The sequence below is a fragment of the Prionailurus viverrinus genome, chromosome B1 (assembly GCF_022837055.1).
Source record: "Prionailurus viverrinus isolate Anna chromosome B1, UM_Priviv_1.0, whole genome shotgun sequence".
Classification (NCBI taxonomy): domain Eukaryota; kingdom Metazoa; phylum Chordata; class Mammalia; order Carnivora; family Felidae; genus Prionailurus; species Prionailurus viverrinus.
This window is the reverse complement of record NC_062564.1, coordinates 138,009,433-138,060,558: the sequence shown is the minus strand read 5'-3', so window position 1 is coordinate 138,060,558 and position 51,126 is coordinate 138,009,433. Positions and strand designations below refer to the sequence as shown.

The following is a 51,126-nucleotide window of genomic DNA, read 5'->3' as shown; positions in this document are numbered from 1 at the left end:
AAGAAAAAGGCTGAACGGGCTGAAAATCAATGGCTTCTCTTATTTCCACCAGAGAATTGAGGTCACGGGACAGACGACCACAAAATGGAAAGACAGGCAGGTAGAATCGCAGTTGAGAGAACTTATTGGGAGCAGAAGCTTCTGGAGCAGTAACTGATATGAACCGTGAAACGGTAACTGACAAGTTACTGGAGGCTGAGTGTAAACTAGCTGGAAGGTTAAAGCCCCCTGAGGGCCCACTCTTAGGAGAACCCCTACACTTTCTAGGATTCATCCCCAGGAACCCCATCAGAGTCTCAGGAGTATGATTGGGATCCCCTTGTTTTTCAGGCAGGGCAGGGGAGGGGAGGGGAAAGTAACTATTTTGAAATACACCTGGATGGTTTTCCATGACAAAGACCTGCCCTCTAAGGAAAAATACCATTACCAGAGCCTTGTCTGACATGGGGCAAGTGCAGTTATACAGTTCTAGCCCTCTTGAGTCTTCTTGTGTCATGTAAGAGAAGGTGGCGGGAGGTTTCTGAAGGTCACAGCCCAGGGACTCAGTTAGTAAAAAACAGAGCTAGAATCAAAGATTATAGATTGCTTCCGAAATCTGTTCCATCAAACGGGGCTCCAGTGTAATAATAGTGGAATTCATGAGCTGCAGGACACTCTTTAAGAAAGAAGTCTTAGGTAAACAATACAACAGGGAAGAATACAAACGAAAATAGAGGAAACAGAAGTCTCTGACACAGGTATAGCAAACATTAAATGCAACCCAGCTCCTACTCAGATTAATATAAAACCTTATACTAAAAGGCTAATTGCCTCAGTTCCTATTACCTGATACATTATGTCTGCCTTTCAACCAAAAAACTGCAAGGAGCATAATGAAAAAGCAAACAAACAAAAACAAAACACAATTTGAAGACACAAGTCCAGCATCAGAATCAGACAGGTGTGGCAGGGATGTTTGAATTAATTAGACCAAGAATTTAAAATAGCTATGATTAATTTGCTAAGGGTTTTTAATGGGAAAAGTAGGCAACGGGCAATGTAAGTAGAGAGATGGGTGATGTAAGTAGAGGGGTGAAAACTGTAAGAATTAAAAGGAAATGTTAGAAATAAAAAACAGAAATGGAGATGCCTTTGATGGACTAATCATCAGACTGAACACACCCTGAAGAAAGACCAGTGAGCTTAAAGATATGTAGGTAAAAACTTGCCAAACTGAAATGCAAATAGGAAAAAAAGAAAAAGAAAAACAATATCCAACAACTATGGGACAATTATATAAATGGTAACATAGTTATAATGGGGATACCAGGGAGAAAGGAACAGAAGAAATATTTGAAACAATACTGGCTAACAATTTTCCAAAATTAATGATGGGGACACCAAACCACGGACCCAGGAAGCTTAGAGAACAGCAAGCATGATAAATACCAAAAAAATCTACACCTAAGCATATCATATTTAAACTGCAAAAAAACAAAGACAAGAAAATCTTGAAAGATGCTGGGGGGGAAAAACCTTTTTTGTAAAGGAACATGAATAAGAATTATACTGGATTTCTTGTCAGAAACCATGCAAGCAAGAAACTAGGTATTTAAGATGGTGAAAGAAAAAACTTACCAATGTAGGATATTAATCCAGCATAATTATCCTTTAAAAGTGAAAGAAAAATAAAGACTCTCTGAGGAAAAACTAAAGAAATTTGTTGCCAGGACACCTGCCTTACAAGAAACGCTAAAAGTTCTTCAGAGCAAAGGAAATGATACTTGGATAAAGGAAGAGCATCAGGGGACAAATAGATGAAGGTAAAATAAAATCTTTAAAAAAATTTTTTTACTTGGTCTAATAGATAACTTTGTTCAAACTAACAATGGTAACCATTTTTGGATGTTTATACTATATGGTAAGTAAAATAATTGACAACAATGATGGGAGGCAGGAATTGGGAATATCCTAAGATTCCTGCACTACCCATGAAACAGTACAGCGTTATTTAAACATGAACTTAGATTACTTGAAATGTATATTGCAAGCTGGAAGGCAACTACTGTCAAATTTTTAAATATATATATATGTATATATATATATATATTTGATATTCTAAAAGAATCTACAAGCTAAAGAAAAATCATATGATTGTATCAACAGGCACAGAAAAAAAACAAGCATCTGACAAAATCCAACACCTATTCATGATAAAAACTCTCAGGCAACTAGGGATAGAGAGCTTCCTCAACTTGATAACATTTACAGAAAAACCTATTACTGACATCATATTAATGATGAGAAACTGTGGGCACCTGGGTGGCTCAGTAGGTTAAGCATCTGACTCTCAGTTTTGGCTCAGGTGCTCAGGTCATGATCTCACAGTTTGAGCCCCAGGTCGGACTCTGAGCTGACAGCTCAGATCCTAGAGCCTGCTTCGAATTCTGTATCTCCCTCTCTCTGCCCCTCTCCCACTCATGCTCTGTGTCTCTCTGTCTCTCTGTCTCTCAAAAATAAACATTTTTTAGTATATGTGCTGCCGAAGCGAGCACAAATAAGCATTTTTTAAAATGGTGAGAAAATAGATTGCTAGATTATTTATTCCTAAGATTGAGAATCTACAAAAAAATCCTGTGGCTAACATCATATTTAATAGAAAATAGATTACCAGTATCTTTCCCCCTAAGATCAGGAATAAGGCAAGGATGTCTACTCTCATCATTCCTACTCAACATCATACTGAAAGTCCTAAGAATGCAATAAGACCAAAAAAAGAAATTAAACTTACACAGATTGGGAAGGAGGAAAAAACCGTCTTTGTTCACAGTTGACATGATTGTTTACACAGAAAATCCCAAGGAATCAGAAAAAAAAAAATTCCTGGAACTAAAAAACAATTATAGTAAAGTTGTAGAATACAAAGTTAATATACAAAAGTCCATGGCTTTCCTATATATGTCAATGAACAGTGGAATTTGAAATTTGGAAATGTATGTGTGTTGAACGTAGCGAAAATAGGGAATTATATGAGTGAAGAAGTGGCAGGAGGATAGGCTAAAGAGGTAAACTGAGGCTATATTATGAAGGACCAGGGAAAATCTGGGGTCTTTTTTCAGAATGTTCATAGTTTAACTTGTGGCAGGCAGTTTATATGATGGAGTGGAAAGATGGTAATGGGAGCGGCAGTTACTAGAGGCAGGTAGACTAGTTCAGGAGCTATGTGCCTGATTTTCCAAAGAGATAATTAGGGTTTGAACTACATTCATGGCAGTGAAGATAAAGAGAAGAGGTCAGATTGATTCATTCAATAAATGATTTGAGTGGGTATCTAGCAGGTGTCAGGCATTGTTCTAGGCACTAGGGATATAGCAACAAACAAAATAGGTCATCCATTGGGGGTGTCAAGTGGAATTTAAGGGACAGAAGCCAGTGTCTGATTAGATGTGAGGATAAGGGAGAAGGGTGTGATCAGACAACTCAGGAATCATCGATGTTTGGATCTTGAACATTTGAGTAAGTGGTGGTATCGTTTGACATGCTGGGTAGAGAGAAGGCCTAGGGGACATCCAGATGGACTTGGTTAGTAGGCAGCTGAAGAGTCATTCAGAACACCAATAGTAAGGTGGGGAGATTGGACATACAGTCCTCCTTGACTTATAGGAGGCAGTTGAAGCCTTCGGAGTAGATGACACTAGGAAGAACGTGAGCTATAAAAGGAGTGGATCCCTGATACAACCTTGCAAAGTGCCACAATCTATGAGGTGAATAAAAGAAGGGGCAGAGCACTCCAGTTTGCTGAGCTTAAGGTCCAGGTGCCTTTACATTTTTTTAATTTTTAAAAAATATTTATTTATTTTTGAGAGAGAGAGAGAGAGAGAGCATGAGCAGGGCTGGGGCAGAAAGAGAGAAGGGGGCAGAGGATCTGAAGCAGGCTCTGTGCTGACAGCCCAATGCAGGGCTCGAACTCACAAACCATGAGATCATGACCTGAGCCAAAGTTGGACGCTTAACCGACTGAGCCACACAGGTGCCCTGTAGGTGCCTTTACATTTTATCTCTCTGAAATTTCACAATAAACCTGTACGGTAGTTTTGCCTCCCCTTCCCCTACCCCAACAAATGAAATGGATTCAAGGGTAGGAGGAAAACAGGGAAAGTGAGATTTTCATCAGGGCAAAATGTTGCATGTGGAACATAGAGAGTAATAAATGTGAAAAAAATTCTTGCTTCACACATTTATCATCAATATTTAATCAAAATAGTCATAATTTGGTCACTGAATTTTTGTTACTTGTCCTGATACTTCATTTTCAAAAGAGAAAGAAAATCAACACAACGAACCCATCAGGTGTATGCAGCTGGGAAGCAGGACATAGAGTGTTGTTACTTTGTCAGCATTAATAATACTTATTGGGTAACATGATAAGGAGAAAAAGTATTAGTTAAATGTATTGTAAGTGTCTTATAATAGCTACCCATGGTCTTTCATTCTATCTCAAAGTTCTTAGATGAAAGAGAACCGAGTTACTGTGGACCAAACTCTCCTGTGAAGACACCAAACTACCAGAACAAAAGATGATATGGACCCTTAAAATGAACTAATGACCTAAAGACATTGACAGCAAGGAAGCATATAGTATCTTGTTAGTAAAATCTTTTATTTTGTTTATATATGAAATGTAACACAAAATTCATAAGCCAGAAAATTTAATAATATGAAAGCAAGGAGAAGCTAAGCTGAACCATTTAGCAAAACTAAGCAAAAACACTCATTTAAAATAAATCAAAATTCCATTCTTTTATCCCATTGATTGTGATTAAGCATATCTGTCATATTTCATTTGCAAAAGGCAGAGAAGGGTTCAAACTGAAGAGGTGTATGCCTGCTGGTTTTAGTTGCTTCAGTGAGAGCTTTTCACCTATAAGGGATACACAAAGAATAGGTTTGAGCTTCCTCAATCTACTTTTTAATTTTCAATAAACTTTAAATTTTAGAATTAATTTTTTTTAACGTTTATTTACTTGAGAGACAGAGCATGAACGGGGGAGGGTCAGAGAGAGAGGGAGACACAGAATCGGAAGCAGGCTCCAGGCTCTGAGCCATCAGCCCAGAGCCGGACACGGGACTTGAACTCACGGACCGCGAGATCGTGACCCGAGCTGAAGTCGGATGCCCAACCAACTGAGCCACCCAGGCGCCCTAGAATTATTTTAGATTTACAGAAAAGTTGCAAAGATAGTACAGGGGGCTCTTACATCCCCTGCCCCTGTTTCCCTACCAGTTAACATCTTACTATGGTAGATTTGTTACAACTAATGAACCAATGTTGATACATAATATTATTAATAAAAGTATATACCTTAGCTAGATTTCTCAATTTCTACCTAATGTCTTTTTTCTGTTCCAGGATCCCATCTAGGACAGCACGTTACATTCAGTTGTCATGTTTCCACAGGCTTCTCTAAACTGTGATTGTTTCTCGACTTTCTTTGTTTGCGATGGCCTTGACAGTTTAGACGAGATCTGGTCAGGTATTTTGCAGAATACCTATGCATCAGTTTGGATTTGGCCCATGTGTTTCTCCTGGTTAGACTGGAGTTACGGGGTTTTGAGAGAAGACCTCGAAGGTAGAGTGCCATTCTCATCACATCATTTCAAGGGGACATGCTATCAACATGACTTATCACTGATGAGGTTCACTTTGGTCACTTGGCTGAAGTAGTTCTGTCAGGTTTCTCCACTATAAGGCTCCTCTTTTTTCATCCTTTTCATATATACTCTTTGAAAGGAAGTTACTGTGCAAACCCATTTTTACGAGGTAGGAGTTACACTCCATTGCCTTGAGGGAGGAACACATACATACATTGTTTGGAATTCTTCCGTACTTCTGGAAAATTCGTCTGCTCCCCCCCATTTATTTGTTTGTGTAATCATGTATTTATAGAAGTATGACTCATAGATATTTTATTTTGGCTATAATCTTTCCATTTATAATCTAATGCTACTTTACTTTGTTGCCTCAGTTGTTCCAGTGTTCACAATTGGGAGCTTTTTCAGTTGTTTTTATGTCCCCTTGGTTTACCTACTTTTTTAAGTGTTTCTTTATTTATTTTGAGGGTGGGAGGGGCAGAGAGAGAATCCCAAGCAGGCTCCGCGTTGTCAGTGCAGAGCCCCACCTGGGGCTCGATCTCATGAATCGTGAGATCATGACCTGAGCCAAAATCAAGAGTCAGCAGGACGCTTAATCAACTGAGCCACCCATGTACCCTTTTTCAACCTATTCTTAACATAAATCATGTTCTTCTTTGATCTTTGTCTCTTGATTCTCCCATTTCAGGTGTTTGTATATCTAAAGTTTCACTGTTGATGAATAATGTAGGGTCAAAGGTGATGCACCAGAGTCAAAACCACCAAGGTATTTTACCTCAAACCCACTGATTCAGTAAGATAATTTCTCTGGGGTTAAAAGAAATAGGTCAGATGTTAGGATTCATTATGTATGTGTGGGTATATATTTCATCCAACCTGTCTCATGTGTTTATTTAAATAAACAGTGTTAAACTGGTCTAATTCCACATGTTTGCTTCTGACCTCATCCTGTCCAGTTTGTGCTATATACCATTATCAGATTAATTCTTCTAAAGTATAGCTCTATTGATGTTACCCCCTTACATAAAGCCTACAGTAACTCCCCACTGCTTACCAAATCAAAGGCCAAATCATCAGCCCAGTTTTCAGTACATTAAATGCCATGGCCCAACTCACTTATAAGTCTTTCATTTCTCATTATTTTCCTACTTATATGTTCCTACCAAGTTGAGTGGACCTACACTCACAAAGATGTTTTCCCTTTTTTGCTTCCACAGTTTCCTGAATGCTGCTACTGATTCGAAGCAACATCCAGGGGTACCTGGGTGACTCAGTGGGTTAAGCATCTGACTCTTGATTTCAGCTCAGGTCATGATCTCACAGTTCATGAGTTTGAGCCCCATGTGGGGCTCTGTGCTGTCAGCTTGGAGCCTGCTTGGGATTCTCTCTCTCTGACCCCCCCCCCCTTCTCAAAATAAATAAATTAAAAAAAAATGCAACTGAGTGAAAATGCTGAAGAAAAAACAGAAAGAAGCCACATCCATTTTTATTAATTAAAGCCACATCTTGTGTCAGAAATTTTAATGTTTGTCCCATCTGATCCATTTTCATCCTTGTCTTCCCTGCTCTATGTTCTGGGAGGCTGACCTGTATATTGCAGCACCACTTTCCTGCCCTCTGCCTTCCTGTGGGTTCAGCCAGTGGGAAGCCTAGAAGGGACATCAGAAAGTGAGATCAGGGTATTTTTTCTCTTGACTACTTCCTTCCTATGAGGTTGCCCCAGGCTACTCCTGTCTTTCTAGTGAGAGGTTACTGTTCCTCTCAGGGCTGCCTTCTCCTTCTCACAGCTCACTCCTTTGGGTTTCAAGTAACTTCTCCTTCCTTGCCTCTCTGAGGCCTAGGGGTGATATAGTTTAAAATTCTTTAATGTTTTTATTTATTTTTGAGAGAGAGACAGAGCACAAGCTGGGGAAGGGCAGAGAGAGAAGACATAGAATCCAAAGCAGGCTCTGAGCTGTCAGCAAAGAGCCTGAGGCGGGCCTCAAACCGGGGAACCACATGACCTGAGCTGAAGTTGGATGCTTAACCAACTGAGCCATCCAGGTGCCCCTAAGGGGTGATATAGTTTAACTGTTTCTAGCCTAGGTTCCAACACCATCCCTGGTCATTTCCCTCTACCTCCCACCCACACCTTTATTGTAAGTAGTTTTCATTAAATCCTTGTACTATTACAATTTCAGTGCCATCTCTTTCCTATTGTGACCTTGATATTCACTTTCACTTTAGAATAAAAAACCACTTCTTTCAAGAAACTTGCTCGCTCTTTCTTTTCTTTCTTTCTTTCTTTCTTTCTTTCTTTCTCTTGCTTTCTTTCTTTCGAGAGAGAGGAAGAGAGAATCCCAAACAGGCCCCGTTCTGTCAGCATGGAGCCCAACGCAGGGGCTCGAACTGATGAACATAACATCATCACCTGAGCTGAAACCAAGAGTCAGCTGCTCAACTGAGACATCCAGATACCCCCAAGAAACTTTCATTTACACATGTCAGTAGAATATGATCTTTCCCTCCTCTGAACTTAAAATAGCACTTGGTCTAAAGTCATTAGTCAAACCTGTCATTTTATTTAAAGGCTATCTAATCCTTTCTTTTAGAGTATAAAGTCTTTAAAGACAAGGAGACCAGCTTATTTATTTTTGTTCCCCATAGGACCTAACAGTGTCCTGCATCGTACTAGGTACTTGATACATTATCTGCTAAATAAATGATATTTTAAAATATATTCTCCATGAGTTATATTTGTTAACCTATACAGAGTTCGCATTCCCTTGAAAAAGAAAGTGACGTATTACTAAGAGTGGGAAAATTAACGTTTTTTTCCCCATACTCAAAATACATTCTGTAGAGGACTGACAAAATCATGTTTATTTCTACTTTACTACATCTTCAATAGCTAATTCTGAGCATCCTGGAAAAATTAGTTGGAAATGAGTTGATTGATTGTCAGAAGTTCAGATTCTATATAGCATTTTCAAATATTCTATATTCTATAACCACCACTTTCAGGGTTCACTTTTCCCAATAGGATTTTCCAGCTTAAACTCACCTCATTATTGATAGATGCTTTATGCTGCAATCAATTCAAATATTACAAAGCATGTAATTTTCATTTGTTCTACTACTTTGTAGTTATTTACCAAGTTCTTTTGTCAATTTGTCTAAGTAGGGGGCTTATTTTCTACTTTTTTTGTATCTCACCACACTCTGTTATTTTACAAGTGGTAAGTTCTTCATTAATGGATCAAGAGAATTCTGAGAAGTCTAGAAAAGTCACCATCCCTTTATTTACTAAAATATGATTTCAAAACATAAAGCTATTGCTATAGACTGAATGTTTGTGCCCCCAGCAAAACTCATTTGTTGAAACCCTAACCCCCAGTGTGATGGTATTAGGAGGCAGACCCTCTGGGAGATAATTAGATTTAAAGAAGGTCATGAAGGTGAAGCCCCCACAATGGGATTACTGTCTTCATAAGAAAAGAGACCAGAGCTTGATCTCTTTCCACCATTTGAAGATACAGTGAGAATGTGGCCACCTGTAAGCTAGGAAGAGAGCCCCCACAGGAACTGAATTGGCCCACACCTTGATCTTGGACTTCCCAGCCTTCAGGACTGTGAGAAATAAATTCTTGTGTGAACCACCCACCCTATGCTATATTGTTATGGTGGCCCAAGTAACCTAATACAGCTATTTTCTTCATAAGAGGAAACCAAGATCAATCTTTATGTGAAGATAACATTTGAAAGATGTAAAGAATTGTTATTATTGAATCATTACTCAAAATAATGCTAATTTACAAAGCCCTTCAGTATATATATTTTTTAAAAACACAGTTTCTGGAACCTACCATTAGGTTTTTTTTTTAGAAAGTATGCATGGCTCTCCTTCTATTGATGTCTCTCTTGATTTGGCAAAGAGAACACTGAGGACAGCAATGGGTCACCAGATAGTCATCACAAATGGATCCCTGGTTGAAAAGATAAAAGAAATAGAAATTAAAATCCACCTATTAGGAAGTTAGAACTTGTGGATTTTCAAGACACTTTGAAGAGAAGCAGAAGGAACCGATCCTTGGAATTCAGAGTTTGGATGGATACGTTTAGGAAAATGTTAATTGATTTTTCCGTATAACTCCTCTTTTTATGACATCGAATGTTTCCTATACTTTGTAATATTGAAAATAGAAGATATCAATCAACCAAACTGTAAGAGGAAAAAACAAAGAGTTTCAGAAAGTAAAATCTCAAAATTCTTGCTTCCCACACCCCATCCCTGTCTCAGGAAGCTATGTGAGGATACCTCCATCACAATGAGGGAGGAGACCTAGAAAGAGGAACACGTGGGATATATGAAACAGGAGCCTAACCCAAGAAAGAAGCTAATGAAATCTCCAGGCTCATGGTGAAGGAGAACCCAGGGTGAGATCTAAGCATCAGAAATGAAGGGCAACTAGTTCAAAGGGTAATTTAAGTCAGGGAGTGATTTCATCAAGAAGATAAAAATGATAGAATGTCCAATGTGTTGAATGTGTTGAAAAGAAATTTAGAAAACTGGGAAAGAGTAGTTTTGGAGGTAAAGTCAGTGGAAAACTACTCGTGGCTAAGTGGAGAATTACTAATGAAAATGCCAAGAATTATTAAGACCAGGAAAACAAAGTTTAATAGGAAAGGCAATCTTGTTCACTACATGACGCAACTCTGAAGAGCTAACAGAAGTCTCATAATGTAAGTACCAAATATGGATTTAGCCCAAACTACATATAACAATATTGGAAGGACTGGGGTAGGGAGAGGGTGGAGAAGGAGAAGAAAGGGAAATAAATTCTCATCTTTCAGAGTGGGAGGTCTATAGACAATGCCCCAAACTTAAAACTCAAAAAGTAGCAATACAGTCTATGATTTGGAGATACGGAGGGAAACACTCACAGAGTTCTGGGACTGAGGCAGTAGGGGAGAGAAGTTTGTGGACTACTGTTTTTCTTAACAAAAAGTAGATAATCTGGGGCAGCTGCTTGGCTCCATCGTTAAACGTCCGATCTTGATTTCAGCTCACGTCATGATCCTGTTCGTGAAATTGAGCCCTGAGTTGGGCTCTGCACTGATGGCATGGAGCCTGTTTGGGATTCTCTCTCCCTCTCTCTCTACCCCTCCCCCTCAAAATAAATAAATAAACTTAAAACAAAATTAGATAATCTAAAAAAACTATGTGCTTGCAGAGCTTTGGTAAGTAAATTAAAGCCAAACTAGAAAACAGGAGTGGGGTTATTTAGTGGGCCAGAAATTTTGAGTACTTTTTTGGAAATAGGAAGCAGATAGGATTACACTGATGGAGAAAGTAAAACAGAGGTAGGGAACCTGAAACCTAACAGGGTCACAGGCAGGGAATTTGCTAAATAGTGAACTCAAAAACCTGGAAACTCAGGAGGAAGAACAGGGAGCAGAAGACGTGAAGTTAACTGAAGCCTGCCTGCGCACTGGGGCCAGTCCAGAGCCACCTGTTGTGGCTTTGCCCCAGGAGACAGCATGCAGATAACCTTAACAGAGGACTCTGATGTGGGCTTTGGGCCCTAGGAGAGGAGAGGGGGAATCACTTATCTTCCAAGAGATCAGATTCCCTAAGACACACTTAAACAAAGGGTAAACAAAAGGTAAAGATATGTTAGCACAGCAGAAAAATCTAAATTTCTCTCACTCATGGGATAGCCAATTGTTTTATGTTTGGTATTCACTGAATGTCTTTTTTCTTTTTTTTAGTTCTTTTCTTCCTTTTGCTGCAGAGGTCTTTCCTGATTCCTTTCGTTCCCTTTAGACGTCCCACTAATTTTTATCTGATTAGTGATTTCCTTTCATTTTTTACCTCCAACTTAAAATTATATTTATCTTGAGATTCATCCAGGTTTTTGTGTGTATCAACAATTCCTTTTTATTGCTGAGTAGTATTCCATTATATGGATATATCACACTTTGTTTATCCATTCACCTGCAGGGGGATATTTGGATTGTTTTTAGTTTGGGGCTGTTACAAGCAAAACTGCTCTGAACATTTGATAGAAGTCTTGGTATGGATATAAATTTCCTTGGGTAAATATCCAGGAGTAAAATGGCTGGCTCAAATGGTAGGTGTGTTTAACTTTTTAAGAAAATGCCTTTGCATTCCTACCAGCAGTGCATGTGAGTTTCAGTTCCTCCATATTTGGCAATGCTGTGGTTTGGTCTGATTAATTTTAGTCATTCCCTTAGTTGTGTAGTGGTATCTCATTGTGGTTTTCATTTATGTTTCTCTAATGACTAATGATATTGAGCATCTTTTTATGTGCTTATTTCCCATCCAAATATTTTCTTTTTCCACTAATTTTATTTTCATTGTGTTAAGAACACTTACCATGAGATCTATCCTCTTAACAAATTTTAAGAGTACATAACACAACTTGGATGGATCTCAAATAATCATACTGAGTAAAAGAAGCTAGATGAAAGAGTATAGACTGTATAGTTCTATTATATAAAGCTGCAGAAAGCAAACTATAGTGACAGAAAACATTGGCAGTTAGTTGGGGAAGAGAAGAGGGGAAAGAGGAAAGAATTACAAATGTGTATGAGTAAACTTTCGGAGGTGATGAATATGTTCACTGCCTTGATTGTGAGGATGGTTTCATGGGCCTGTATCGTGGGTATATAAACGTATCAAATCACACACTTTACATATATGCAGCTTATTATAAGTCAATTATACATCAATAAAGTTGCTTTTTTAAAAATGGAAAATAAGGGGCGCCTGGGTGGCGCAGTCGGTTAAGCGTCCGACTTCAGCCAGGTCACGATCTCGCGGTCCGGGAGTTCGAGCCCCGCGTCAGGCTCTGGGTTGACGGCTCAGAGCCTGGAGCCTGTTTCCGATTCTGTGTCTCCCTCTCTCTCTGCCCCTCCCCCGTTCATGCTCTGTCTCTCTCTGTCCCAAAAATAAATAAACGTTGAAAAAAAAATTTAAAAAAAATAAAAAATAAAAAAAAAGGAAAATAATTATGCATAGCTATCAATGTCATACAAAATAAAGTCTTTAGAATGCCTTATTCTTCCTCTTTCTTCCAATCTTCCAAATTTTTGTTAAAACCAAATAACTTTTACTTTCAGACTGTTATTTTTTTTAATGTTTATTTGTTTTTGAGAGAGAGAGAGAGACAAACAGAGTGTGAGCAGGCAAGGGGTAGAGAGAGGGAGACACAGCATCTGAAGCAGGCTCCAAGCTCTGAGCTGTCAGCACAGAGCCTGACATGGGGGTCAAATTCACGAATCGTGAGATCATGACCTGAGCTCAAGTTGGACGCTTAACTGACTGAGCCACCCAGGCACCTCACTTTCAGACTGTTATTAATTTTTCAGACTCCTAAAGAGCATTAAGAAAATTTGATTATGCAAATTTAATACCCAAAAAACAAATAAATTAATGAAGAAATGGGCAAAACACATGGATAGACGTTTTTCCAAAGAAGACATCCAGATGGCTAACAGACACATGAAAAAATGGTCAACATCACTCATCATCAAATCAAATATTTATCTAGTTTATCTAGAGAAATACAAATCAAAACCACAATGAGATACCACCTCACACCAGTCAGAATGACTAAAATTAACAACTCAGGCAATGACAGATGTTGGAGAGGATGTGGAAAAAGAGGAACCCTTTTGCACTGAGGGTGGGAATGCAAACTGGTGCAGCCACTCTGGAAAACAGTATGGAGCTTTCTCAAAAAATTAAAAATAGAACTACCCTATGACCCAGCAATTGCACTACTAGGTATTTATCCAAGGGATACAGGTGTGCTGTTTCAAAGGGGCACATGCACCCCAATGTTTATAGCAGAACTATCAACAATAGTCGAAGTATAGAAAGAGCTCAAATGTCCATCGACAGATGAATGGATAAAGAAGATGTGGTATATATATACAATGGAGTATCACTCAGCAATCAAAAAGCGTGAACTCCCGCCATTTACAACAATGTGGATAGAGTTAGAGTGTATTATGCTAAGCGAGATTAGTCAAAGAAAGACAAATATCACATGACTTCACTCATATGTGGAATTTAAGATATAAAACAGATGAACATAGGGGAAGGGAAGCAAAAATAATATTAAAAAAAGGAGGGGGAGGGGTGCCTGGGTGGCTCTGTCGGTTGAACGTCCGACTTCGGCTCAGGTCATGTTCTTGCGGTTTGTGAGTTCAAGCCCCGCGTCGGGCTCTGTGCTGACAGCTCAGAGCCTGGAGCCTGCTTCGGACCTTGTGTCTCCTTCTCTCTCTACCCCTCCCCTGCTCTCACTCTATCTCTCTGTCTCTCTCTCTCTCTCTCTCTCTCTCTCTCAAAAATAAATAAACATTAAAAAATTAAAAACAAAAAGGAGGGGGACAAAACATAAGAGACTCTTGAATATGGAGAACAAACGGAGGGTTGGTGAAAGGGGTGTGGGTGGGGGGATGGCTAAAAGGGCAAGGGGCATTGACGAAGACACTTGTTGGAATGAGCACTGGGTGTTATATGTAGGGGATGAATCATTAGAGTCTACTCCTGAAATCATTCTTGCACTATATGCTAACTAACTTGGATGCAAACTAAAAAAAAAGAGAAAAAAAGAAAGTTTGATTATGGACTAAACCTTTAAATTTTTTAAATGTTTGTTTATTTTTGATAGAGACAGAGTGAGAGCAGGAGAGGGGCAGAGAGAGAGAGGGAGATGCAGAATCCGAAGCAAGCTCCAGGCTTTGAGCTGTCAGCACAGAGCCGGACGTGGGGCTCGAACTCACGGAACACGAGATCATGACCTGAGTCAAGTCAGACACTGAGCCATCCAGGAACTGCTGATTATGGACTAAGCCTTTAAAAAACTAGATAAACTTCATGTTAAACAATATAGCATAATTAAATAAAGCAATGCACAAAGGATATGTACACATAATTTATAGAAGAAATGCAAAAAGACGAAGAAGTTTAAAAAATTTGCTTGATCTTAACTAATAAAACTTAAACAACAATGAAATATCATTTTGCCTCTCTGATGGGAAAAAGGAAAAAAAATCCAATATTGGGCACACATATAATGTTAATGGATTATAAACTGATATAATATTTTTGGAGGGGTATTTGACAGTTTCACATTTTGAATGTACAGATACTGAGGTCTATGAATCTAATCTCAGACACTATTCCACAAAAATACCAGTGCCTATACAGAAGCATATGTATTAACAACTATTTAATCTGTAATATTACTTAACTCTTCATCAGTAGGGAAGTGATTAAATAAATTATCTATATGGTGGAATACTATTAACACATTAAAAAGGCTCTGTATTACAGACATAAAGGGGGTCTACCAAATATTAAGTGGGAAAAAAAACAAGCTACAGTATGATATGACACCATTTTAAAAGATAAAAACAAATTAGAATAAAAGAGTCCCTCACCCCCCAAACTCCATATGTCCACATCCATAGCTAGAGCTACATCTAATCTATATTTGTATGCCTTACAGGCATAGCAAAAAAAACCTAAAAGAGAGTGCACACCAAATTATTAATAGGGTTTATCACTGAGTGGTGGAATTGTGTGTAAAGGGGTTAGATTTTCACGTTTTACTTCACACAGTTCAGTGTTTGAATTTGTCATAAAATTATGTATATAGCATATATTATTTTTGTGATAAAAAACTAACAAATATTTTTAAATGAACAAATAAAATAATTTCAATGGAATAAAATAAGTTACTAAGGTATTCTATTCATTTGTTCTTTGTGATGTTAATTTAATGTAGCAACTTGGCTAGGTCATGGTGCCCATATATTCTAGATGTTTCTGTGAAGATTTTTTAGACAAGAGTCACATTTAAATCAGTAGATTTTGTGTAAAGCACATTATCCTCTGTAATGTGGATAGGCATTATCCAATCAGTTGAAGGCCTTAATAGAAAAAGATTGACCGCCCCAGAGCAAGAAGAAATTCTGCCAGCAAGTTGCCTTCAGACTTGAACTGCAACTCTTCCCAGCCCGCCAGCTTCCTCTGCTTTTTGGACTTGCCAACGCTCAAAATTCTATGAATCAATTCCTTAAAATCTCTCTCTTTATTTTCATCTAGATTTCTCTACGTCTATATCATCTATATCTCCTTTTGGTTGTGCTTCTCTGGAAAGCCCTGACCAACACATTCTCCTATTACATAAAGTATAGCTTGTGGTAGAGTGGAATGTGTATGCGTGGCAAGTTACAGTTGAATATTGACAACTTCTGCTGCTGGTGCGTATCTTTGGGCAAGTTACTCCACCTCTTAAAACTTGAAAGCCCTCATCTATAAAATGTGGACCTACTCACTTTACAGGGGTGGTGTAAGCATTCAGTGAGGTAACTATATGTAACGTGCCTGGGGCTTGGTAAGCTCTGAATAATCCCCTTCCATTGTATGATATCCATACAAATGAGAGCTGCCTATGTTCTAGGGTCTTTAACAGAAACCTAGAAGGAGGTCACATACCCAAAGGATCTGTTGCCACAGCAACTGAATACGAGGTTGCACATGATGGGAAACACCTACCAATCAAATTCAGGTGATGGACACCATCAAATGGCTTCCAGGTTTAGAGCGATTATTTTGAGGGTGGGAGCATATGTGAATGACACGGTGTTGTAAGAGACTCACAGAGATGCCATATCGGGTCCGGTAGAGAGTCCTCATTGCGACACTTGTTCCACACAGACAGCATTCATTCATGTCAGCTGCAACTTGACAAGCAAGGCACATGAAACAAAATGTGCCACAGAGACCTGGACACATGGAACCAGAGGCACAAGTTACTCCACTCTGTTCCCACCGCGTTTGAAATTAGTTTGCTTTGACGAATGGCAGCCCCAATCGTGGCTGGTGTTCATTCAGTATGGCTGGATGGGATGGGGATAAAGCTGGAGGACGAGGCAGGTTGGGGACTGGATGATGAAACGAGAGTGCTCGGAGTTGGTTATGAAAGTCATGAGGGACCACTGAAATATTTTAAGAAGGAAGAATGATGTGGTCAGGGTTGTAATTAAGAAATCCTGCCATGAAGCAATTAAGCTTATATTTAGAACTTGTAATTCATTTATTTGAGTCACAATACTAGGGGCTGGAAGATTTAAATATTCATCTCTAGAGTGTTTTAGGAATGTAGTCTTACTATTACTATGATTTGCAGATGTTGAACTAAAGTCTCAAGATGTGTAAGTCATCACCCCAGGTCATTCAGTAAGACAATGAGAGACAATGAGCAAGACCACTGTTCCATTTTCTAGGTAAGTTTTTCTGTCTGTGCTTTTTTTTTTTTTTAAGGTTTATTCATTTTTCAGAGACAGAGCATGAGTGGGGGAGGGGCAGAGAGAGAGGGAGACATAGAATCTGAAACAGGCTCCAGGCTCTGAGCTGTCAGCACAGAGCCCAACGTGGGTCCCAAACTCACAGAGGGCGAGATCATGACCTGAGCTGAAGTTGGATGCCTAACCAACTGAGCCACCCAGGTGCCCCTCTCTCTGTGCTTTTTAATGTACAGTCGACCCTTGGACAATGAAGGGGTTTGGGGCCCCAACCCCCTGCACAATCAAAAATCTGCATGTAACTTAAAAACATTTTTTTAACGTTTATTTATTTTTGAGAGGGAGAGAGAGACAGACAGAGCATGAGAACAGGAGGGAGGGGCAGAGAAGGAGGGAGACACAGAATCCAAAACAGGCTGCAGGCTCTGAGCTGTCAGCCCAGAGCCTGACGTGGGGCTTGAACTCAGGAACGGTGAGATCAGGACCTGAGCCAAAGTCAGACACTTAACCAACTGAGCCACCCAAGCACCCCTGTGTGTAGCTTTTGAATTCCCCCAAACTTAATTACTAATAGCCTACTATTGCCTTACTTATAACAAACAGTTGATTAATACATAATTTATATGTTATATGTATTATATACTATATTCTTACAATAAAGTAAGCTAGAGAAAAGAAAATGTTAAGAAAAGCATAGGAAGAGAAAACACTGTTATAGTACTATCCGGTAAAAAAAACCTGCATATACGTGAACCACACAGTTCAAACCTAGGTTGTTCAGGAGTCAACTTGATTCCAAATTTCAATTTCACTGGTAAGTTAAAGGTTAATGTATTTTCTTTCCTTGTCTCAGAACACTATGTAGACTTGAGGCAGGCAAATAAACCCCAGAGAAAATTTTTTTTTGTAGGCAGGTTTGTTTGTTTCTTTGTTGGTGTTGAGAACTAAGGTCTTTGACATCTAACATCCCCCACCCCCGCCAAACCTACTTTCCCCCAACTTTACTTAGAGAGATCTCACAAAAAGAAAACAAAGCAGAGTCAGAGATTCTTTCTAAAGGCAGAAGCTGGCTGCCTTTAGAATGCTCTATTCTCAGGTATATAAAAAACCTAAATATAGAAATTAAAATAATTCTTTTCTGAGCTCATGTTGAAATCATGGATGAGTAATACCCCTTGTGTACTGGGCACAATGTAGCTATAAAGTAATGAGTTTATATATAACAAAAACAGTCCTTTTTCTTTTCTTTTCTTTTTTAAATCAAGTTAAACTGGAAGTGTGTCTTTTAAATTAATGTCTGGTCCATTTATAATCATTTGACCATATCCACTCATTGTGAGAATCATCAGCTTTGTTACTGTTATCTTAACCCCAGAACTTATTTTGGAAGTAAGACTGGGGCGCCTGGGTGGCTCAGTAGTTTGGGCGTCTGACTTCGGCTCAGGTCGTGATCTCACGGTTTGTGAGTTCGAGCCCTGAGTCAGGCTCTGTGCTGACAGCTCAGAGCCTGGAGCCTGCTTCGGATTCTGTGTCTCCCTCTCGCTCTGCCTCTCCCCACTTGTGCTCTGTCTCTCTTTCTCTCAAAAATAAATAAAATGTAAAAAACAAATAAGAAGTAAGACTATTGTTTCATGTGCTGGAGAAAAATTAACTTATAATCAGCACAAGCCTTTTTTCTTAACTTACCATTCATTGCCTGACATGCCAGGTGCTCTGTAATAAGCCAAGAACCTTTACTATACAGTAAGGGAGGGATGAGGGAAGTCTTTGGCCTTTGATCATTCACCCCCATGGCGATTACAGGGGTAATTTCTTAGCACTTACAGACTCCACAGTCGCTGAAGCAATCACACAGGCCTGTCTGCCAGTTGGAGTTCTGGAGTACAGGACCATATCCAGGCTGAGTCACAATGACCATTGGTGACTGAGCTTGCATTTTCGATGCAGGGTCTGAAATAGCAGTGGTCTGAAAAGGAAAAAGTTGGTGTAAGTAGTCAAGTTCGCTCATGGAAACCTGTTTTGGTGCATTCTACTTCAAAGGCAGGCGTGACAATTTAGATTAAGTTGCTTGCTGACATTTTTGATTGATTGAGAGGTTTTTTTTTTAATGTTTTATTTTTACTTGAGAGAAAGAGAGAGAGAGAGAGAGAGAGAGAGGGAGACAGGATCTGAAGGTGGCTCTGTGCTGACAGCAGAGAGCCTGATGTGAGGCTTGAACTCATAAACTGTGAGACCATGCCCTGAGCTGAAGTCGGACGCTTAACCAACTCAGCCACCCAGGCACATAATAAAGTTTTTATTTAAATTCTCTTTAGTGAACATACATGGTAATACTGGTTTCAGGTATAGAATTTAATGATTTATTGCTTACATATAACACCCAGTGCTCATCACAACAAACCCATCACCCATCACCCACTTAATGCATCCCCTGCCCACCTCCCTCCATCCTGGCTGATCTTTGAAGAAGATAATTTCTATCTCTGACCCCCAGAGGATGGAGGCCCCTGGGGGAAGGAATTGCCTGAACTGGACAAATGAACAATTGCTTCTCTTGGAGTAAGGGAGCAAAACAGGGTTATTGGTACTGTTTTTAGATAGGTACCTTGTATCTACCCAAGACGGGAACAAATGACCAACTTATAATCATTGTCAGAAGTAGTGAATTGCAGAACACAGTAGGCTTCTCTAAAATTGCACCACCAGCCTAAGCTTTTGTGTGCACACACATCCTTCCCCTCTTGTTTCTTTTATATGTTCCCTTTTGTTTTGAATTTATTTCTGATTAGCAGCTGTAAAGGAAAACCTCCCCTGTTTTCTGTCTACCCACAGAATAGTCCACTTCTACTCACCAAACGTGTGGTATTTTTTCCCCACACCAAGCAATTCTGCAATACCAGCTCAAATGTCCTACAGTTCAACTCAATTCTGACATCGTTTACAGGAGATAGCCTCAGATCCCACAGGGTAAGGGCTCATTTAACAAGTCACTTACTAAAAAAAAAAAAAAAAAAAAAGAATGAAGATAATCTCTATAAATTCATAGAGAATGATTTCCGGCATATACTGTTAAATGAAAAAAGCAATGTACAAAAGAGTATCTGTCGTTTGACATCCTTTATGTAAGAAATAAAGGAATATATTGGGGCGCCTGGGTGGCTCAGTCAGTTAAGCATCCGACTTCGGCTCAGGTCATGATCTTGCAGTTTGTGGGTTCGAGCCCCGTGTCAGGCTCTGTGCTGACAGCTGGGAGCCTGGAGCCTGCTTCAGATTCTGTGTCTCCCTCTCTCTTTGCCCCTCCCATGCTCATGCTCTCTCTCTCTCTGTTTTTCAATAATAAATAAACATTAAAATTAAAAAAATTGAAATAAAGGAATATATAGAAAACATACATATACAATAAGAATTACAGAAGGAATAAACCAGAAATGAATAGATGCGTTATGCTCAGAGTAAACGGGGTGAAAAGAATGGGAGAATGGAAATGGAATGGTACGGATGGGGTGACATCAATCATCATGAGGAAGTCACCAGCTAACTAAGTTGAGCCTACTGGAAGACAAAGGGGAGTCAAAACAGGAGAGGTAGGGGGCGCTTGGGTGGCTCAGTTGGTTGAGCGTCGGACTTCGGCTCCGGTCATGATCTCACAGTCTGTGAGTTCGAGCCTGATATCGAGCTCTGTGGTGATGGCTCAGAGCCTGGAGCCCGCTTCCGATTCTGTGTCTCCCTCTGTCTCTGCCCCTTCCCTGCTCATGCTCTGTCTCTCTCTGTCTCAAAAATAAATAAAAACATTAAGAAAAAAATATTAAAAAAAAAAAAACAGGAGAGGTAGGGCTAGAGTCCACCACCATGGGAAGAGTCCATTCTGTTTTTTTTTTTAATGTTTATTTATTTATTTTTGAGATATATATATATATATAGAGAGAGAGAGAGAGAGAGAGAGGAAGACAGAGAATGCCAAGCAAGCCTCTGTGCTGTCAGCACAGAGCTTGACATGGAGCTTGAACTCAAGAATCATGAGACTGTGACCTGAGCCCAAGCCAGATGCTTAATTGACTGAGCCACCCAGATGCCCCTGTATTATAATTAATGTTAGAACCACATTGAAAGGAGTGGGGAAGAAAAAGGTAACCATAACATCTTCAGAAATCAGCGTTTTGACTATGTAATGTAAGACTAAAGGTAAAAAGAACAAATATTTATACCCTAGTTAGTAAAGTTGTTTTCATAAGAGTATGGCTTAGCAATTCTGAAATTTCTTTATATATATATATCCATGATGGGCTTGAATAAATAAATATATTTGTGGATAATGAGGTTGAGGTTTTTTACTATCAGAGAAAGAAATTATAAATAAGGAAAGGAGGAGGGCTATTATGAATCCTGTGTGGTTGGATAGGAACCATGGGTACAAACTCATGATTATTTACACACACACACACACACAGAGACACAGATATAGATACCTAATATCACTTATTATATCTCTCACGCCCAAATCTTCGTTTCAAAATGCCATTTTCCAACAAAAACGAGCCAGAGTTCATTGGAGAAATGGCTGATTCCAGGGCTAGGGCAGGGAAAGTACAACAGAAAACTGGAACATCTTGTTGCAGGACCAAAAGGCAAAAAAGGGTTCAAGAATGGATTAGAGACAGGACCTCAGAGCCCATCTGATGGCTCTTGCAGTGGCCAAATCTGGGACAATTTCAGCAATGTTAATAAACCAAAATAACTATCCCATAATTCCACTTTGATATAAATAAAAGGATACATTTTAAAATGAGGGGGAAGGTATAGTGCTTTTTTATGGTAGAATTCCCATTAATGAATGTAGAAGGAATAATGGAGATACAAGATCACCATCTGGCAAACACCACAGTGATAATTGTTGAAGGCAAGACTCATAGGTGGATGCTAACACTAGTACGCATTGAAAGTATGATGAGAAATAAGATATTTACATGGTCTCAAAGTATATCCCCCAAAGCTACTTACTAATTATAAAGAAGAAAATAGCATCTTTATAGTGGAGAAATTTGGCAGACACACTACCTTAGCCAAGTAATCAAAATTAATATTATCAGTAATGGGACATAGTGACATCATGTATTTGTTTATTATCATGTACTGAAGGACACAGCATCATTTCTGTGTTATTTTACCAAAAATACATACTCAGAATCCACTCATGATGAAGTATCAAGACAAACACAGAGGGAGGGATATTCTACCATATATCTGGCCAGTCCTCTTTAAAAGTGTCAAGATCATGAAAAACAGGTGGAAGGGGACTAAGGAGACATGGGGACCAGATGCATTTTGGGACCCCGAAATGAATCCTGGAACAGAAAAGGACCGTCAATGCTCTCCAACCGGAGATCATGAAGAACACAACTCTAGTTGGACAAGTTGAGTTTATTCCTTATAGCAGGGGAGAAGGCACCCCACGGGGACTGTAGGGTGTCTGAGTAACAGGGCATTAGAAGACACTTCAGTTGGGTAGTTTTGGAAAAGGATCAAGGAAATGGAGGTGATCCAGAAAGTGTAATACAATTCTATGAGTGGGCATATTAATAAATCTTATCTACAGGGAGCATTGACTAGTGCAAGGCTACCCCCTGCAATTGGTAAAGCAGCAGCAATCATTCTTATTAGCCAGGAAAGGAAAACATTTGGTATGTTGAGGCTTGGATAATGTTTAAAGTTCAAATATGTGTTCAAATATGATTATGGAATGCTAGTGTTTTTATCTTGATCCATCACGATTACAGACTAGCCTCACCTGACATGAATACTCTGTGAAATTGTTGACGTGTGAGAGAAAAACATGAAGACCTAGTGTGAGTGACAGCAGGGATGGACCTTGAGGGTATTATGCTAAGTGAGATAAGTCAGACAGAGAAACACAAATATTGTATGATCTCCCTTATACGTGGAATCTAAAAATCAACCAACCAGGCGCACCTGGGTGGCTCACCATGGAGCCTGCTTGTGATTCTCTCTTTCTGCCCCTCCCACCATCTCTCTGTCTATTTCTCTTTCTCTCTCCCTCTCTCTCAAAAATAAATAAACATTTAACACCAACCAACCAAACCAACTTCACAGATGCACAGAACAGATTGGTGGTTGCAGAGGGGAGGAATGGGGAGTGGAAGAAATGGAAGAAGGTGGTAAAAATGTACACACTTCAGTTGTAAAGTAAGTCCTGGGGATGCATTGTATAGCATGGTGATTACAGTTAATAATACCACATTGTATATTTGGAAGTTGTTAAGAGAATAAATCTTTAAAGTTATCATTAAAAAAGGGGGCACCTGGATGGCTCAGTTGGTTAAGTGTCCGATTTTGGCTCAGGTCATGATCTCATGGCTCATGAGTTTGAGCCCTGCGTGGGGCTCTGTGCTGACAGCTTGGAGCCTGGAGCCTGCTTCAGATTCTGTGTGTCCCTTTCTCTCTGCCCCTCCCCCATTCACGCTCTCTCTCTCTCTCTCTCTCTCTCTCTCTCTTTCTCTCTCTCTCAAAAACAAACATGAAAACAAATTTTTAAAGTTCTAATTAAAAAAGATTTGTATCCATTTTGAGTTTATTTTTGTGAATGGTGTGAGAAAGTGGTCTAGTTTCAACCTTCTGCATGTTGCTGTCCAGTTCTCCCAGCACCATTTGTTAAAGAGGCTGTCTTTTTTCCATTGGATGTTCTTTCCTGCTTTGTCAAAGATGAGTTGGCCATACATTTGTGGGTCTAGTTCTGGGGTTTCTATTCTATTCCATTGGTCTATGTGTCTGTTTTGGTGCCAATACCATGCTGTCTTGATGATGACAGCTTTGTAGTAGAGGCTAAAGTCTGGGATTGTGATGCCTCCTGCTTTGGTCTTCTTCTTCAAAATTCCTTTGGCTATTCGGGGCCTTTTGTGGTTCCATATGAATTTTAGGATTGCTTGTTCTAGTTTCGAGAAGGACCTAAATGTGAGACAGGAAACCATCAAAACCTTAGAGGAGAAAGCAGGAAAAGACCTCTCTGACCTCAGCCGTAGCAGTCTCTTACTCGACACATCCCCAAAGGCAAGGGAATTAAAAGCAAAAGTGAATTACTGGGACCTTATGAAGATAAAAAGCTTCTGCACAGCAAAGGAAACAACCAACAAAACTAAAAGGCAACCAACGGAATGGGAAAAGATATTCGCAAATGACATATCGGACAAAGGGCTAATATCCAAAATCTATAAAGAGCTCACCAAACTCCACACCCGAAAAACAAATAACCCAGTGAAGAAATGGGCAGAAAACATGAATAGACACTTCTCTAAAGAAGACATCCGGATGGCCAACAGGCACATGAAAAGATGTTCAGCGTCGCTCCTTATCAGGGAAATACAAATCAAAACCACACTCAGGTATCACCTCACGCCAGTCAGAGTGGCCAAAATGAACAAATCAGGAGACTATAGATGCTGGAGAGGATGTGGAGAAACGGGAACCCTCTTGCACTGTTGGTGGGAATGCAAATTGGTGCAGCCGCTCTGGAAAGCAGTGTGGAGTTTCCTCAGAAAATTAAAAATAGACCTACCCTATGACCCAGCAATAGCACTGCTAGGAATTTATCCAAGGGATACAGGAGCACTGATGCATAGGGCCACTTGTACCCCAATGTTCATAGCAGCACTCTCAACAATAGCCAAATTATGGAAAGAGCCTAAATGTCCACCAACTGATGAATGGATAAAGAAATTGTGGTTTATATACACAATGGAATATTACGTGGCAATGAGAAAAAATGAAATATGGCCTTTTGTAGCAACGTGGATGGAACTGGAGAGTGTGATGCTAAGTGAAATAAGCCATACAGAGAAAGACAGATACCATATGGTTTCACTCTTATGTGGATCCTGAGAAACTTCACAGGAACCCATGGGGGAGGGGAAGGAAAAAAAAAAAAGAGGTTAGAATGGGAGAGAGCCAAAGCATAAGACACTTAAAAACTGAGAACAAACTGAGGGTTGATGGGGGGTGGGAGGGAGGAGAGGGTGGGTGATGGGTATTGAGGAGGGCACCTTTTGGGATGAGCACTGGGTGTTGTATGGAACCAATTTGTCAATAAATTTCATAAAAATAAATAAATAAATAAATAAATAAATAAATAAATAAATAAATAAATAAAAAGATTTGTAACTACGTGTGGTCATATGTTAACTAGACCTATTGTGGTGAACATTTCACAATATATACAAATATTGAATCATCATGTTGTAGACCGGAAACTAATATAGTGTGAAGGCCAGGCCAGCTTGCAGCAATAGCAAACCCTGGCTGGCAGCACCAGGCACCTGGGGCCACCTGGGTGACAAGGACTGCTTTTCTCTCCTCTGGGACATTAGTAGGAGGACTAGTAAAATCAGGATAAGATCTGTAGATGAATTAGTTAATAGCAGTTTATCAATATCAATTTTCTAGTTTCAATATTTATGCTAGGCTATGAAGAACCAGGAAAACTGGGTAAAGGGTATATAGGGGTTCAATATGCGTTTTACAAAAAAAAAGCTTCATTGAGATATATTTTATGTACCATAAAATTCACTCATTTAAAATGTATAGTTCAGCAATTTTGGTATATCCATAGTTGCACAGCCATTACTATAATCTAATTTTAGAATATTTTTATCACACACCTCTTAAAATCTGCCCATATCCATTAGCAGTTACCCCCCACTTCCCTTCACTTCACTCAGCTCCAAACAGTCTCTAACCTGTCTCTATTGGTTTGCTTATTCTAGACGTTTCATGTAAATGGAACCATAGACTATAGTAGTCCTCCTTATCTGTGATTTTAGGTACCCATGGTCAACCAAAGTCTGGCAGCAGAGCATCCTCCTTCTGAACTATGGTCAAGTCAATGATAGTCAAATGCCTAAGTCATTCACCTCACTTTATCTCATCACATAAGTTTTTTTTTATCATCTGAAGAAGAGTGAGTACAGTATAAGAACACTTTGAGAGACGATGTTCACATAACTTTTATTATAGTATATTGTCATAATTATTCGATTTCCTTATTATTGTTTTTAATGTGTTACTGTCCCTAATTTATAAGTTAAACTTTATCATAGGTATGTATGCATAAGAAAAAAACATAGCATATATAAGGTTTGGTACTATCTGCAATTTCAGGCATCCACTGGGGGTCTTAAAACATATCCCTGGGGATATAGAAGACTGTGTATGTCTTTTGTGACCAACTTCCTTTGATTAGCATAATGTTTTCAAGGTTCGTCTCGGTTCTAGTATGTATCAGTACTTCTTTATTGCTTAATAATATTCTATTATGTAGATATACCATTTTGTGTTTATCCATTCATTAGTTGATGGGCATTTAGATGTTTCTACTCTTTGATTATCAATGAATAATGCTGTTAGATTACTATTCGTGTATGGGTTTTTGTGTGGACATTTGTTTTGCATTTCTATTGGGTATATACTTAGAATTCGAACTTCTGGATCAAAATGGTAACTCCATATTTAGCATTTTGGAAGGCAGCTATGTTCACCACTGTGCTGCTGACCTAGGTATAGCATTTTGAAGACTTGCTTCAAACTGTTTTCCCAAATGGCTGTATTTTGTGCGAGGGTTACAATTATTGCACATCCTGGTCAAAGTTTGTTATTGTCTGTCTTTCTGTGGGCTATTTTTGCAACATTTCTCACAAATCTAAAATTATCAAAATATAGCAAAACAAAACATAAAAAAGAATACGGGAAGAAGGGAGCCCCATAGGATTTACAGTGAAAATATAAAAACAATCTGTTACAAATGCTGTAAAAATATATTCCTAAATTCAAGTAATGCATAAAGTAAATACAGCCATTATAAAATTGTTGAATTTCCCTCCCTTATTCTTAGGAACTATTCTAAAGAATTTCCCTTTTTTGTATAAAATACCGTAAACTGCATCCAGAATAGTTGAAACTTGTTTTAAATTTCCCTTAATAAAGATACATTAAAGATACATTCAAGTGGTTTTTGGTTTTGATTTTTGCTTTATTAAAAAAAAAATACCATAATGGCCTTTTACTGCTGTTTGGCAATAAAGGAGAGGCTAACGATTGTGGATGTCAAAGAAAACAACGTGAAGGAATGTTGTAGTAAGTAAACACAAACCCCTGGGGGCTGATCATGGGGGGGGGTTTGTTATTTGCGGGTGTCCACCTGGGGAGGAGTCGTCTATCTTGAAGTGATGGAATTTAGTGAACCATCTGGCTGTGCTCGCCTCCCTTCAAGGGAGGAGGTCAAGGAGGCGGAGAGCAGGTCGGTGTCAGGCTGAACCAAGCTGTCAAACCCTCCCTGCCCGTCAGCAGCACCTGTTTTTTCTTTAGAGCAAACAGCCCACCTGGCCCCAGTTGCGATCCACTGGCGAGGTGGCCTCCCCGGATGCGGGGGCAGGCTGGCTTCAGCTCTGCCGTGCGGAGTGTGGGGTGGGCTTCTCATCTGGTCTGCCCCCCCGCCCCAACCCCGCCACCAAGGATGGTGAGTGCTAGCTGCAGTGTTCCTGCCAGAGAGGAAGGTGTTTTCCAACCCACATTCAGCCTTCTGCTATCTTTGGTTAGGTACCGGGCTGTCTCCCCTGCCTGTGCCTCCAAATTCTCCAGGGCAACCCGCCACCGTCCCACGGGCAGGGTTGGCCGCCGTGAGGGGCCGACCGCTCCAGGCATCTGCCCCTCGGGGCCGTGGGGAGGGTCCGCGAAGCTGGGACCCGCTGGTTTCTCCAAAGGGAGAGCGGCGGTCAGGAAGCGCCTGGAGGAGACAGCGGCTGGACATTCGCGGAGCCGCAGAACCAGCGGTCCAGCACAAGGGGGGAGGGGGGGACTGGAACAGGTGCTCCAGCGGCCCCCTCCACCGGCAGCCAGCCGGCCGCCCCGCGTGCCCCAATCACCCAGTCTCACTAGGCATTTACATACATTTAGAAACGTTTTCATCAGCTGGTGTGGGTTGATCAGCTTCCTTCTGATCAGGAAGGAAGACAGAAAGAAAGTAACACGCCTCGCTGATTTTAACGCCTATTAGGTGGGCCCCAGATTCTACTACCGGTGCACTTGCCCAGTTTTTATCTTAATGGGCAGCAACCGCAGCTCTCTGAACAATTGCCTTCTGGCAATCTCATGAAAAAGCAAGTAATTTCAATTCTTTCCTTTCAGGTGCTCACCCTTTCACAATAATTAGCTTGACTTTGGGAAAGGTAAGCCTCCAGTGTGGAATGGAAGCTCTACAAGGGCAGGGAATTCTGTGGTCTGTTTTCGCTGATGTACTTCAAAAATTTAGTATGGGGCCTGGCACACAGTAGGTGCCCTCTAACATTCCCACTACCACGTTCTCTTAATCCCCATCTTGCTGAGGCAATGCGTGATGCCAGTTGGAGATGGTGGGCGTCAGACACTGGCTAATGCCCGCTGAAGCAATGGACCTTCTTCGCAGGACCCTTTAGACTGCCAGAGTATGAGGACTCAGTTTTTATCTATATCCCAAACTCCAGTACTAAAATGATAGAAGCCAAATTTGGGCATGATAGCTTCCTACATTTGGGGAAGAAGAGGCATTGTGGGGAATATTTTTAAAAATGCATATGTGTATACAGATGATATAGATACAGATATAGATATAGCTATAGATATATGGTATTTCAGTAATCAAATATCAGAAAAATATAAGAGGCTATACCACGAAGTGTGTCTGGTTATCTCTGGGTACTTGACTGATAGATTTTTTTTTTTACTTTTATCTTTATAAATTCGTGTATTGCCTACATAATTACAATGAACACTTATTTCTATTTATTTCTATTCATTCATTCATTCATTCATTCAAAGAGAAGTCCTGGGGAACTTTTTAAAGAAATGTTTATTTATTTAGAGAGAGATTGAGGTAGAGCGTGAGCAGGTGGCAGGGGACAGAGAGAAAGAAGGAGACAAGAGAATCCCAAGCAGGCTGCAGAGCCTGATGTGGGGCTCAAACCCACAAACCATGAAATCATGACCGAGTTGAAATCAAGAGTTGGAAGCTTAACTGACCGAGCCACCCAGGTGCCCCCATTTACTTCTTTTATAACTAACACAGGAAATAACCAGTTTGGAAACAAAAAACAAACACTGTGATTTAAAAAAATTGTAAAGGGGTCATGCCGATTATCCTAGAGCCGTTTGTATGTTTTTTTTCCTTAGCCCCCAGCCAATGCCTGGCACACAACTGGCATTCAAAAAATACCAGGTGAGTGAGTGAATGTTTCCACAATCTCTCTCAAAGGAAAAACATGTTCATGTTCAGACATCTTTTAAGAAGTCTGCATTGTGATTTTAACATAGTAACAGTAATCTGAAAGTTGCAGAGTAAAAATTTGTCTGCAATTATAGAATTGTCCTTCCCTTCACCTGTCTTCACTCAGTGTATACTATACGTGTTTATGAATTCCAATTGGCTGCTATTAGCCCTTTTAGCAGCATAAGATCTGAACATTCTCGGAGTACCTTTGAAGTCCAACCAGTGTATTCATTATGTAGCAAACAGCTTCATCCAAAATATCCCTATGCTGACTGCCTCTTAATTTGTGCCAAAATTTACTTTCTCAGTTTAGTGGCGGAAACAGTCTTCAGCACACCCAAGTTTTAGGTTTGTTTCTTTCACTACTTTTGACTTCCTCTTTTAAATATGGGAAATTGTGGGGAGCCAGGTGCTTCCGTGGACTTTAGCGCTGATAACTGAGCCTCAAGAGATTTCTCCTGTTATTCAAAGAAGTTCGTTTCTGCTGAAGGTTACCTACAGGAGTGAGGAAGGCTGCTCTATCCAGCCCAGCCCAGAAGAATAGTGCTAGAAGGAACCAGTGTCCCAGACATTCATCTGATCTATTTAGCTAACTTTCAAAAGGGTTTTGTAAACTCTCAGGTGAGATTTCTTACTCAAGGAAATACCCTCCTTGAAAGTTATAAAACTGAGAGGAGAAAGCAAACACACTCTTACACAGCTCTGTGGTTCAAAGATCATTTCAAAAGTCTAGAGAACTTTAAGTTGCAATAAAATGTAAAACGGTAACAAATGCAAAGCCTCCCCAGGGGCTACAAATCTCTTTGCTTCAGCCTTAAGTATCTAATAGTTTTTAACCCTAGCCATTCAAGATCAGAAATCAACAGTATTTGGGGTGGGGGAGGTGGTGGTGGTAACAAAAGACAACTTTCTTGAAATCTCTCTAGTGCCAGTAACCTTGCTAAGAATTTCTGGGACCTTATCTACAACAAGCCTATCTCCCCAGTTCAGTGGTCCTCAATGCTTACTGGGCGTAAAAACCACTTGGAGAGCTTGATTACCAGGTAGAATGCTGGGCATTAGCCTCAAAAAATTGTTATTCGGGTAGGATGGGCTTGGATGGAGGAATCGTACTGAGCACCCTCAGGGCTGCTACCCCTGTGCCAAAAGGTGGCCCTTTTGGGTAGACACAGCTAGGTGAGAATTAGGAAAATAGTACCCATTTCTCCAGGCAGATACAGCCTATGCCAGGGCCTCCAGCTTGCCCGAGGCTCCCTCCTAGCCCCACTCCCTCCTCTGCTGTCTGCCTGTGCAGAACCCTGGCATCGTGGGAGATTACAGTGCTAGTGGCTTTGCAGAGCACACTTTGCAACCCGTGGCCCCGGGCTTTTTCATTTCTCTTCTGTTACACATCCAGTCTAATTCGGCAAGCATTTATTGGGCACCCAATGTATGTAAAGCGTTGTGTTAGATTTGGTGGGGACCGAGGAGATGTCTGTAGTTCTTCTCCACGGCCAGCGGCTCTGCCCGTCACTGAGTAACCACATAGCTGTTTTGTTTTGTGCCTTCTTTGATCCCACAGGATCAGAGAGGGAAGGAAAATGCCACTCAGGAAAAAGAAAAAATGGGGGCAGGAGGAATTGAAAAGGGAATCTTGGTGCACAAGTTTTGAAGAGACTACAAGTCCTTTCTTTCTTTTTTTAATTTTTTTTTTTTTAACGTTTATTTATTTTTGAGACAGAGAGAGACAGAGCACGAACGGGGGAGGGGCAGAGACAGGGAGACACAGAATCGGAAGCAGGCTCCAGGCCATCAGCCCAGAGCCCGACGCGGGGCTCAAACTCGCGGACCGCGAGATCGTGACCTGAGCTGAAGTCGGACGCTTAACCGACTGAGCCACCCAGGCACCCCTTCAAGTCCTTTCTTTAGAATGACCTCAATGCCAGGAAACCTTGCAGAGTTTGGCTCACATTTTAAACATCCTAATTTCACCAATTAGTCTTAGTTACAACTCACCATATACCTGTCTCCTCTGCCTTGGAACACCTCGCTCTTGAGAAGACAGCCTATCACCTTATTAAATATTAGCCAATAGCGTTAATATGTTACATTAATCCCATTAATATTAGTCAATCCAGGGACTAGGTACATTGCCTAGATTTTCCACTTCTTCCTAGTGTTTACTGGTGTTAAATTTTGATTTTTTCACCTTTTTTTAAGCTTTTATTTTGAAGTAATCTCTACCCCTAACGTCAGGCTTACACTCACAACCCCGAGATCAAGAGTTGCATACTCCACCGGCTGAGCCAGCCAGGCACCCCGATTTTTTTCACTTCAATTGAAACATTTTCATTTCATAATCTCTCACCTCATTAGCTGTCAAATGTAAGATGAGAAAGGTAACATTTCTAAACATATAAGTGAAGCACCAGAATTTAATTTTGAAGCATTCTAGTCTGTTTTCTTACTTTCATGCTAAAAATTCAAGGATTCTCATGATTCGTTAGCTAAATCCAAAAAATTCCGTTTCCGATTTCTAGTATTTTAAATGGACAGATCAAGTAAAATATTTGCAAAGCACAAAGAGATTAGACCAGCACAAGTAAACATGCATACGTATTAACACAAAGAATGAAATTAACGATCAGGTTAGTAAGCACAATATCCAGGATGTGTTTAATGTTGATGAAGATACAAGGCTAACTTAACACTACTCTGAAAAGCATGGCATGTAACACATGCTTGGCACATACTTGTTGAATTTGACTAAGTTTTAACCAAGTAGATAAGAAAACATTGGTCTTTCAGCTGAATCTCAAATTACAGCATGCTAGAAATAAAATACTTTTAAATCGAATACTTTTAAAAAACCTGCCCTACTCCCCCCCAGTGCTAAGATAAACGTTTAAAGAATTGCTTAATTTTAGAGTACTTACAGTTAAGAAATAGGTTCTGAGCAGGAAGTGTCTTGTGGCTTGGGAGCGAATCTCACTAGAAGAGAAAGATATGCGGAGACAGAGAAGTAAGTGTGTTTCTATTGCAGCACATAGTACAACGAACTGATTCAGAGGTTTTTATTGGCCAGTGTAATTCTGGCAGCAAGGTGTATTCCTATTCACTTGAAAGTGAAAATACTTCTTGCCCCAAAAGGTGTGTTCCTTCTCCTGGGTTGTGTGAAGTACAATCACGTATCTTTTTAGGGGGAAAAAGGATTTGATTCATTGTATAATTTGATTGGTTTTACATGCCTGGAAGAGCTTACCAATTTTTAAAATTTACTTTCTTCCTTTAACACAACAAGTAATATGCTATGTGGTCTAGCGTATATCTATTGCCATATTTATATTGGGAAGCTTATTGGCACCATTTGGGAGAAAACAGGCTATCTGGAATTCCATACCTAATCAGACACTTCTTTCTCTTTTTTCTCTGCGTTCTTTTTTTTTTGTTTTCTGGACTTCTTTTTTTTTGTTTTCTCTAATGTTGATGAAATGCTTACTATGTGTTAGGCACTGTCCTAAATGCTTTGCATGTTTTAATTTATTGAATTCTGCTCACCATTCTGTAAGGTAGGAATGGCTACCTCCATTTAACTGACAGGGCAACTGAGTCACAGCAATGTTAAATGGCTAGTAGATGGCAGCTAGGATTTGGCTGAAATGGACTTTAATCTGTGTACTCTGGTGTTTTCACAACAAACTCTCTCACATTCTCACCATATAGTCTGACATTAGCCCTGTTCTTGTGGGAAATATTTGCCATTTCAAACACCTCACAGTGGGTGAGAAGGAGGCTGATCTCTCTCAGTTCTGAAAGGCTTCAGTTACGAATCAGAAACCAAAGACTGTGAACAAGTATTTCTGAAGGAAGAAGCACATGTGTACAAAAATGACATAAAGAACTTGAACTTGATGTAGTAAGAAGAGCCATAGTTTGTAGCTGAGCTGACATGGGATAAAATCCTAGTCATGCCATTTGTTAGCTATGTGGCCTCTGAAAGTCACCTCACAAACATGAGCTTTGGTTTCCTTAGCTCTAAAATTAGAGAAGTCAGGCGTACCTACCAGTCATTAGAGAGTCATTGATAATGTGTGGCCTATTTTAGTGTTCAATACATGTAAGCTGATACCACTGAAAGATGCTTGAGGTACCAACTACAATCTGACACAGTGCTTTTTTTCCTCACAGTGATGACATGTAGTCTTGACAAAGTCCTGCAAAATGGATAGACTTGGTTGATTTTGGTGGCATTATAAATTGGTACTCTCCTTTTTGGAAAATAGTCTTGGCTATACAGTATATATACTATATAGTATTAATATATATCAGAATTAGAAGATATCCTTTAGCCCTGCAATTTCACTAAGAATGAATGTCTTCTTTTGTTTTTTACATTTATTTTTATTTATTTTTGAGACAGACAGTGCGAGTGGGGGACGGGGGCAGAGAGAGAGAAGGAGAGAGAGAATCCCAAGCAGGCTCCATGCTGTCAGCTCAGGGCCTGATGTGGGGCTCAATCTCATGACCGTGAGATCATGACCTGAGCTGAAATCAAGAGCTGGATGCTTAACTGACTGAGGCATCCAGGTGCCCCAAGAGCATCTTAAATTTTGCACCCATGCGCCCTTTGTTTGCCTCAACCTGATCCCAGCCCTGAATATGTATTCATGAATAAATATTCATACATGAAGGAAAGGGTCAAGTCATGTCAAGCCTGTGTTGAGAATTAAGAGTGGGGAATAAGAGTTTAACCACCCAGCCCAGCTCTTTGAGGTATGCTGGTGGTAACTGGAGAAGAATGTGATATGACATATTTGCAGACAGAAAAAATGTGGGCAGAATACTATGTAATAGGGATTAACTATTGGTGAGGTTCACTGTGGGTTGGGAAAGTAAATTAATTCTATGGAAAGTAAATCTTGAAGGATAGGACTTGAATTGGTGCCGATGCAGAGGTGGAATAGAGCCAAGAAAAAGAGAAAGGAACTATGAAGAAAGCTGAGTGACTACTTTTCTGACCCAAAAGCTTTGACTTAAATGGGGACAATGGGATGCATTTGAAATAGGGTTGCTGCCAGAAAAACTGTTCACTCTACATGTCTCTTGAATGTCTGATAGGCATCTCAAGCTTAACATGACTTGCCTGAAACTTCGGATTCCCATCATCAAAAGATGCTTCTATCAGGGGCACCTGCGTGGCTCAGTTGGTTAAGCCACCCACTCTTAATTTCAGCTCAGGTTATGATCTCATAGTTCATGAGGTCAAGCCCTGCATTAGGCTCTGCCCTGGCAGTGTGGAGCCTGCTTGGGATTCTCTCTCTTCCTCTTTCTCTGCCCCTCCCCTGCTCGTGCTCTCTCTCTCTCTTTCTCTCTCTCTCCTCTCTCAAAATAAATAAATAAACGTCTTAAAAAAAGATGCTTCTATCACTCAGGAAATTACCATAGTTTTAGAAGCTCTGTACCAGGAGCTGGGGACAAAGACAAAATATGCATATATATGTTATTATGTCACAGTGCCCCAGCCTGGGAAGACTGTGGACATTGGATGGCCACCCTACTGAACTCTGTCTGTGGTTCATAGACTGTGATGGAGGGAAAGTTTCATATGGTTCTGCTTGGCTTTTGCAAATTGTTAAAATCACTGTATTTATTTAAGCCAAAATAAGTTGAGATTATTGTATGGACCCATCATCCATCTTCAATAATAATCCACTCATGACCAATATTGTTTTATTTATATCCATATCCAATTACAACTTCTTTCTTCCTCTGGATAATTTTGAAGCAAATTCCAGACATCATATCATTTCCTCAGTAAGAATTTTAGTATGTATCTCTAAAAGAAAAAGATCAGTAAATATTCTAGTATTATCTCTAAAAGAAACTCTTAAAAAAATTATAAACTGAAAAAGTTACACCTCACTCTCCCCCAATTTCTTAATATCATCAAATATTCAATCCATGTTCAAGTTTTCTGATTATCTCATAAATTTGCTTTTCCTAAAGTTAGTTTGTATCAAGATCCAAATAAGGTATACACAGCGCCATTGGTTGATACATCTTTTAAGTTGTCTTAAATCTGTAGATGTGACATCTTTCTTGTCTCTATTCCCTAGTCTCCTTGCCCTCCTCCCCACATATGCTTTTGTAGGAAATAAACCTGGTTGTTTGTCTGGAGTGTTTCCTATAATCAATATTTGGTAGGTTATATCCCCATGATGTCATTTAACATATTTCTCTGTCCCCTGTATTTCCTGTAAAGTGGTTGTAGATCTAGAAGCTTGATCAGATTCACGTCAAACTTTTTTGGTAAAATTTTTTTGCTGTATACTTTCTTAACAAGGCTCATAATGTTTAGTCGTCTTTCTTTGTCTGGTGTTGGTTGATGATCATTGCCTAGGTCTATTCCATTAGAAGGTGCAAAATGATGACATTCTAACTTTATGGTTTTGTGGCAGTCTTGGGAATATGCCTAGGAGACTTTCTGTGTCTGCACGGAGCATATTTAACTGGCGTCCAACCACTGCACTTTGAAATCTAGTGCTGTCTTGGCACTGAGGCCCTGCCTCCACAAGCAGCTCCTCCAGTGACTGAGTGCAGTGGGGATATTAAGGCAGACATGGACTCCTTTGCAGTTGACTCTGGCCAACCTTCCTTAGACTGCATGACCATTTAGAATGCTTTCAACCAGCTTTCTCTCCCTCTCCTTGACCCCCAGGGGGATTTGCATCACAGTCCAGATGCAGCTGATTTCCCAGCCCTTTCCTGCTCCTTCTCTACTTCCTTTCATACAATCATTTCACCCAAGAAACCCCTTGCCCTTCTCATTCAGTCTTGGCATCTGCTTCACAGGGGGCTTACACACATCCCTTCCTTATTTATTACCTGTAATGCTTCTAAATAGAGAAAATTCTCCTCATCAACTACTTGTTTACCTTCCGGTATAATTCCTATAAAATGGCCAATAAATTATTTGCTCCGTTTATTTACCAGTTTTCACTGTTTTTAAGTTTATTTATTTGAGAGAGAGAGCAACTGGGGGAGGGGCAGAGAGAGAGGAAGAGAGAGAGAATCCTAAGCAGGCTCCACACTGTGAGCATGGAGCTCTATGTGGGGCTTGATCCCACAAACCATGAGATCATGACCTGAGCCGAAATCAAGAGTTGGATGCTTAACTGGCTGAGCTACCCAGGTGCCCCTATTTACCAGTTTTCAAAATGATGAGTTGTTCCCTAGAATTTTTACAAGTGTCCAATGAGTTAAAAAATGTTGAATCTGGCACAAAAACAGACACATAGACCAATGGAATAGAATAGAAACCCCAGAACTAGACCCACAAACGTATGGCCAACTCATCTTTGACAAAGCAGGAAAGAACATCCAATGGAAAAAAGACAGCCTCTTTAACAAATGGTGCTGGGAGAACTGGACAGCAACATGCAGAAGGTTGAAACTAGACCACTTTCTCACACCATTCACAAAAATAAACTCAAAATGGATAAAGGACCTAAATGTGAGACAGGAAACCATCAAAACCTTAGAGGAGAAAGCAGGAAAAGACCTCTCTGACCTCAGCCTTAGCAATCTCTTACTCGACACATCCCCAAAGGCAAGGGAATTAAAAGCAAAAGTGAATTACTGGGACCTGATGAAGATAAAAAGCTTCTGCACAGCAAAGGAAACAACCAACAAAACTAAAAGGCAACCCACGGAATGGGAAAAGATATTCGCAAATGACATATCGGACAAAGGGCTAGTATCCAAAATCTATATAGAGCTCACCAAACTCCACACCCGAAAAACAAATAACCCAGTGAAGAAATGGGCAGAAAACATGAATAGACACTTCTCTAAAGAAGACATCCGGATGGCCAACAGGCACATGAAAAGATGTTCAGCGTCGCTCCTTATCAGGGAAATACAAACCAAACCACACTCAGGTATCACCTCACGCCAGTCAGAGTGGCCAAAATGAACAAATCAGGAGACTATAGATGCTGGAGAGGATGTGGAGAAACGGGAACCCTCTTGCACTGTTGGTGGGAATGCAAATTGGTGCAGCCGCTCTGGAAAGCAGTGTGGAGGTTCCTCAGAAAATTAAAAATAGACCTACCCTATGACCCAGCAATAGCACTGCTAGGAATTTATCCAAGGGATACAGGAGTACTGATGCATAGGGCCACTTGTACCCCAATGTTCATAGCAGCACTCTCAACAATAGCCAAATTATGGAAAGAGCCTAAATGTCCATCCACTGATGAATGGATAAAGAAATTGTGGTTTATATACACAATGGAATATTACGTGGCAATGAGAAAAAATGAAATATGGCCTTTTGTAGCAACGTGGATGGAACTGGAGAGTGTGATGCTAAGTGAAATAAGCCATACAGAGAAAGACAGATACCATATGGTTTCACTCTTATGTGGATCCTGAGAAACTTAACAGGAACCCATGGGGGAGGGGAAGGAAAAAAAAAAAAGAGGTTAGGGTGGGAGAGAGCCAAAGCATAAGAGACTGTTAAAAACTGAGAACAAACTGAGGGTTGATGGGGGGTGGGAGGGAGGAGAGGGTGGGTGATGGGTATTGAGGAGGGCACCTTTTGGGATGAGCACTGGGTGTTGTATGGAAACCAATTTGTCAATAAATTTCATTAAAAAAAAATGTTGAATCATTGTGAACTCATGCATTTAAAACATATTTGGTGTGTTTCAATCCATTGCAAATATTTTATTTTTTTTAAAAAAGATTTTACTTTTAAGTAATCTCTACACCCAACGTGGGGCTCAAACTCACAACCCCGAGATCAAGAGTTGCATGATCCACTCACTGAGCCAACTAAGTGCCCCTGTTGCAGATATTATTCTTATTGTTGCTAAAATTGGTTTTTTATACATTCCTTGCGTTCTTTATGGCAAGAAGTTCCCAGATTATTTTACATATTTTCTCAGAGATATGTATCTCAGGCCTGAAACTAATTATTTGTCCAAGGAGTCCTGACTTGTGAAGGTTTATTGGTGGGATAACATCTGTGACAAGAAAAGAGGAAGAAGAATTGGGCAGAGGAACCATCAAGCCACCATGAGACAAAATCTATGTATCAGCTAACCACATTCTTCACAGCTGGGAAGCCAATACTTTCTTGAAGGGAACCTAGGTGGGACATTGCAATGCCAGCAACTGCAAGTGACCCAGATTTGGCCAATCAAAGAACTCTATACTTTGGAAACAATTGCACAAAATACTGAGTACATGACATAAATAGAACCAATTAAGATTCTCTCTGAAGATTGCTATAAGGAAGCTAGAAAGAAGAACTCTGCCTTTTCTGCTGGAATTGTTCAACTAGAATGAGAGCCTGGCATTGCCAGTGGCCATCTTCCTTGGCTACCTGAAGGAAGTCTGGCAGGAAAGAATGATTCTAGTGTGCAGGCTCGGATGACAGAGGATGGGAGAGAGTTGGGGGACCACTGAGGTTCCATTCCTCACTGTAGGCCCTGATTTCTGGTAGCACTCCCTTAGATTAATTCCACCCCAATTAATTCTACCCCAATACATTCCCAACCAGTGAGCCAACAAATACCCATCTTTCCCCTTTTTAATTTGCTTAAAGAAGCTTAAGTTGAATTTAATTTCTGTCACTTTACAGCTAAAAAAACTCTTGAGTAATAATTTATTTAAAATTATACTGTCTTAGCGGTGGACAATTACTTTTTGAGAAATCAACAAAGAATGGTTCTTGTCTAGTTTGCACTCCCATGTAAACAACAAAACCATCTTTGAGGAAAGATTGTTTTTGGCATTCTACTTTGAAGGTTTTAGAAGGTTAGAAGCCAGTGGTTACTAGCTACTAAGTAAGTATGTTGGAGAAATAAGAATTTTTGTTCCTCTAAATCCCTAATTATTTTTTAAGTTTTGAAATACTTTCTTAAAATTCCAATCCTAGTATATAGGATTGTATAATGTACAGAATTGCTGAATCATGATATTGTACACCTGAACTAATATAATACTGTATAATACTGTACAGTATTATATTAGTTCAGGTGTACAATATCATGATTCAGCAATTCTGTACATTACTCGGTGCCCATCAGGGTAAGTGTACTCTTTAATCCCATTTACTATTTCCCCCATACCCCCATTCAACTCCCCTTTGGCAACCACTAGTTTGTTCTCTATAGTTAAGAGACTGTTTCTTCGTTTGTCTCTTGCTTTTTAATGTACTCATTGTTTTGTTTCTTAAATTCCGTATATGTGTGAAATCATATGGTATTTGTTTTTCTGTCTTATTTCATTTAGCATTATACTCTCTAGATCTATGCATATTGTTGCAAATGGCAAGATTTCATTCTTTTTTATAGCAGAGTAATATTCCATTGACTATATATACCACAGTTTCTTTATCCATTCTTCTATTGATGGACATTTGGGTTGCTTCCATAATTTGGCTATTGTAAATAATGCTTCAATAAACATAGGGGTGCATATATATTTTCAAATTAGTATTTTTGTGTAAATATCCTAAAGTGAAATTACTGGATCATATGGTAGTTCTGTTTTTAAGTTTTTGAGAAATTTCCATTCTGTTTTTCACAATGGCTGTACCAGTTTGCATTCCCACCAACAGTGCAAGGGGGTTCTTTTTTTCTCCACATCCTTGCTGACACTTGTTGTTTCTTGGAGTTTTTATTTTAGCCATTTTAACAAGTGTGAGGTGATATCTCATTGTTATTTTGATTTGCATTTCCCTGATGGTGAGTGATGTTGAGCATTTCTTCATGTGTCTGTTGGCTATCTGGATGTCTTTGTGGAAATGTATGTTCATGTCTTCTGTCCATTTTTTTAAATGTTTATTTATTTTTGAGAGAGAGAGAGAGAGAGAGAGACAGTGTGATGGGGGGGGGGGAGAGAGAGAGAGGGGGGGGGGGGGGAGAGACACAGAGTCCGAAGCAAGCTCCAGGCTCTGAGATATCAGCACAGAGCCTGACATGGGGCTCAAACTCATGAACCATGAGATCGTGACCTGAGCTGAAGTCAGCGCTTAACCGACTGAGCCACCCAGGTGCCCCTCTTCTGTCTCTTTATTAATTGGGTTATTTTGGGGGTTTTTGGTGTTGAGTTATAGACGTTATTTATATATTTTGGACACTAATCTTATATCGTCATTTGCAAATATCTTCTCCCATTTAGTATTGTTGATTGTTTCCTTTGCCATACAGAAGATTTTTATTTTGATGTAGTCCCAATAGTTTCTTATTTTTGGTTCTCTTTCCCTTGCCTCAGGCGACATATTTAGGAAAACATTGCTATGACCAATGTCAGAGAAATTACTGCCTGTGTGTTTTTCAAGGATTTTTTATAGTTTCAAGTCTCATATTTAGGTCTTTAATCCATTTTGAGTTTATCTTTGTGTATGGTGTAAGAAAGTGGCCCAGTTTCATTCTTTTGCATGTAGTTGCATAGTTTTCCCAATACCATTTGTTGAAGAGACTTTTTCCCATTGTATATTCTTTCCTCCTTTGACATAGATTAAGTGATCATATAAGTGTGGGTTCATTTCTGGCTTTTCTATTCTATTCCATTGATCTTTATATCTATTTTTATGCCAGTACCATATTGTTTTGATTACTACATCTTTGTTATATACCTTGAAGTCTGGAGTTGTGATACCTCCAGTTTTGTTTTTCTTTTTCAAGGTTGCTTTTTCAAGGTTCAAAAAATGCTGTTGGTATTTTGATAGGGATTGCATTAAGTCTGTGGATTGCTTTAGGTAGTATGGATATTTTAACAGTTTTTTTTCAATCCATGAGTATGGAATATCTTTCCATTTCTTTGTGTCATCTTCAATTTCTTTCATCAATGTTTTATAGTTTTCAGAGTACAGGTCTTTCAGCTCCTTGGTTAAGCTTAATTCCTAGGTGTTTTATTATTTTTGGTGCAATTGTAAATGGGACTGTTTTCTTAATTTCTCTTTCACACTTCATTATTAGTGCACAGAAACAGATTTTTCTGTATGTAACCTGTGGCCTTACTGAATTCATCTATCAGTTTGAGTCATTTTTTGGGGGAGTGTTTAGGGTTCTCTCTCTATAGTATTGTATTATCTGCAAATAGTTTAAGTTTGACTTCTGCCTTACCAATTTGAATGCCTTTTATTTCTTTTTCTTGTGTAATTGCTGTGGCTAGAACTTCTAGTACTATGTTGAATAAAAGTGGTGAGAGTAGACATCCTTATCATGTTCTGGATCTTAGGGGAAAGCTGTTAGGTTTTCACCATTGAGTAAGATGTTAGCTGTAGGCTTTTCACATAGGGCCTTTATTATGTTGAAGTATATTTCCTCTAAACCTACTTTGATGAGTTTTTTTTTTAATCATGAATGGATGCTGTTCTTTGTCAAATGCTTTTTCTGCATCTATTGAAATGGTTATATGGTTTTTTTTCCTTTCTTTTGTGGATATGATGTATCATGTTGATTGATTTCTGAATATTGAGCCACCTTGCAATTCAGGAATAAATCCCACTTGACTATGGTGAGTTACTTTTTAAGATGTTTTGTATTCAGTTTGCTAATATTTTGTTGAGGTTTTGGCTCAACAGAGTGGTTCCCTCTCACTCTCTTTTTTGTAGTGTCTTTATTTGGTTTTGGTATCAGAGTAATATTGACCTCATAAAATAAATTTGGAAGTTTTCCTTCCTGTTCTATTTTTTGGAATTGTTTGAGAAGAATAGGTATTAACTCTTTCTTAAATATCTGGTAGAATTCACCTGTGAAGCCATCTGGTCCTGAACGTTTGTTTGTTGGGAATTTTTTGATTACTGATTCAATTTCATTATTGGTAATTGGTCTGTTCAAATTTTCTATTTTTTCTTGATTTTGTTTTTGAAGGTTATATGTTTCTAGGCATTTATCCATTTCCTCTAGGTTGTCCAATATTTTGTCATATGATTTTTCATAATATTCTCTTATAGTTCTGTGTATTTCTGTGGTGTCAGTTGTTATTTCTCCTCTTTCATTTCTGATTTTGTTTGAGTCCTCTCTCTCTCCTTTTTAAAAAATTTTTATGAGTCTGTATAAAGGTTTGTCATTTTTTTTTACATTTATTTATTTTTGAGAGACAGAGTGAGACAGAGCACAAGCAGGGAAGGGGCAGAGAGAGGAGACACAGAATCTGAAGCAGGCTCCAGGCTCTGAGCAAGCGTTCAGCACAGAGCCTGATGCAGGGCTTGAATCCATGAACTGTAAGATCATGACCTGAGCCAAAGTCAGATGCCCAACCGACTGAGCCACCCAGGCGCCCCTTGGTTTATTGCTTTTGTTGATCTTTGTAAAGAACCAGCTTCTGAGCTTCTGGCTTTTGGCTGCTTTCTTTGATCTGTCCTTCTTCTTCTTTTTATTTATTTAATTATTTAATTATTTTTTTTCTATTTCGTTATTTTTTCTCTAATCTTTATTATTTACTTGCTTCTACTGGTTTTGGGTTTTGTTTGTTCTTCTTTTTATAGCTCCTTCAGGTATAAAGTTTATTTGAGATTTTTCTTGCTTTTTGAGGTAAGCCTGTATTGCTGTAAATTAAATTTGAAATAATTTTTTACTTCACAGAAGAGTTTCAAAAATAAGGTAGGATTGTCATATGCCCTTCACTTAGCTTTCCCTGAAATTAACATCTTATATAACCATAGTAGGATGATCAAAACCAGCATCATCTTCTCTGGTCCCCTAATCCCTCTCCCCACCGCACCCCCCATAGTCTTTTCCTGCCCATCCCCTATAGGTAGCCTACTCTGTGTATGATGCCAGAGTATGGTGGTTAGATGCCTTCTATATGTCTATGTTCTTTTCTATTGTACTGTTTTCTATTTTATTTTATGTATTTATTTTTTAAATGACAGCGACAAACTTTTCTTTTTTTAAAAGTTTATTTATTTATTTTGAGAAAGAGAGAGAGAGAGAGCATGAGCAGAAGTGGGACAGAGAGAGAGAGAGGAGATTGAGTCCCAAACAGGCTCCACACTGTCAGCATGGAGTCCAATGTGGGGCTCGATCTCACAGAGCTCATGACCTAAGCTGAAATCAAGAGTCCAACACTTAACCAGCTGAGCCACCCAGACACCCCACTATTTTCTATTGTATTTTAATTTTTTGTCTTTCTTCCTCCAATGTGTATCTTCATATGTGCCCCTACATCTAGCATGCCCTTATGATGATAAAAGGGGTTTAATAAATTATTGTTAAATGTTGAATGAATGAGTAAACACTATTCATGGATGCTGTGTTTTTCAGTTTTTTAGCAATTTATTTAATCTCTTGGTTTATAATTAATCCCACTACACACACACACACACACACACACACACACACACACAAATATGTAATGCTTAATTTGGTAGTTTATGTAGATCAGGAAAAAATTCAAAACAAAAAAGCTTTAAATTGAAACAGAAAGTAGATTAGTGGCTGGCAGAGGCTGAGGAGAGGGAAGATGGGAAGTGACTGCTAATGAGTACAGATTTCTAAAGAAGAAAGCATTCTGGAATTAGATAGTGGTGATGGTTGCATAACTTTGTGAATATACCAAAAACCACTTTACTGTACTTTAAAGGGGGGAATTTTATGGTATGTGAATTTTATGTCAACTTTTAAAAATCTGTGACTTGGAAATCGTTTTCTTTCCATATTTAAATTTATATATTTATTTATATTTATTTTTAAATGTAATTTAATTAATTTATTATTGTTATTTAGTTTTATTTTTTAATTTACCTCCAAATTAGTTAACATATATTGCAGTAGTAATTTCAGGAGTAGAATTCAGTGATTCATCTCCTACATGTAACACCCAGTGCTCATCACAAGTGTCTTCCTCAATGTCCCTTGCCCATTTAGCCCATCCTCCCACCCACACCTCCTCCACCAGCCCTCAGTTTGTTCTCTATATTCAAGAGTCTCTTGTGTTTTGCCTCCCTCCCTGTATTTATATTATTTTTGCTTCCCTTCATCTATGTTCATCTGTTTTGTATCATACATTCCACATATGAGTGATGTCATATGATATCTGTCTTTCTCTGACTGGCTAATTTTGCTTAGCATAATACACTGTAGTTCCATCCACATTGTTGCAAATGGCAAGATTTCATTCTTTTTGATTGCTGAGTAATACACCATTGTATGTATATACCACATCTGTATCCATTCATCTGTCAATGGGCATTTGGGCTTTTTCCATACTTTGGCTATTGTTGATAACACTGGTATAAACATTGGAGTGCATGTGCCCCTTTGAAACAGCACACCTGTATCCTTTGCATAAATACCTGATAGTGCAATTCCTGGGTCGTAGTATAGTTCTACTTTTAACATTTTGAGGAACCTCCATATTGTTTTCCAAAGTGGCTGCACCAGTTTGTATTCCCACCAGCAGTGCAAAAGGGTTCCTCTTTCTCCACATCCTTGCCAATATCTGTCATTGCCCGAGTTGTCAATTTTAGCCATTCTGACTGGTTGTGAGGTGGTATCTCATTGTGGTTTTGAGATATGATTATGAGTGATGTTGGGCATTTTTTCATGTATTGGTTGGCCATTTGGATGTCTTCTTTGGAAAAGTGTCTATTCATGTCTTTTGCCCATTTCTTCACTGGATTATTTATTTTTTTGGTGTTGAGTTTGATAAGTTCTCTATAGATTTTGGATACTAGCCCTTTATTTGATATGTCATTTGCAAATAACTTTTCCCATTCTGTTAGTTGCTTTTTAGTTTTGCTGATAATATCCTTTGCTGTGTGGAAGATTTTTATCTAGATGAGATCCCAATAGTTCATTTTTGCTTTTGTTTCCCTTGCCTCTGGAGATGTGTTGAGTAAGAAGTTGTTGCAGAGGAGGTCAAAGAGGTTTTTGCCTGCTTTCTCCTCTAGGATTTTGATGGCTTCTTGTCTTATGTTTAGGTCTTTTATACATTTTGAGTTTATTTTTGTGTGTGGTGTAAGAAAGTGGTCAAGGTTCATTTTTCTGCATGTTGCTGTCCAGTTTTACCAGAACCATTTGCTGAAGAGACTGTCTTTACTCCATTGGATATTCTTTCCTGCTCTGTCAAAGATTAGTTGGCCATACGTTTGTGGGTCCATTTCTGGGTTCTCTATTCTGTTCCATTGATCTGAGTTTCTGTTTTTGTGCCAGTACCATACTGTCTTGATGATTACAGCTTTGTAATACACCTTAAAATCCAGGATTGTGATGACTCCAGCTTTGGTTTTCGTTTTCGGTATGGTTTTGGCTAATCAGGGTATTTTCTAGTTCTATACAAGTTATAATATTGTTTATTCTAGCTCTGTGAAGAATGCTGTTGTTATGTTGCTAGGGATTGCATTGAATATGTAAATTGCTTTGGGTAGTATCGACATTTTAATAATATTTGTTCTTCCAATCCATGAGCATGGGCTATTTTTCCATTTTTTTTGGTGCCTTCCTCAATTTCTTTCATAAGCTTTCTATAGTTTTCAGTGTATAGATTTTTCACCTCTTTGGTTAGTGTATTCCTAAGTATTTTATGGTTCTTGGTGCAATTGTAAATGGAATCTATTCCTTTATTTCTCTTTCTGTAGCTTCATTATTGGTGTATAAAAATGCAACTTATTTCTGTTCATTGATTTTCTATTCTGTGACTTTGCTGAATTCCTGGATCAGTTCTAGCAGTTTTTTTTGGTGAATCTTTTTGGTTTACCATATAGAGTATCATTGTCAGTCTGTGGAAGAGTGAAAGTTTGACTTCCTTGCCGATTTGGATGCCATTTATTCCTTTGTGTTGTCTGATTGCTGAGGCTAGGACTTCCAATACTATGCTGAATAACAGTGGCAAGAGTGGACATCCTTGTTGTGTTCCTGACCTTAGGGGGAATGCTGTCAGTTTTTCCCCTTTAAGGATGACATTAGTGGTGGGTCTCTCATATATTGCTTTTATGATCTTGAGGTATGATCCTTCTATCCTTACTTTCTTGAGGGTTTTTATCAAGAAAGGATGTTATATTTTGTCAAATGCTCTCTCTGCATCTATTGAGAGGATCATGTCATTCTTGTCTTTTTTTTTTAAATTATTAATGTGATGTATCACATTGATTGATTTGTGGATATTGAACCAGCCTTGTATCCCAAGTATAAATACCACTTGATCATGGTGAATAATTCTTTTAATGTATTGTTGGATCCAATTGGCTAGTATCTTGTTGAGAATTTTTGGATCCATGTTCATGAGGGAAATTGGTCTGTAGTTCTCCTTTTTAGTGGGGTCTTTGTCTGGTTTTGGAATCAAGGTAATGCTGGCCTCATTGGGGGAAATGCTTCCCCAATGAGTTTGGAAGTTTTCTTTCAATTTCTATTTTTTGGAACAGCTTCAAAAGAATAGGTGTTAACTCTTCTTTAAATGTTTGGTAGAATTCCCCTCGAAAGCCATCTAGCCCTGGACTCTTCTGTTTGGGGAGATTTTTGATTACTAATTAGATTTCTTTACTGATTATGGGTCTGCTCAAATTTTCTATTTCTTCCTGTTTCAGTTTTGGTAGTTTATATGTTTCTGGGAATTTGTCCATTTCTTCCAGATTGCCCAACTTATTGGCATATAATTGCTCATAATATTCTCTTATTATTGTTTATATTTGTGCAGTGTTGGCTGTGCTCTCTCCTCTTTCATTCTTGGTTTTATTTATTTGGGTCCGTTCCTTTTTCTTCTTGGTCAAACTGGCTAGGGGTTTATCAATTTTGTTCATTATTTCAAAGAACCAGCTCCTGGTTTCATTGATCTGTTCTACTGTTTTTGTTTGTTTGTTTCTGATTTCGATAGCATTGGTTTCTGCTTTAACCTTTATTATTTTCCATATTCTGTTGGTTTGGGGTTTTATTTGCTGTTCTTTTTCTAGCTCTTTAAGGTGTAAGGTTAGGTTGTGATCTGAGACATTTCTTCCTTCTTGAGGAAGGCTTGGATTGCCATTTACTTCCCTCTTATGACCACCTTTGCTACATCCCAGAGGTTTTGGGCTGTGGTGTTATCATTTTCATTGACTTCCATGTACTTTTTAATTTCCTCTTTAACTTCTTGGTTAACTCATTCTTTCTTTAGTAAGATGTTCTTTAGTCTCCAAGTGTTTGTTGTCTTTCCAAATTTTTTCTTGTAGTTGATTTCGAGTTTCATAGCATTGTGGTCTGAAAATATGCACAGTATGATTTCGATCTTTTTGTACTTGTTGAGGGCTGATTTGTGTTCCAGTATGTGATTTATTCTGGAGAATGTTCCATGTGCCCTCGAGAAGAATATGTATTCCACTGCTTTAGGATGAAATGTTCTGAATATATCTGTTAAGTCCATCTGCTCCAGGTGGTCATTTAATGACACTGTTTCCATGTTGATTTTATGCTTAGATGATCTGTCCATTGCTGTAAGGGGAGTGTTGAAGTCCCCTACTATTATAGTATTATTGTCAATGAGTTTCTTTATGTTTGTGATTAATTGATTAATATATTTGAGTTCTTTCATGTTGGGGGCATAAATGTTTACAATTGTTAGATCTTCTTGGTGGATAGACCCCTTAATTATGATATAATGCCCTTCTTCATCTCTTGTTACAGTCTTTATTTTAAAATCTAGGTTGTCTGATATAAGTATGGCTACTCTAGTCTTCTTTTGGCATTCATTACCATGATAGATGGTCCTCCATCCCCTTACTTTCAATCTGAAGGTGTCTTTATGTCTAAAATGGGTCTCTTGTTTTTAATTTAAAAAAATTTTTTTGAGGAAAGTCCACACTGTTTTCCAGAGCAGCTGCACCAGTTTGTATTCCCATTAACAGTGCAAGAGGGTCCCCGTTTCTCCACATCCTCACCAGCATCTATAGTTTCCTGATTTAGCCACTCTGACCGATGTGAGGCGAATAGCACTGCTAGGAATTTACCTAAGGGATACAGGAGTGCTGATGCATAGGGGCACATGCACCCCAATGTTTATAGCAGCACTTTCAACAATAGCCAAAGTATGGAAAGAGCCTAAATTTGCATCAACTGGTGAATGGATGAAGAAGATGTGGCTTACATATACAATGGAATACTACTTGGCAATGAGAAAGAATGAAATCTGGCAATTTGCAGCAATGGGGATGGAACTGGAGGATATTATGCTGACTGAAATAAGTCAGTCAGAGAAGGACAGATGTCATATGTTTTCACTCATATATGGATCTTGAGAAACTTAACAGAAGTCCATGTGGGGAGAGAAGGGGAAAAATAGTTACAAACAGAGAGGGAGGGAGGCAAACCACAAGAGACTCTTAAATACAGAGAACAAACTGAGGGTTGATGGGGGGGGTGGGGGAGAGGGGGAAATGGGTGATGGGCATGAGGAGGGCACTTGTTGGGATGAGCACTGGGTGTTATATGTAAGTCAACTTGACAATAAATTGTATTAAGAAAATAAAATAAAATGGGTTTCTTGTAAACAGCACGTAGTTGGATCTTGTTTTCTTACCCATTTGTTACCTTATGTCTTTTGATTGGAACATTTAGTCCATTGACATTTAGAGTGAGCACTGAAAGATATGAATTTAATGCCATTGTGTTGTTTGTAGGGTTGGAGTTTCTGGTGGTATTCTCTGGTCCTTTCTAGTCTTTGTCACTTTTGGTCTTTTTTGTTTTGTTTTGTCTTTTCTCCCCTCAGAGGGTCCCCCTTAAAATTTCTTGCAGGGCTGATTTAGTGGTTACAAACTCCTTTCGTTTTTGTTTGTTTGGGAAACTCTTTATCTCTCCTTCTATTTTGAATGATAACCTTGCTGGATAAAGAATTCTTGGCTGCCTATTTTTCCAATTCAGTATATTGAATATATCCTACCACTCCTTTCTGGCCTGCCAAGTTTCTGTGGATAGGTCTGCTGTGAACCATCCCATATAATTAAGGATGTTTTTTTCCCCTTGCTGCTTTCATAATTCTTTCTTTGTCTGTGTATTTTGTGAATTTGACTATGATATGCCTTGCTGATGGTTGGGTTTTGTTGAATCTAATGTGAGTTCTCTGTGCTTCCTGGATTTTGATGTCTGTGTCTTTCCCCAGGTTAGGAAAGTTCTCCACTATGATTTGCTCACATAAACTTTCTACCCCCTTTTCTCTCTCTTCATCTTCTGGACCCCTATGATTCTGATGTTATTCCTTTGTAATGAGTCACTGAGTTCCCTAATTCTTATATTGTGCTCTTTTACCTTCGTTTCCCTATTTTTTTCTGCTTCATTATTCTCCATACAGTTGTCGTCTATATCACTGATTCACTGCTCTACTTCATCCATCCTTGCCACCATGGCATTCACGTGAGATTGCATCCCAGTTATTGCATTTTTAATTTCATCCTGACTAGATTTTACTGCTTTCATCTCTGTAGAAAGGGATTTTATGCTTTTTTCAACCCCTCTAGTATTCTTATTATCGTGACGCTAAATTCTGGTTCTGACATCTTGCTTATATCTGTGTTGATTAAATCTCTCACTATCATTTCTTCCTGTCCTTTCTTTTGGGGTGAATTCCTTTGTTTTGTCATTTTGGAGAAAGAAAAAAATTAATAAAAAATTTAAAACAACATAAAAAAATCAAATAAAGGAAACTAGATTCTAGGTATGTTTTGATCTGGTTTCTGAAAGAAGCTTGATAGACTAGAGAAGAAAGGGAAAGAAAATAAAATTAAAAAAAAAAAAAGGTAAGAAAATGTTTAAAATTTTAAAAAATGTGTACAATAAAATAGTAAAATGAAATGATGAAAGTAAAATAGACTGAAAAAAAATTACAAAAAAACAAAAAAATAATAAAAAATATAGTGGAAAAAAATAAAAATAATTTTTTTATAAAAACGGAAAATAAAAATAAATTCTTTCTCTTTCTCTATCCAAGAAAAGAAAAAAAAACCCGTATGAATGGACCATTAAACAAAATTAAATCTGAACGAAATTACATCCAGTTTCCCCTAGAAATCAAACTATGAAGCATTTTATAGACCGTACACTGAGCTGGTGGAGAACATTGTGGCTTTCCTCTAGGGCTTGGATGGCACAGTTGGATGGGGCTTGGTGTAACAGCTCCATTCTCCACGAAGAGGCATTGCTTAGCTTACTGGGGTGGGTTGGTGTGGCACGTGTATGTGTGCAAGAACATGCGCGGGAGAGGTGAAAATGGCGGCATCCAGATTCCCAGTCTCTAGTATCAAAACTCTGTTTTTTTTTTTTATGAAATTTATTGACAAATTGGTTTCCATACAACACCCAGTGCTCATCCCAAAAGGTGCCCTCCTCAATACCCATCACCCACCCTCTCCTCCCTCCCACCCCCCATCAACTCTCAGTTTATTCTCAGTTTTTAACAGTCTCTTATGCTTTGGCTCTCTCCCACCCTAACCTCTTTTTTTTTTTTTTCCTTCCCCTCCCCCATGGGTTCCTGTTAAGTTTCTCAGGATCCACATAAGAGTGAAACCATATGGTATCTGTCTTTCTCTGTATGGCTTATTTCACTTAGCATCACACTCTTCAGTTCCATCCACGTTGCTACAAAAAGCCATATTTCATTTTTTCTCATTGCCACGTAGTATTCCATTGTGTATATAAACCACAATTTCTTTATCCATTCATCAGTGGATGGACATTTAGGCTCTTTCCATAATTTGGCTATTGTTGAGAGTGCTGCTATGAACATTGGGGTACAAGTGGCCCTATGCATCAGTACTCCTGTATCCCTTGGATAAATTCCTAGCAGTGCTATTGCTGGGTCATAGGGTAGGTCTATTTTTAATTTTCTGAGGAACCTCCACACTGCTTTCCAGAGCGGCTGCACCAATTTGCATTCCCACCAACAGTGCAAGAGGGTTCCCGTTTCTC

The 51,126-nt window shown here is 39.1% G+C and overlaps 1 protein-coding gene across 3 annotated transcripts; it reads right to left on the bottom strand.

The window, feature by feature from the left end:
* Nucleotides 1-4,618: 4,618 nt before the first annotated feature.
* LOC125163589 (placenta-specific gene 8 protein) lies at nucleotides 4,619-32,305 on the bottom strand. Of its 3 annotated transcripts, none has more exons than XM_047855559.1 (6): nucleotides 32,176-32,289; nucleotides 19,809-19,950; nucleotides 18,781-18,922; nucleotides 16,313-16,437; nucleotides 9,477-9,596; nucleotides 4,619-4,900 (listed from the first exon to the last, which is right to left on the bottom strand). In XM_047855559.1, the coding sequence occupies exons 3-5, from the start codon at nucleotides 18,890-18,892 to the stop codon at nucleotides 9,492-9,494; spliced, it is 342 nt and encodes a 113-aa protein (XP_047711515.1). In that variant the 5' UTR covers nucleotides 18,893-18,922; nucleotides 19,809-19,950; nucleotides 32,176-32,289; the 3' UTR covers nucleotides 4,619-4,900; nucleotides 9,477-9,491. The 3 variants fall into 3 exon arrangements, with proteins under 3 accessions (XP_047711515.1, XP_047711513.1, XP_047711514.1); XM_047855557.1 differs by lacking the exons at nucleotides 19,809-19,950; nucleotides 32,176-32,289 and adding exons at nucleotides 7,219-7,280; nucleotides 23,584-23,602; XM_047855558.1 differs by lacking the exon at nucleotides 19,809-19,950 and having other exon boundaries at nucleotides 32,176-32,305.
* Between the last annotated feature and the right edge of the window lie 18,821 nt (nucleotides 32,306-51,126).

Coding starts and splice junctions, on each gene's coding strand:
- LOC125163589 (XM_047855557.1), bottom strand. Junction 16,438..18,780: donor CTTCAGCGACTGTGGAGTCT/GTAAGTGCTAAG, acceptor CCATGTGTCCAG/GTCTCTGTGGCACATTTTGT. Junction 9,597..16,312: donor GGACCCGATATGGCATCTCT/GTGAGTCTCTTA, acceptor CTTTTCAACCAG/GGATCCATTTGTGATGACTA.